Source organism: Rutidosis leptorrhynchoides, chromosome 3 (assembly GCF_046630445.1).
Source record: "Rutidosis leptorrhynchoides isolate AG116_Rl617_1_P2 chromosome 3, CSIRO_AGI_Rlap_v1, whole genome shotgun sequence".
Lineage (NCBI taxonomy): Eukaryota > Viridiplantae > Streptophyta > Magnoliopsida > Asterales > Asteraceae > Rutidosis > Rutidosis leptorrhynchoides.
Window position 1 is genome coordinate 70520254 of NC_092335.1, and position 72089 is coordinate 70592342.

Consider the following 72089-nt stretch of genomic DNA (forward strand, 5'->3'; position numbering starts at 1 on the left):
TATTAAATGAAATTGTTATTTACATGATTAAGTGTTTCCAGCATATTAAGCAATCAAACTTGTTAAGACTTGATTAATTTAAATAGGTTTCATATAGACAATTGACCACCCAAGTTGACCGGTGATTCACGAACGTTAAAACTTGTAAAAACTATATGATGACATATATATGATTATATATATAGTTAACATAATATTATGATAAGTAAGTATCTCATTAGGTATTTTAACACTGAGTTATATACATAAAATTGAGTTTATTGAATTAAGAAACTCGAAACGATATATATAACGATTATTGTTATAACAACGTCTTACTAAATACATATGAATCATATTAAGATATTGATACACTATTTTTAATCATGATAAATGATAAGTAAACATGTCATTAAGTGTATTAACAATGAACTACATATGTAAAAACAAGACTACTAACTTAATGATTTCGAAACGAGACATATATGTAACGATTATCATTGTAACAACATTTAACTGTATATATATATCATACTAAGATATATTAATATACCATAATATCATGATAATGTAATAATTTAACATCTCTTTAGATATAATAAACAATAGGTTAACAACATTTAACAAGATCGTTAACCTAAAGGTTTCAAAACAACATTTACATGTAACGACTAACGATGACTTAACGACTCAGTTAAAATGTATATACATGTAGTGTTTTAATATGTATTCATACACTTTTGAAAGACTTCAAGACAATTATCAAAATACTTCTACTTAACAAAAATGCTTACAATTACATCCTCGTTTAGTTTCATCAACAATTCTACTCGTATGCACCCGTATTCGTACTCGTACAATACACAGCTTTTAGATGTATGTATTATTAGTATATACACTCCAATGATCTAATATTAGCAGCCCATGTGAGTCACCTAACACATGTGGGAACCATCATTTGGCAACTAGCATGATATATCTCATAAAATTACAAAAATATTAGTAATCATTCATGACTTATTTACATGTAAACAAAATTACACATCCTTTATATCTAATCCATATACCAATGACCAAAAACACCTACAAACACTTTCATTCTTCAATTTTCTTCATCAAATTGATCTCTCTCAAGTTCTATCTTCAAGTTCTATGTGTTCTTCATAAATTCTATAAGTTCTAGTTTCATAAAATCAAGAATACTTCCAAGTTTGCTAGCTTACTTCCAATCTTGTAAAGTGATCATCTAACCTCAAGAAATCTTTCTTATTTACAGTAATATATCTTTCTAATATAAGGTAATACTCATATTCAAACTTTGATTCAATTTCTATAACTATAACAATCTTATTTCGAGTGGAAATCTTACTTGAACTTGTTTTCGTGTCATGATTCTGCTTCAAAAACTTTCAAGCCATCCAAGGATCCTTTGAAGCTAGATCTATTTTTCTCATTTCCAGTAGGTTTATCTACAAAGCCTGAGGTAGTAATGAAACTACCTTATTCGAAGGTTTAAACTTGAAATCACTAGAACATAGTTTAGTTAATTCTAAACTTGTTCACAAATAAAAGTTAATCCTTCTAACTTGACTTTTAAAATCAACTAGACACATGTTCTATATCTTTATAATATGCTAACTTAATGATTTAAAACCTGAAAACATAAAAAACACCGTAAAACTGGATATACGCCGTCGTAGTAACACCGCGGGCTGTTTTGGGTTAGTTAATTAAAAACTATGATAAACTTTGATTTAAAAGTTTTTCTTCTGGGAAAATAATTTTTCTTATGAAAAAAAAACTATATCCAAAAATCATGATTAAACTCAAAGTGGAAGTATGTTTTCCAAAATGGTCATCTAGACGTCATTCTTTCGACTGAAATGACTACCTTTACAAAAACGACTTATAACCTGTATTTCTGACTATAAACTTATACTTTTTCTGTATAGATTCATAAACTTAAGTTCAATATGAAGCCATAGCAATTGGATTCACTCAAAACGGATTTAAAACGAAGAAGTTATGGGTAAAACAAGATTGGATATTTTTACTTGTTGTAGCTACGTGAAAATTGGTAACAAATCTATATTAATCATATCCTAGCTAACTTATATTGTATAATACATATATTCTAATATATTATGTAATATTGGGATACCATAGACACGCATGCAAATGTTTTGACATATCATATCGGCCCATCTATATATATTATTTGGAACAACCATAGACACTCTATATGCAGTAATGTTGGAGTTAGCTATACAGGGTTGAGGTTGATTCTAAAAATATATATACTTTGAGTTGTGATCTAGCCTGAGACGTGTATACAATGGGTCGTGGATTGGGTCAAGATAATATATATCAATTTATTTCTGTACATCTAACTATGGACAACTAGTTGTAGGTTACTAACGAGGACAGCTGACTTAATAAACTTAAAACATTAAAACGTATTAGAAATGTTGTAAATATATTTTGAACATACTTTGATATATATGTACATATTTGTTATAGGTTCATGAATCGAGCAGTGGTCAAGTCTTACTTCCCGACGAAGTAAAAATCTGTGAAAGTGAGTTATAGTCCCACTTTTAAAATCTAATATTTCTGGGTTGAGAATACATGCAGCTTTATAAATGTTTTACAAAATAGACACAAGTACATGAAACTACTTTCTATGGTTGAACGATCGAAGCCGAATATGCCCCTTTTACTTGGTAACCTAAGAATTAGTAAACCAGTCTACTAATTAACGCGAATCCTAAAGATAGATCTATTGGGCCCAACAAACCCCATCCGTTGTAGCGGATGCTTTAGTACTTCGAGTTTTTATATCATGTCCGATGGATGTCCCGGAATGATGGGGATATTCTTATATGCATCTTGTTAATGTCGGTTATCAGGTGTTCACCGTATGAATGATTTTTATCTCTATGTATGGGATGTATTGAAATATGAAATCTTGTGGTCTATTATTATGATTTGATAATATATAGGTTAAACCTATAACTCACCAACATTTTTGTTGACGTTTTAAGCATGTTTATTCTCAGGTGATTATTAAGAGCTTCCGCTGTTGCATACTAAAATAAGGACAAGATTTGGAGTCCATGCTTGTATGATATTATGTAAAACTGCATTCAAGAAACTTATTTTTGATGTAATATATTCATATTGTAAAACATTATGTAATGGTCGTGTGTAAACGGTATATTTTAGATTATCATTATTTGATAATCTACGTAATGCTTTTTAAACCTTTATCGATAAAATAAAGGTTATGATTGTTTTAAAAATGAATGCAGTCTTTGAAAAACGTCTCATATAGAGGTCAAAACCTCGCGACAAAATCAATTAATATGGAACGTTTATAATCAATATGAACGGGACATTTCAATACATGTCTCTACAAACAACCCCCTACCTACTTCACCCTACGCGTTTTCGGATGCCTTTGTTACCCACAACTAAATAATACAAATAAGCTTGCCCCTCGCTCCGCTCCGTGGATCTTTATCGGTTATCCCTCGAACCATCGAGGCTATCGATGCCTCGATCTTTCAACTAACAAAGTCATCCTATCACGCCATGTAACTTTTCACGAACACATTTCTCCTTACGGATCCGACTTGTCCACTTCCTCTCCCTCCACCCCACCAACCGCATACGGTTTTCTAGACCCGCCACCTAATCCCCTATCTCGAAGCCTAGCCGTACACTCCTCTGCTGACTCAACACCACCGTCTCCCACCGTCAACTCACCACCGACTCCACCAACACCACCCTCACCGCCAACACAATCGTCCCCTCCTCCCCAACCACCGCACAACACACCCAATCCTTCCATCAACACCATCTCCACTCACCCTATGGTCACTCGGCATCGCGTTGGCACCACCAAGCCTGTCCAACGCCTTAACCTTCATGTCTCTACCATATGACCTATCCCCACTTCCTACCCACAAGCTTTTCGTGACCCTAATTGGCAACACGCTATGACTGAAGAGTATAATGCTTTAATTAATAATAGTACTTGGACCCTTGTGCCCCGCCCATCGGATACGAACATAGTTCGCTTCATGTGGTTGTTTAAGCACAAGTTTAATGCATATGGGACTCTTAGCAGGTATAAGGATAGACTTGTAGCAAATGGTCGCTGTCAGCAGGTTGGTATTGACTGTGACGAGACTTTTAGTCCGGTTGTTAAATCGGCCACCATCCGGGCCGTTCTCAGCTTGGCCATTTCTAGACAGTGGCCTGTTCACCAGCTCGACGTTAAGAATGCCTTTCTTCACGGCCATCTCACAGAGACTGTTTATATGCATCAACCCCCAGGTTTTCGTAATCCTTCACGACCCGTTCATGTTTGTCTCCTGCAGAAATCCCTTCATGGATTGAAGCAGGCACCTCGCGCATGGTACCAGCGTTTTGCTGGTTAAGCTCAGAGTGTCGGTTTTCAGTAGAGTCGTTGTGACACCTCCTTGTTCATATATTGTCAAGGGGCCGACACTGCCTATCTACTTTTATATGTTGATTATATTGTCTTGACAGCCTCTTCCACTGCCTTTCTTCAGCGGGTCATCACTTCGTTACATCGCGAGTTCTTTATGACTGATCTAGGTCCTCTTAATTATTTTTTGGGAATTTCTGTTACACGCAATTCTTCGAGGATGTTTTTATCTCAGAAGAAATATGAGACCGAGATTATTGAGCGTGCTGACATGAAAGGTTGCCACCCGAGCCGCACGCCTGTTGTGAAATGTCCCGTTCTTATTGATTAAAAACGTTCCATATTAATTGATTTCGTTGCGAGGTTTTGACCTCTATATGAGACGTTTTTCAAAGACTGCATTCATTTTTAAAACAAACCATAACCTTTATTTCATAGATAAAGGTTTTAAAAAAACTTTACGTAGATTATCAAATAATGATAATCTAAAATATCCTGTTTACACACGAGCATTACATAATGGTTTACAATACAAATATGTTACAACAAAATAAGTTTCTTGAATGCAGTTTTTACACAATATCATACAAGCATGTACTCCAAATCTCGTCCTTATTTAAGTATGCGACAGCGGAAGCTCTTAATAATCACCTGAGAATAAACATGCTTAAAACGTCAACAAAAATGTTGGTGAGTTATAGGTTTAACCTATATATATCAAATCATAATAATAGACCACAAGATTTCATATTTCAATACACATCCCATACATAGAGATAAAAATCATTCATATGGTGAACACCTGGTAACCGACATTAACAAGATACATATATAAGAATATCCCCATCATTCCGGGACACCCTTCGGATATGATATAAATTTCGAAGTACTAAAGCATCCGGTACTTTGGATGGGGTTTGTTAGGCCCAATAGATCTATCTTTAGGATTCGCGTCAATTAGGGTGTCTGTTCCCTAATTCTTAGATTACCAGACTTAATAAAAAGGGGCATATTCGATTTCGATAATTCAACCATAGAATGTAGTTTCACGTACTTGTGTCTATTTTGTAAATCATTTATAAAACCTGCATGTATTCTCATCCCAAAAATATTAGATTTTAAAAGTGGGACTATAACTTACTTTCACAGATTTTTACTTCGTCGGGAAGTAAGACTTGGCCACTGGTTGATTCACGAACCTATAACAATATATACATATATATCAAAGTATGTTCAAAATATATTTACAACACTTTTAATATATTTTGATGTTTTAAGTTTATTAAGTCAGTTGTCCTCGTTAGTAACCTACAACTAGTTGTCCACAGTTAGATGTACAGAAATAAATTGATAAATATTATCTTGAATCAATCCACGACCCAGTGTATACGTATCTCAGTATTGATCACAACTCAAACTATATATATTTTGGAATCAACCTCAACCCTGTATAGCTAACTCCAACATTCACATATAGAGTGTCTATGGTTGTTCCGAAATATATATAGATGTGTCGACATGATAGGTCGAAACATTGTATACGTGTCTATGGTATCTCAAGATTACATAATATACAATACAAGTTGATTAAGTTATGGTTGGAATAGATTTGTTACCAATTTTCACGTAGCTAAAATGAGAAAAATTATCCAATCTTGTTTTACCCATAACTTCTTCATTTTAAATCCGTTTTGAGTGAATCAAATTGCTATGGTTTCATATTGAACTCTATTTTATGGATCTAAACAGAAAAAGTATAGGTTTATAGTCGGAAAAATAAGTTACAAGTTGTTTTTGTAAAGGTAGTCATTTCAGTCGAAAGAACGACGTCTAGATGACCATTTTAGAAAACATACTTCCACTTTGAGTTTAACCATAATTTTTGGATATAGTTTCATGTTCATAATAAAAATCATTTTCTCAGAATAAAAACTTTTAAATCAAAGTTTATCATAGTTTTTAATTAACTAACCCAAAACAGCCCGCGGTGTTACTACGACGGCGTAAATCCGGTTTTACGGTGTTTTTCGTGTTTTCAGGTTTTAAATCATTAAGTTAGCATATCATATAGATATAGAACATGTGTTTAGTTGTTTTTAAAAGTCAAGTTAGAAGGATTAACTTTTGTTTGCGAACAAGTTTAGAATTAACTAAACTATGTTCTAGTGATTACAAGTTTAAACCTTCGAATAAGATAGCTTTATATGTATGAATCGAATGATGTTATGAACATCATTACTACCTTAAGTTCCTTGGATAAACCTACTGGAAAAGAGAAAAATGAATCTAGCTTCAACGGATCCTTGGATGGCTCGAAGTTCTTGAAGCAGAATCATGACACGAAAACAAGTTCAAGTAAGATCATCACTTGAAATAAGATTGTTATAGTTATAGAAATTGAACCAAAGTTTGAATATGATTATTACCTTGTATTAGAATGATAACCTACTGTAAGAAACAGAGATTTCTTGAGGTTGGATGATCACCTTACAAGATTGGAAGTGAGCTAGCAAACTTGAAAGTATTCTTGATTTTATGTAACTAGAACTTGTAGAATATATGAAGAACACTTAGAACTTGAAGATAGAACTTGAGAGAGATCAATTAGATGAAGAAAATTGAAGAATGAAAGTGTTTTTAGGTGTTTTTGGTCGTTGGTGTATGGATTAGATATAAAGGATATGTAATTTTGTTTTCATGTAAATAAGTCATGAATGATTACTCATATTTTTGTAATTTTATGAGATATTTCATGCTAGTTGCCAAATGATGGTTCCCACATGTGTTAGGTGACTCACATGGGCTGCTAAGAGCTGATCATTGGAGTGTATATACCAATAGTACATACATCTAAAAGCTGTGTATTGTACGAGTACGAATACGGATGCATACGAGTAGAATTGTTGATGAAACTGAACGAGGATGTAATTGTAAGCATTTTTGTTAAGTAGAAGTATTTTGATAAGTGTATTGAAGTCTTTCAAAAGTGTATAAATACATATTAAAACACTACATGTAAATACATTTTAACTGAGTCGTTAAGTCATCGTTAGTCGTTACATGTAAGTGTTGTTTTGAAACCTTTAGGTTAACGATCTTGTTAAATATTGTTAACCCAATGTTTATAATATCAAATGAGATTTTAAATTATTATATTATCATGTATGAATATCTCTTAATATGATATATATACATTAAATGTCTTTACAACGATAATCGTTACATATATGTCTCGTTTAAAAATCATTAAGTTAGTAGTCTTGTTTTTACATATGTAGTTCATTGTTAATATACTTAATGATATGTTTACTTATAATAGTACCATGTTAACCATATGTATATCCATATATATATCGTCATGTCGTTTTTACAAGTTTTAACGTTCGTGAATCGCCGGTCAACTTGGGTGGTCAATTGTCTATATGAAACATATTTCAATTAATCAAGTCTTAACAAGTTTGATTGCTTAACATGTTGGAAACATTTAATCATGTAAATATCAATCTCAATTAATATATATAAACATGGAAAAGTTCGGGTCACTGCAGTACCTACCCGTTAAATAAATTTCATCCCGAAATTTAAGCTGTTGAAGGTGTTGACGAATCTTCTGGAAATAGATGCGGGTATTTCTTCTTCATCTGATCTTCATGCTCCCAGGTGAACTCGGGTCCTCTACGAGCATTCCATCGAACCTTAACAATTGGTATCTTGTTTTGCTTAAGTCTTTTAACCTCACGATCCATTATTTCGACGGGTTCTTCGATGAATTGAAGTTTTTCGTTGATTTGGATTTCATCTAACGGAATAGTGAGATCTTCTTTAGCAAAACATTTCTTCAAATTCGAGACGTGAAAAGTGTTATGTACAGCCACGAGTTGTTGAGGTAACTCAAGTCGGTAAGCTACTGGTCCGACACGATCAATAATCTTGAATGGTCCAATATACCTTGGATTTAATTTCCCTCGTTTACCAAATCGAACAACGCCTTTCCAAGGTGCAACTTTAAGCATGACCATCTCTCCAATTTCAAATTCTATATCTTTTCTTTTAATGTCAGCGTAGCTCTTTTGTCGACTTTGGGCGGTTTTCAACCGTTGTTGAATTTGGATGATCTTCTCGGTAGTTTCTTGTATAATCTCCGGACCCGTAATCTGTCTATCCCCCACTTCACTCCAACAAATCGGAGACCTACACTTTCTACCATAAAGTGCTTCAAACGGCGCCATCTCAATGCTTGAATGGTAGCTGTTGTTGTAGGAAAATTCTGCTAATGGTAGATGTCGATCCCAACTGTTTCCGAAATCAATAACACATGCTCGTAGCATGTCTTCAAGCGTTTGTATCGTCCTTTCGCTCTGCCCATCAGTTTGTGGATGATAGTCAGTACTCATGTCTAGACGAGTTCCTAATGCTTGCTGTAATGTCTGCCAAAATCTTGAAATAAATCTGCCATCCCTATCAGAGATAATAGAGATTGGTATTCCATGTCTGGAGACGACTTCCTTCAAATACAGTCGTGCTAACTTCTCCATCTTGTCATCTTCTCTTATTGACAGGAAGTGTGCTGATTTGGTGAGACGAACAACTATTACCCAAATAGTATCAAAACCACTTGCAGTCCTTGGCAATTTAGTGATGAAATCCATGGTAATATTTTCCCATTTCCATTCCGGGATTTCGGGTTGTTGAAGTAGACCTGATGGTTTCTGATGCTCAGCTTTGACCTTAGAACACGTCAAACATTCTCCTACGTATTTAGCAACATCGGCTTTCATACCTGGCCACCAAAAATGTTTCTTGAGATCCTTGTACATCTTTCCCGTTCCAGGATGTATTGAGTATCTGGTTTTATGAGCTTCTCTAAGTACCATTTCTCTCATATCTCCAAATTTTGGTACCCAAATCCTTTCAGCCCTATACCGGGTTCCGTCTTCCCGAATATTAAGATGCTTCTCCGATCCTTTGGGTATTTCATCCTTTAAATTTCCCTTTTTTAAAACTCCTTGTTGCGCCTCCTTTATTTGAGTAGTAAGGTTATTATGAATCATTATATTCATAGATTTTACTCGAATGGGTTCTCTGTCCTTCCTGCTCAAGGCATCGGCTACCACATTTTCCTTCCCCGGGTGGTAACGAATCTCAAAGTCGTAATCATTCAATAATTCAATCCACCTACGCTGCCTTATATTCAGTTGTTTCTGATTAAATATGTGTTGAAGACTTTTGTGGTCGGTATATATAATACTTTTGACCCCATATAAGTAGTGCCTCCAAGTCTTTAATGCAAAAACCACCGCGCCTAATTCCAAATAATGCGTCGTATAATTTTGTTCGTGAATCTTCAATTGTCTAGACGCATAAGCAATCACCTTCGTTCGTTGCATTAATACACAACCGAGACCTTGCTTTGATGCGTCACAATAAATCACAAAATCATCATTCCCTTCAGGCAATGACAATATAGGTGCCGTAGTTAGCTTTTTCTTCAATAACTGAAACGCTTTCTCTTGTTCATCATTCCATTCAAATTTCTTCCCTTTATGCGTTGATGCAGTCAAGGGTTTTGCTATTCTGGAAAAGTCTTGGATGAACCTTCTGTAGTAACCAGCTAGTCCTAAAAACTGGCGTATGTGTTTCGGAGTTTTCGGGGTTTCCCACTTTTCAACAGTTTCTATCTTTGCCGGATCCACCTTAATACCTTCTTTGTTCACTATGTGACCGAGGAATTGAACTTCTTCCAACCAAAATGCACACTTTGAAAACTTAGCGTACAATTCTTCCTTCCTCAATACTTCTAACACCTTTCTCAAATGTTCACCGTGTTCTTGGTCATTCTTTGAGTAAATAAGTATGTCATCAATGAAAACAATGACAAACTTGTCAAGGTATGGTCCACACACTCGGTTCATAAGGTCCATGAACACAGCTGGTGCATTAGTTAAACCAAACGGCATGACCATAAACTCGTAATGACCGTAACGTGTTCTGAAAGCAGTCTTTGGAATATCATCTTCTTTCACCCGCATTTGATGATACCCGGAATGTAAGTCAATCTTTGAATAAACAGACGAGCCTTGTAGTTGATCAAATAAGTCGTCGATTCTCGGTAGTGGGTAGCGGTTCTTGATGGTAAGTTTGTTCAACTCTCGGTAGTCGATACACAACCTGAATGTACCATCTTTCTTCTTGACAAACAAAACAGGAGCTCCCCACGGTGATGTGCTTGGTCGAATGAAACCATGCTCTAAAAGTTCTTGTAATTGGCTTTGCAGTTCTTTCATCTCGCTGGGTGCGAGTCTGTAAGGAGCACGAGCTATTGGTGCAGCTCCTGGTACAAGATCTATTTGAAATTCAACGGATCGATGTGGGGGTAATCCCGGTAATTCTTTCGGAAATACATCGGGAAATTCTTTTGCGACGGGAACATCATTGATGCTCTTTTCTTCAGTTTGTACTTTCTCGACGTGTGCTAGAACAGCATAGCAACCTTTTCTTATTAGTTTTTGTGCCTTCAAATTACTAATAAGATGTAGCTTCGTGTTGCCCTTTTCTCCGTACACCATTAAGGGTTTTCCTTTTTCTCGTATAATGCGAATTGCATTTTTGTAACAAACGATCTCTGCTTTCACTTCTTTCAACCAGTCCATACCGATTATCACATCAAAACTCCCTAACTCTACTGGTATCAAATCAATCTTAAATGTTTCGCTAACCAGTTTAATTTCTCGATTCCGACATATATTATCTGCTGAAATTAATTTACCATTTGCTAATTCGAGTAAAAATTTACTATCCAAAGGCGTCAATGGACAACTTAATTTAGCACAAAAATCTCTACTCATATAGCTTCTATCCGCACCCGAATCAAATAAAACGTAAGCAGATTTATTGTCAATAAGAAACGTACCCGTAACAAGCTCCGGGTCTTTCTGTGCCTCTGCCGCATTAATATTGAAAACTCTTCCGCGGCCTTGTCCATTCGTGTTCTCCTGGTTCGGGCAATTTCTAATAATGTGGCCCAGTTTTCCACATTTATAACAAACTACATTGGCATAACTTGCTCCGACACTACTTGCTCCGCCATTACTCGTTCCGACTCCATTTGTTCCTTTTGTTCTATTAACCCCTGGTCCGTAGACCTCACACTTCGCCGCGCTATGACCATTTCTTTTACACTTGTTGCAAAATTTGGTGCAGAACCCCGAGTGATACTTTTCACACCTTTGGCATAGCTGCTTCTGATTGTTGTTGTTGTTGCGGTTATTATTGTTGTTGGGATGATTGTTGTAGTTGCTGTTGTTGTTATTGTTGTTGTTGTTGTTGGGCCGTTTGTTGTAGTTGCGATTGATGTTGCGATTGTTGGGATAATTGTTGCGATTATTGTTGTAATTGTTGTTGTTGTTGTATTGGTGATTCTTATCACCGTTTTCCTCCCACTTTCTTTTGACTTGCTTCACATTGGCCTCTTCAGCAGTCTGTTCTTTAATTCTTTCTTCAATCTGGTTCACTAGTTTGTGAGCCATTCTACATGCCTGTTGTATGGAGGCGGGCTCGTGTGAACTTATATCTTCTTGGATTCTTTCCGGTAATCCTTTCACAAACGCGTCGATCTTCTCTTCCTCATCTTCGAATGCTCCCGGACACAATAGGCACAATTCTGTGAATCGTCTTTCGTACGTGGTAATATCAAATCCTTGAGTTCGTAACCCTCTAAGTTCTGTCTTGAGCTTATTGACCTCGGTTCTGGGACGGTACTTCTCGTTCATCAAGTGCTTGAATGCTGACCACGGTAGTGCGTACGCATCATCTTGTCCCACTTGCTCTAGATAGGTATTCCACCATGTTAACGCAGAACCTGTGAAGGTATGCGTAGCGTACTTCACTTTGTTCTCTTCAGTACACTTACTTATGGCAAACACCGATTCGACCTTCTCGGTCCACCGTTTCAATCCGATCGGTCCTTCGGTTCCATCAAATTCCAAAGGTTTGCAGGAAGTGAATTCTTTGTAGGTGCATCCTACACGATTTCCTGTACTGCCAGATCCAAGGTTATTGTTGGTATGTAGCGCAGCCTGTACTGCGGCTATGTTTGAAGCTAGAAAAGTACGGAATTCCTCTTCATTCATATTCACGGTGTGTCGAGTAGTCGGTGCCATTTCCTTCAAAATAGTCAAATGGAACAAGTTAATCATACAGAATATTAAGAGTAGTTAATAGTATTTCGTAGCATAATATGAACTCATTTATAAAAGCTTTTTCTTCATATTAGCGTTTTATAAGTTTAAATTCGGGTAGTACCTACCCGTTAAGTTCATACTTAGTAGCTAATATACAATTCAACTACTACAATTCTATATGAAAAACTGATTGTAATAATATTTTGCGTTCAAACTTTTATACAATATTTTACAAACTTACAATACCGCTTATTTTACATAAAGCATGAAATATAGCACACAATAACTTTGACACAAGATAGTTGTGAAGATAATTCTAGCTAGTACATAAGTCGTTCAGCAAAGGCAATAAAGACACGTAATTCATACGTCCAGAAACAAGTCATGCATTCTGGTTTTACTAGGACTACTTCCCATCCTTGGTCTTGTGGAACATAACCGTTATGGCCATTGATAAGACAGCGTGTTGTAACGTCGTCAAAGGGACGAGGGTTACGTAATGTTCAACAGTCCCGTAACAATCTAAAAACCTCATTTCTTACCCCAATTACCGACTCCGTCACTTGTGGGAACGTTTTGTTTAATAGTTGTAGGCCGATGTTCTTGTTCTCACTTTGGTGAGAAGCGAACATTACTAATCCGTAAGCATAACATGCTTCTTTATGTTGCATGTTAGCCGCTTTTTCTAAATCACGAAGTCCAATATTCGGATATATTGAGTCAAAATAATTTCTTAACCCATTGCGTAAAATAGCATTTGGGTTCTCCGCAATATATGCGTCATAGTAAACACATCGTAACTTATGGATTTCCCAATGTGATATACCCCATCTTTCGAACGAAAGCCTTTTATAAACCAAGGCATTCTTGGAACGTTCTTCGAATGTCTTACAAACTGATCTCACCTTAAATAGTTGTGCCGAGGAATTCTGACCGACTCTAGACAAGATTTCATCAATCATGTCTCCGGGTAGGTCTCTTAAAATATTGGGTTGTCTATCCATTTTGTGTTTTTATACTGTAAAATAGACAAGAGTTAGATTCATAAAAAAATACTTATTAATACAAGCAATTTTTACATATATCATAAAGCATAAGCACACTATATTACATATATTACACCACACGAATACAACTATCTTATTCCGACTCGCTCGTTTCTTCTTCTTCGGTTTTGGTTCGTTTTGCCAAGTTTCTAGGGATATATGATGTTCCCCTAATACGAGCCATCGTTATCCACATTGGTTTAGAAAAACCTGGTGGTTTAGAGGTTCCCGGGTCATTATTACAACTTAAGGACTTCGGGGGTTGACGATACATATAAAGTTCATCGGGGTTGGAATTAGATTTCTCTATTTTTATGCCCTTTCCCTTATTATTTTCTTTTGCCTTTTTAAATTCAGTTGGGGTAATTTCTATAACATCATCGGAATTCTCGTCGGAATCCGATTCATCGGAGAATTAGTAATCCTCCCAATATTTTGCTTCCTTGGCGGAAACACCATTGACCATAATTAACCTTGGTCGGTTGGTTGAGGATGTTGGTTGAGGATTCTCTTTTACTTAACCGTTTTATTATTTCCCCCACCGGTTCTATTTCTTCTTCCGGTTCCGATTCTTCTTCCGGTTCCGATTCTTCTTCCGGTTCCGACTCTTCTTCCGGTTCCTCTTCAGGAACTTGTGAATCAGTCCACGAATCATTCCAATTTACATTTGACTCTTCACTATTATTAGGTGAGTCAATGGAACTTGTTCTAGAGGTAGACATCTATCACATAATATCAAACACGTTAAGAGATTAATATATCACATAATATTCATATGTTAAAAATATATAGTTTCCAACAAAAATGTTAAGCAATCATTTTTCAAGTAAACACGGTCGAAGTCCAGACTTATTAATGCATCCTAACAAACTCGATAAGACACACTAATGCAAAATTCTGGTTCTCTAAGACCAACGCTCTGATACCAACTGAAATGTCCCGTTCTTATTGATTAAAAACGTTCCATATTAATTGATTTCGTTGCGAGGTTTTGACCTCTATATGAGACGTTTTTCAAAGACTGCATTCATTTTTAAAACAAACCATAACCTTTATTTCATAGATAAAGGTTTTAAAAAAACTTTACGTAGATTATCAAATAATGATAATCTAAAATATCCTGTTTACACACGACCATTACATAATGGTTTACAATACAAATATGTTACAACAAAATAAGTTTCTTGAATGCAGTTTTTACACAATATCATACAAGCATGTACTCCAAATCTCGTCCTTATTTAAGTATGCGACAGCGGAAGCTCTTAATAATCACCTGAGAATAAACATGCTTAAAACGTCAACAAAAATGTTGGTGAGTTATAGGTTTAACCTATATATATCAAATCATAATAATAGACCACAAGATTTCATATTTCAATACACATCCCATACATAGAGATAAAAATCATTCATATGGTGAACACCTGGTAACCGACATTAACAAGATGCATATATAAGAATATCCCCATCATTCCGGGACACCCTTCGGATATGATATAAATTTCGAAGTACTAAAGCATCCGGTACTTTGGATGGGGTTTGTTAGGCCCAATAGATCTATCTTTAGGATTCGCGTCAATTAGGGTGTCTGTTCCATAATTCTTAGATTACCAGACTTAATAAAAAGGGGCATATTCGATTTCGATAATTCAACCATAGAATGTAGTTTCACGTACTTGTGTCTATTTTGTAAATCATTTATAAAACCTGCATGTATTCTCATCCCAAAAATATTAGATTTTAAAAGTGGGACTATAACTCACTTTCACAGATTTTTACTTCGTCGGGAAGTAAGACTTGGCCACTGGTTGATTCACGAACCTATAACAATATATACATATATATCAAAGTATGTTCAAAATATATTTACAACACTTTTAATATATTTTGATGTTTTAAGTTTATTAAGTCAGCTGTCCTCGTTAGTAACCTACAACTAGTTGTCCACAGTTAGATGTACAGAAATAAATTGATAAATATTATCTTGAATCAATCCACGACCCAGTGTATACGTATCTCAGTATTGATCACAACTCAAACTATATATATTTTGGAATCAACCTCAACCCTGTATAGCTAACTCCAACATTCACATATAGAGTGTCTATGGTTGTTCCGAAATATATATAGATGTGTCGACATGATAGGTCGAAACATTGTATACGTGTCTATGGTATCTCAAGATTACATAATATACAATACAAGTTGATTAAGTTATGGTTGGAATAGATTTGTTACCAATTTTCACGTAGCTAAAATGAGAAAAATTATCCAATCTTGTTTTACCCATAACTTCTTCATTTTAAATCCGTTTTGAGTGAATCAAATTGCTATGGTTTCATATTGAACTCTATTTTATGGATCTAAACAGAAAAAGTATAGGTTTATAGTCGGAAAAATAAGTTACAAGTCGTTTTTGTAAAGGTAGTCATTTCAGTCGAAAGAACGACGTCTAGATGACCATTTTAGAAAACATACTTCCACTTTGAGTTTAACCATAATTTTTGGATATAGTTTCATGTTCATAATAAAAATCATTTTCTCAGAATAACAACTTTTAAATCAAAGTTTATCATAGTTTTTAATTAACTAACCCAAAACAGCCCGCGGTGTTACTACGACGACGTAAATCCGGTTTTACGGTGTTTTTCGTGTTTTCAGGTTATAAATCATTAAGTTAGCATATCATATAGATATAGAACATGTGTTTAGTTGATTTTAAAAGTCAAGTTAGAAGGATTAACTTTTGTTTGCGAACAAGTTTAGAATTAACTAAACTATGTTCTAGTGATTACAAGTTTAAACCTTCGAATAAGATAGCTTTATATGTATGAATCGAATGATGTTATGAACATCATTACTACCTTAAGTTCCTTGGATAAACCTACTAGAAAATAGAAAAATGGATCTAGCTTCAACGGATCCTTGGATGGCTCGAAGTTCTTGAAGCAGAATCATGACACGAAAACAAGTTCAAGTAAGATCATCACTTGAAATAAGATTGTTATAGTTATAGAAATTGAATCAAAGTTTGAATATGATTATTACCTTGTATTAGAATGATAACCTACTGTAAGAAACAAAGATTTCTTGATGTTGGATGATCACCTTACAAGATTGGAAGTGAGCTAGCAAACTTGAAAGTATTCTTGATTTTATGTAACTAGAACTTGTAGAATATATGAAGAACACTTAGAACTTGAAGATAGAACTTGAGAGAGATCAATTAGATGAAGAAAATTGAAGAATGAAAGTGTTTGTAGGTGTTTTTGATCGTTGGTGTATGGATTAGATATAAAGGATATGTAATTTTGTTTTCATGTAAATAAGTCATGAATGATTACTCATATTTTTGTAATTTTATGAGATATTTCATGCTAGTTGCCAAATGATGGTTCCCACATGTGTTAGGTGACTCACATGGGCTGCTAAGAGCTGATCATTAGAGTGTATATACCAATAGTACATACATCTAAAAGCTGTGTATTGTACGAGTACGAATACGGATGCATACGAGTAGAATTGTTGATGAAACTGAACGAGGATGTAATTGTAAGCATTTTTGTTAAGTAGAAGTATTTTGATAAGTGTATTGAAGTCTTTCAAAAGTGTATAAATACATATTAAAACACTACATGTAAATACATTTTAACTGAGTCGTTAAGTCATCGTTAGTCGTTACATGTAAGTGTTGTTTTGAAACCTTTAGGTTAACGATCTTGTTAAATGTTGTTAACCCAATGTTTATAATATCAAATGAGATTTTAAATTATTATATTATCATGTATGAATATCTCTTAATATGATATATATACATTAAATGTCTTTACAACGATAATCGTTACATATATGTCTCGTTTAAAAATCATTAAGTTAGTAGTCTTGTTTTTACATATGTAGTTCATTGTTAATATACTTAATGATATGTTTACTTATCATAGTACCATGTTAACCATATGTATATCCATATATATATCGTCATGTCGTTTTTACAAGTTTTAACGTTCGTGAATCGCCGGTCAACTTGGGTGGTCAATTGTCTATATGAAACATATTTCAATTAATCAAGTCTTAACAAGTTTGATTGCTTAACATGTTGGAAACATTTAATCATGTAAATATCAATCTCAATTAATATATATAAACATGGAAAAGTTCGGGTCACTACATGTTGATACCACCTCCAAACTGGGCACATCAGGTCCTCCGGTAGCTAATCCTACTTTATACCGGAGCCTTGCTAAGGCTCTTCAGTATCTCACCTTTACACTCTCTGACATTACTTATGCAGTCCAACAGATATGTCTATTTATGCATGACCCCCATGAGCAGCATTGGTCCGCTCTAAATCGGATTTTACGATATATACAGGGTACATTGAACCACGGTCTTCAGCTTTATGCTCTTCTACTACATCACTGACTGCTTACTCGGATGCTGATTGGGCTGGCTGCCCCAACATCCGTCGATCCACGTCTGGGTATTGTGTTTTCATGGGTAATAAACTTCTCTCCTGGTCTTCTAAGCGCCAGCTGACACCCTCGCGATCCAGTGCGGAGGAAGAGTATCGCGGAGTTGCTAATGCCATCGCAGAGACATGTTGGCTCCGCAACCTGCTCCGCGAGCTTCATTGCCCATTGTTTTCAGACACTATAATGTATTGTGAAAACGTCAGTGTCGTCTACATGTCAGGGAACCGGTTCAACACCAGCGCACGAAACACATCGAGATTGACATTCATTTTGTGCGCAATCTTGTGACGAAGGGTCATGTGCGTGTCCTCCATGTTCCTTCTCGCTACCAGTATACAGACATTTTCACAAAAGGTCTTCCCGCTATATTGTTTGATGAATTTAGATCCAGTTTGAGCGTGCGTCCTATTCCCGCTACAACTGTGGGGGGCTATTAGCCGATATATTTTGTAAAGCCCAATTATATAAGGGTTATTCTAGATTGTTCCAAGCCCATTAGGGTTTATGTTAGACAGGTCATTTATATTGATCGTATTGTAATCATTAGTCAAGCAATAAACATTATTTCACAATCCAACAGCAAGTTCTTTAATAACCTTATATAACATGTTACAAAATTGAATACATGTTGTAAACTAGAAAAAAATTCGACCACGCGTTGATGCGGTTGTATTCAACGCGCGGTCGAATTTGGATATACGTTGTTTGGTACCTAATATATCTAGTATGTTGGGTTGTTTGTTGGACGTGTATGTATATGTATGAAATATAGCCCGAAATATTTAGTGTTTTCGCGTGTAGTTAGTCGCGTTGTGTTCGTAAAATAATTTCGAGTTGAACGGTGGTCTCGGAAAAATTTAACTCGCACCGAGCGAGAATATAGGGCCCGTTATTTAGTGGTTTTTTAACGATGTCCGTTTCGTGTATAGTTAATCCCGTTGGGTCCGTCTGATTATTTCGAGTTGAACGGTGGTTTTGGAAAATTTTAACTCGGACTGAGCGAGAAGATAGGGCCCGTTAAAAATACGGGTGAAATTATTTTCTTTTATTTTAATAAAATTATATATTTACGCTTTCTACTCCTGAGAAAGTGAAAATTTGAAGGGTCGTTGTGTAAGTTAAGTTAAATTTGAGGGACCGTTTATAGTTTGAATTGCAAATTCAAAATGAAAATCAAATAATTTGAGTGTGTAGATAAAAATAAAAAATAAATACTTCCTGTAGTAATGTGCAGAGGCGAAAATGATGAAGGGAAGGGGGGCGGGCGCCCCCGGTGGATTTTTTTTTTCAGTGTAAAAATTTTGGGTTTTTCGACTTTGCCCCCGGTGAATTTTTTTTTTTTCCCCCAAACCTACATATTTTGCCCCAAAACTTTCAAATTTTGCCCCAAATTCTCTAACTTTTGCTCCAAAATCTTCAAATTTTGCCCCAAAATCTCCAACTTTTGCCCCAAAATCTTCAAATTGTATCCAAAAAAATTGCTACGGTTTAAAAAAAAAAATTTTCCCCCGGTCAAAAAAATTCTAATTTCGCCTCCGGTAATGTGTGCAATCAATCCCCTTCGTCGTTAACATTATAAGTTCTATATATGTTTCCAAAAAGCATAAACGCTTGCCCCACTTTTGCTCGGAAGACAATTTCCAAACATCTTACTTACGGTTTTTCTAGAAGTTTGTTAAAGAAAGTCATAAAAACGCTATTGATTTATTTACTACTCCATATTAAGACCACGCATATATTTAGCCTTTCTCCCTCATCTATTTCTATTAATACATTATCTAATAGACAAAAATGATGAATAATAATTAGGGGTATTTTCGTTATTTCACTTTTTTTAACTAAATTTCATTACACCAACAAAGCCCCCTACACTTTTTTTAAAAATTCAAAACGACCCCCCAAATAGGGGGTAAACTTTCAAATAACCATTTTCATAAAAAATCTTAAATAAACTCCATCCAAATATTCAACGGGTCATATCTTCTCGCTCGCAACGAGTTAAATTTTTCCGACACCATCGTTAAACTCGAAATAATTTTAGGAACACAATGTCACTAACTATACGCAAAACGGACGCTTTTTAAAAAACGCTAAATATTTGAGGTAATTTTCCTACATGTTGATTTTGCGTTAAATTTTTAAAAGTCGAAAATTCCATAGCAAAACGCGGAGATGCACATATATTGTTAATTTAAAATAACATTTAAATCTTTCATGGGTTATACCTTTTAGTTCGACTCGAGTTGCGCTTCAACGACATCACCGTCAGTCACGAAATAATTTTACAAACTAAACGCAATAAAATACATTGAAAACCGAACCCCCGACGCGAAGCGAGAGTTCGAAAACTAGTTAAGAACATTTGTCCATTTGTAATAGTGATACGCGTTTCTTACTCACATTTTTTGCTTTTTGTACTTTTTTGATGAGTATGACATGTTTTTTTTTTTTTTTTTTTTTTTTTTTGGGTAGAGTAGTGGTGTTATTTTTTAGTATTGGTCAGGAGTATTGTAGTAATGTGTTAAAATATAATTGGGTTAAGTATATTAAAAGGGAGTAAACATATTTTTTTTTAAATAATAAAAAAAAAAACAAGAAACGTGTGTTTATGGTGTGGGAATCAAACGCACATCAAAGAAATGTCTTGATACCGATGCTTTTCAAAAAAAAAAAAATGTCTTGATACCGATAAAAGCTGGTGTTTCTTTTTGCTACATAAACCAAGTGTGGCGTTTCTTCGAACCATTACAAATGATCTTATCCGCTACCATCACAAACGCATGTAATAAAGGCGTTTGCGGCTAAAATCAATTGGCCCGTTGCCCGTTGGTAAACCTCAAATGTTAGAGTGCATGTTGTTGGTGATGTGGTTGTAATTAGTTGGATAATTTCTAGCTATCAATTTGCATATGAAAAATAATTGTGGTGGAGTGACTTTGTGGTCAAGTCAACTTGATGGAGACACGATACGTCACAAGGTTTACTAACATTTTAATTCAGACGCCTTAATTTTTTTTATTAATATATTTTATATTTTATTTCTATATATATATATATATATATATATATATATATATATATATATATATATATATATATATATATATATATATATATATATAAATATCGTTTTTAAATTTAACAAAATATAAAAAAGTAAAATTTTATTAATAAAAATATATACTCCTTCCATACCACATCTATTGTCTATTATTCTATTTTAAAATATCCTAAATTATTTGTCTACTTCTATAAATAAATAAAATAATGTGACAAAAATGTTTTATACCCCTACTTTATTCATGTAGGACAAAAAGATTGGTAAAAAGTAAGGTATAAGACTGAAAAGTTAACTAAAAAGTACAGTACTTTATCTTAAACTGTGTTTTTTTTTTGTCTATAGACAATAGATTTGGAATGGATGGAGTAATAAATTCCACATCAACAACTTTTTTTAAAACTTTTTCCAACAACCTTCCCCGCTACATAACTATTTGCACGTTTACCCGCAAATCGTGAGTATTCGTAGCACAAATTAGATAATATATATATATATATATATATATATATATATATATATATATATATATATATATATATATATATATATATATATATATATATATATATATATATATATATAAATTTGCGGATATGCCCGCGGATCGTAGGTATCCACGGGTTGCCAGAATGGCGCCCGAGGAGTAAAAAATTTTTTTACAACGAATCATTAGTATAAGGATTCGTGATTCCGTGTCTAATATCCTTGTACGTCGTCCCTATCTTAAAGTAATGGTTGTCACAAACTATTAAGTTTTTGACCTAACCTGGTAAGTCTATGGCCCAATATTAAAATTTCAATCTAAATCAAGGAAGATGAAAGGACCTTAGGCCCCGTTTGATTGGTAAACTTTTTGAAAGAAATGAAATGTGTCAAATGAATTGAAATTCGAATGAATTATAATTAATAAATTTCATAGAATGTGAAAATGTATTTTTTATTAACATGAAATAGAATTGAATTTCATTTTATAAATAACTAAAAAGTTATACAAAAAATTTAACGCATTCATCTTTCATTCTAATTTTCAGATTCGCATTTAGGTTTTCAGTTTCAAGTTTAATTTTCAAATTCGTGTTTCAGTTTTCAAATTCGCGGGTCATAAACGTGAAACGAAAACGCGAAATGAAAACCCAAAACAAAAACGCAAATCGAAAACACAAACCGAACGCGCGACGAAAAGGATCGCTTGAACGCGCATCGGAACGCTGTCAGATTGCACACTGGAAGACGCGTGACAGAAGACGTGCTGAAAGATGCGCGTCAAAAAACGAGCACCGAAAACACGAGTCAAAATGTACGCAAAATATAAACGAAAATATTTGAGGATGATTTAATTTTTCATAGATTCAATAGGAAAGAAATTCAATTCCATCAACATATTAAAGGAAGAACATTTCCTAGATGAAGTAATCTCAAAATTCTAAGAATTTATAATTACTTCCAAAATATGTCAAACAAACGGAATGGTGTGAGAATTTAATATCCAATTCCGTCAAATTCTTTTAAAATTCCGTGAACCAAACGGAAAGTTCTTAAAACTCTTTCCTATTATATGATATATATAATTTTATTTCTTATTTAAATATTACTCAGTATCTTAAAGCCGTTGAGAGCGTCTGTTGTATTTGTGGAGGAACAGTACGATCTTGGACTGGTCCCCTTCGTATTTACTGAGAGAAGTAGTACGAGGAGCTAGATTGTTGTTGTCTTCTTTTTGGCAGTGGGATAAGAAATATGTGAGGACTGAACTTTCACTTTCTTACTTGATAACTTGAACTCATAGCTCTCTCTTTTTTATCTTTTGAGAGCTGTATGTAACTACAGTTCCCTATGGGCTGGGGAAATCTCGTAAATTACAAGAGAGGAAGATAGAGTTAGCATTGGACTCCCTCATCTTTATGAGTTGGTTATAGAAGGCGCTGCCGGGATCCTCCTCGAATAATATATATATATATATATATATATATATATATATATATATATATATATATATATATATATATATATATATATATATATATATATATATCTTTATAATATAATAACAAAGCTAAAAATAGATCATGTAAAACTCAAACCACTAATCCTAGCCTTCCATTGTCATTAACATCCATAATCTAGACCATCCAAATTTTCTAATCAAGATTATGACCTCATAATCACCTTGATTAGTTGTCTGATGACTAAATTACTCTTCTAATTCACATTTGGGCTGAAAAATACTAAAAAAAAATATGGGGTCGTCTATCTTTAACAAAAAACACTAATTTCTCCCACACATCGTCTCCTAATTTCATCCACTAATTCGAATTATTTGACAACAAGATTAATCGATTCTGTTGTATTATCAAATATAACATGATGAATAATTAGATTGAGACAGATTTGATGGATATCAATTCATGAATAATCAGGTAATCAATTTATGATCGCATCTTCGCACATATTAATTTAGGGTTTTTATTAGTCATGATGCTTAATAAACGCCATCACTGCCACCATCAGTTGCTACCGTTCAATCGATGTATATGGGTGGCGATTCTAATAGTAGTTGAAGGTGGTGGTGGTGGTGGTGGTGGTGTTGGTTGTTGTGGTTGTTGTTGTTGTTGTTGTTGTTGTTGTTGTTGTTGTTGTTGTTGTTGTTGTTGTTGTTGTTGTTGTTGTTGTTGTTGTTGTTGTTGTTGTTGTTGTTGTTGTTGTTGTTGTTGTTGTTGTTGTTGTTGTTGTTGTTGTTGTTGTTGTTGTTGTTGTTGTTGTTGTTGTTGTTGTTGTTGTTGTTGTTGTTGTTGTTGTTGTTGTTGTTGTTGTTGTTGTTGTTGTTGTTGTTGTTGTTGTTGTTGTTGTTGTTGTTGTTGTTGTTGTTGTTGTTGTTGTTGTTGTTGTTGTTGTTGTTGTTGTTGTTGTTGTTGTTGTTGTTGTTGTTGTTGTTGTTGTTGTTGTTGTTGTTGTTGTTGTTGTTGTTGTTGTTGTTGTTGTTGTTGTTGTTGTTGTTGTTGTTGTTGTTGTTGTTGTTGTTGTTCATTAAAGTTTTAAGTTGTTTCCTAAACACAACAACTTAATCGATTCAGGCTACCAATTAATCGTATTTCAAGAACATCAGGTTTTTATAACCCTATCTATGATTTTGTTTAATTTTTCTTTTTGTTAGAGAATTTTTGTTAGGGTGTGTTGTATGCATTCGATCTTTCTTATGTTTTGTTAAATAAATTGTATAATTGGTGGATAATTTTGTTAGTTGGTTTCTGTTTACTTAGATAAAATTGTATACCTTATGTCCATTGAAGTTTTATGTTTTGATTTGATTTGAAGTTTGAATTTAAACATAATTGTTTATGTATTGATTATGTGTATATTTGTTCATCTTAAATATCTAAAAGTGATTATTTGATATCACGAAAATTTTTCTTTAGTTATTTTAAATCCTGAATTGGTATAGCATCATGTGCTATACAATGTCAAGATGTGGAGGGAATTGAATTGCGTGAGACATCGAAAAGGGAGGTTGGCATAACATTAGGTGCGTTTTAGTGTTGTGTTTTGTATAACATTCATTAGCATAGCGGTGAGAGGATGAAACATGTAATGTGAATAGGTTTTTGGTAAGAATTGTGGGAAGAAATTTGTTTTTCGTGTCATTAAATATCTACCTTAACCATGTTACACTTACCATTTTTAGTTTTCGGTTTGATATGCAGTTCATGATTGAGATTGTAAACTTTAAAAGAATACCTTAACCAGTAGGGGTGGCAATTTAGACTGGGAGGTTGGGGTTCACTTTACTGAAAATGCATCTATTTCCTTGAGCTCACAACCATCAATCTTTTTGCAGATGGATCTAAAATTTACGATTTAAGGCGCGCTGTCTTCATTGAATATGAGGTCGTACTTTTCTTATATATGTTGGTTTCTTTACCACTTACATGCTAATGCAAAATGGCATTACAAATCATTTTTATGGAAACGGGTTCTTCATGTTGTTATTTAATAGTAATGGGTCAACCAAGTAAAAAAAAAAGTCAGGTAGGTAAAATATATAAATATTACTATAATTGTATCAAATTGGTTGATGAGATCAAAGGTTGTATAACGTGCATTCAAATGCTCACTTATGGCCTAAATTTTGTCCTTACAAATAATTTATATTACTATTACTATTTCAGATATTGTTTGTAATCATAATTTTTATTTCCTTTTACTAATGGTGATGACTAAATATTTGAAAATGTAAAAAAAAATATTGGTATGTTGTCCTAGTCAGTTTTGACCCATTTTACCAGTTGACCCAAACTTTACATGTTTGTGTGTGTGCGCCTGAAGATAAATGATTTTAGAAAAAATAATGAATGCTAAAAATAAACAAAATATATCATGTGTTTCACGATGTTGGCCCTACGAATAGTGTTGGCTGCGTGCCTTCACATGGTTTGCCAATCCATTTGGAATGTAGCCGTTCAATGCAAGATGGAGGTCCTGCTAATAGTTCTTTGGAGGTTGATCTGACAGGGAGAGCCGATTGCTTCTCATAATGCGAGTCTTTGAGGGAAAAGGGATATGCAACTCAGCATCCAAAAATAGTGTGATATGCTTGCACCTGGAGATACTTCCAAGGGGGTGTCTACATCTTTAAATGGTATTTTTCTGTTGAAAAACTTCGATATATATTATATTGCTTACATTCTGTATTCTTTGTATATTATTACTTATGAATTAGAAATTATGTTATTTTTTAACACTGCAGCACCAACAGCTGCAACAATGGATCCAGTGATATTGCAAGCCATGCTGTAAATCCAATTACATTGACTTCACACTACCACTGCAGGCCATCATCTTCTGGTTCTATGGGCATTGATACTAAGGTAAATATATCTTATTTTGTTTAATCTTTTAGTGATAGTTCCTTTTTTCTGTGTTGTTTGTATGAACTATTCTGTCGAGTTTTAGATATACGTCTTCTTGATTTCATTTTGTCTAAGTTTATCCTATTCATTAAATGCTTCTTTTCATATCAGTTGTTTGTTATCTCTATAAATGGCATACATGCTTCTTTTCCATATTAGTTGTTTGTTATCTTTATATATCTAAATTTAAGTATGTAATATGTGATGTAATGCATCAGAGTAAAAGGTATACTAATTTTATTAGCTTTTTGAAAGCTATTGTTCAATGCATACAAATGGCCATTATTTGATACTTTTGCTTTTGCTTTTGAATGTCTACCACATATTGTATCCGAGTACTTATTTTGATGTCATCACGTGTAGTTTCAAATAGCTGTTTTTGTTAAATGTTGTGCTGTTTTTTTCTTCGTATTGATCTTGCTTATTCTTTTCCACTTCAATACAACAACATTCGATAGTTCTAATAACTGTATCTACATAATTATAATTTACAGCGACAAGGTTGTGCCATTTACATTGTGGAACGATCAGGTAGCTGCTTTAGGATCATGTTGGGCAAAGAACTATGAAGGTACACTCCAACTTCTTATATCCAAGTTATCACATAATATGTACTACACTTACTCTATTTAGCATCATGCACAATCTTTATAGTAAACAACATTAAAGAGAATAAACCAGCTGATTAGCAACAAAGAAAAACCCATCTATTGGAAGTCAACATCACAGTTAGATGATCCTAAAATTTAGCAACTTTTCTATAAACCATATTGTAACACCTGATTTTTTGAATTTTTTTTTCACAACGGAAGTACATTTAATTACTAAAATAACCCTGGTTAATGTTTACAAACTATAGTTAATAAATCAACTTAGTTACCGTTATTACAATCATTTCAAAACGACGGTGTTACATAAAACATTTCAAAATCATAAAACATCAGAGTTAAGCTTGTAGTCAAACATGTCTTCAACCCGTCCGTAACACCTATCCTAATCAGCAGTACCTAAACCTGCAAGGGGTGGAAATGTGGGGGAATTAGCACAACTGCTAAGTGAATGGATACTATCTAACAGACCAAGTAAAAGCAACTGAACATGCAAGGGTCACAGATATGCTAACGTCCTGAACTAGCATACAACAACAACAACTGATAATATGAGGATCGGCGGCTTGTACGAGCATACGACTTAGCTGATCAGGCTACAGTCTGCCGATAGTCCGCTTCACTAATTCCACTGCATAACCGTCCAGACGCAACACATGCGTCCTTCTATGCTATACTAAACAATCAGTAACATCATTACCCGACCAGGCTACCATGGTCGACCTCACATCAACCCTACCTTTCCGCCTCGGTGGGTTCCCAACCTTGCCTCCTCGGTTGGTGTCCAACTAACAGTGCGCACATAAGATCACAGATAATCAGTCATGCAACCGTCCTAACTAACATGGCAATATCTAACTACACATGGTATTCATACAGGGCATAAACATAAAGTAAAGAGTCTGAACAAGTAGCGTGTCAGCTGCTTAATACTCTATCCGGAGATAGACCCACTCACCGAATACCGGCAACTAGCGCAAGTAATCTATCACTGGGCTGCGTCCTTATCCTTATCACCTGAACATAAGGCAAATCAAGTTAGTTTCTGTTCTTTAGTACAAAAAAGCATAGTACAGAAAATCAGTAAAAAAAAGTGTCACTAAAAGTCCACCTAACACTTATGCATTTTCAGAATTTACATCTTGTGTAACGACCCTGGATTTTTCCAACGTTTATTTATTAATAATTGTTATTATTAATACTTGTGATAAAACGAATGTATGTTATTACATTTACTTGTTGCCATGATACACCGTACTTGACTTTAATTGCCAGAAACGTCTTTGTGACACACGAAACTTACACGAATAATATTTTCAAGTATTATTTACATTCATGATTAGTTTTATCAATCATTTTAATTAACTAAGACTATTAGTTAGTTACTTGGGCTTTAATTAGATTTATTTGTTAATTAATGGAACTTGGACTTGATTAATGTAAATGAACTCTTGAATATGGGCTTATAAGCCCACCCTACCTCTTAGTTGGATTATTTAGCCCATGTCTTCCACTTGTAAGTATTATTTGGAACTTAACTACTTAGTTTAATACTTAAAGGAATCTAGTTACCATAATCCCCATGCACATACACCAAATAACCAACTTTTGTAAGGCTTTTCATGCTAAGAACTAGTAGACTTTCTCCTCCTCCCTCCTCCCCCAAAAACCGTCGGCCTCTTATGGCAATAAGGGGAGTTTTGATTTTTTTTTTCTTACTACTCCATTCATATTTCTCTCACTCTCAAAAACACACACATACTTGCAACTCTTTTTTCCTCTCTTTTTCTCTCAAGTTTGTAAGTATTATGAACTTCTTTTCTCTTCTTTTTCTCCTTGTAAAACCGAATACTAACACCCTTGAATCATCATCATCTTTTGTTACTTGTTGTTGTTTACTTGATTATTGTTTAATTACTTACTAGTTGTTAATGTTGTTGTTATTCTTTGCTAGTTACAAGAATCAAACTCTTTAGTTTCATTCTTCATTTTATCTTGTAATTTCAAGAACACACAAGAACTAAACTTACTAGTTTATGTTCTACATATGTTGTTTCAAAAGATTGTAAGTTCATGGTTGTAAATCGTACTTGAAGTTCATGAAGTAAACTTTAAAGTTTACTTTCTAAAGATCAAGACTTAGGCTTGAATCTTTAAAGTATGAACAACCTTGAACTAGCTACTTGTTTACTTAGTTTATTTCTTTATATTATGCACTTTAAATTCATGTTTGTTGGTTGTTATTGGTCAAATGTTACTAGTTAACTTTGATCTCATTAATCTTGAACTAAAGTTAACTTTAAAAGTTCAAGAACATGTAAGTAAACTTTCTATTATTATAACTTGGTACACTTATGTTAGATCTAGACTTTTGAGTCTTGGATCTTCAAGATCAAACTAAGAACTATGTTCTACAACTCAAGATCTTGATTTCATAAGTTTACTTTCAAGTTTGTAACTTAGTATTAGTTTTAAAGTTCATGTATGTGTTAGATCTAAGACTTTGATGTAACTTTGGTTCATCAAAACACTTGCAACACTTAAGTGAGTTGTGCTTCATGTCTTAGACTTACACTTGGGTTATGATGGTCAAAACTTGGTGAAAATGATGCAAACACATCAACGAGTTGTACACTTGAAGCTATATGCATCAAGGATGAGAACCATGATAAGCATCGAGCACCAAGAACCACCGGAACCTACTGACCCTACAGTTCTACTGTTTCTGTGTCTGACCCGTATGACCTGGGCTACTGTAATTATGATTTTCAGATAGCTCTGTTCGAGTAGATAACTTTTCATATAGGACTCGTCCTAATCCGAGTTACGGTTTAGGATTTATGGCCCTCCGATCGTCACTATGTCCATTTAACGTTGTGCTGAAAATTCTGACCTACTCGCACTTAGACCATCGCCACGGTCAAACAAAGACGAGTTTGCTTCTGTAATTTTTACCACACTTAAAGGACTCATAGACGGAGCCATGGCCACTAGTCTCACCTTATTTCAGTAGGTTTAGTGGCCGTGGTGACTGACCGAACTCAGCCTTTGTTTTAAACTACTTTCATAAACGAAACCTACTTTACACCTTTTGTTTGATGATGAATGATGATGACCTTTAAGACCTTATTTACATACTTTTAAACCTATTCGGACGATTTACTGACTTAGTACTATTTGACTTATGTTGAGGACCCGTTTGGACGACCTAAGGGTCACATACATTTATTCATGCTTGCTATTCGTAGAAGCATACTGTTGGTGTAAAACAATTGATGTCGGTTATGACGTCATCTTTTTTTATCATGAATGCAACTTCTTTTATTACAGCATGTAGTACTTAACCTTGTAATGATCCTGTTGTTGATGATTTGTACACGATGGTTTTGTACGGGGCATCACATTTGGTATCAGAGCATTGGTTGTAGGGAATTAGGTTGCATTAGTGAGTCAAGACCGACCCGAGTAGGATTCACTAATAGGACTAATCTACAACTTGCTAGTTTACTTGTTTCTGCTGAACTTACTACATGCTGCTGCTTACTTTTACTGCTATATGCCGTATGCTATTACATGATTTCACTACTGCATGCTATTATCTGCTTTCGATTGCATGATACTTGTCGTTATTGTCATGCTACTTATTGTTATACATGATTTAAACTATTGGCCTAATACGTGTTTGCTTTATAACTTACTGACATGGAAAAAATTTATTTTTCCTTGTTCAGATGTCGGATACTCCACCTGCTATCATTTTGGGCAGTTCAGACTCGTCAGCCACCCCACCTGCTGCTGCTGCCGACACACCGATCCCGCTACCCACGAGTGACCCCGGCGCTTCATCTTCTGGAACTAGCAGCCAGGCGCCTGCCCCAGTGGTTACTTCTAGCGGAGCCCAGGACCCTTCGGAGATTCCAGCTCCATCTGCCCCCAGACCCTCAGGATCACAGCCCCGCTCCGGTGAGATTGTGATTCCCGCGGAGTTCGGGGAAGGTCCTTTCCGTAACCGTTATCGCCATTGGTGCCGACGCGCTCCTGATGGACGTCTCATTCCGATCGGACCCGCTCATTACCAACAGATGATGGCCGCTCAAGGACGGCCAGTTCAGCCACCCGTACAGCCACCACATGATTCGGACGACCCGTCATCCACTGATGCTTCATCCGACGACACCTCCTCAGACGACTCCAGTGATGATGAGGACCCTGATGATGTACCTATTCAGCCACCCTCCACCCCGCCGAAGAAGCGGTATCGCTTCGACGGTACCATCATTCCGGGGATCAACGGAGGACGAGCCTTCACTGACGCGTTTGTGCCGTACCCTACCGACCCACAAGTGCGTAAGGCACCCCGTTACGTACTGACTATTTCTGGAGCCGGAACATCTACACCCCGTTATGTAATGTCTGCACCACCGGCACCACCCGCACCACCGGCACCCCCAGCACCACATGCCCCACCATCTCCCACTGTCGAGGAATTGACAAGGGAGGTGGAGACCCTCCGAGCTCGAGTTGCTGAGCTAGAGGACCAGATGGCCCATGTTATGGGCATCCTTCACCCACCTTCACCGTAGGGCTTTTGTATTTAGATTTCATTATGTAATCTAGTTGTAGTTTTATGTTTCACTTATGTATTGTACGGACTTATTCAGATGTATGAAACTTATTATTATTAATGGAACTTTGCGTTATTTAATTCTTGCACGATGTTCTATTTACATTACTGTACGATGATTCTGTGGTATTTGTACCTAGATGCGTTATTTAATAATATGTGATGTTTTGATTCCATGTTGGTTACTATATACTGTATTATTATATATTGAATGCTGGATTTTGACTTGAGTCAAAATTTTTGTTTAGAACACCATGGCTAACGGTCGATCCACACCTACTGCTGCTCAAATTGAAGAGATGATCCAAGAACGTGTAGCCGCAGCCATTGCGGAAATGCAACCCCAAGCACCACCGCCACCGCCACCACCACCGGTTATTCAACCCATTCGAAATGGGTGTACTTACAAGGAATTCCAGAGTTGTAAACCACATAACTTCAGTGGAACCGAGGGACCGGTTGATCTCACTAGATGGTTCGAGAAACTTGAATCAGTATTTTGAGTTAGCAACTGTTCGGAGGACAACAAAACCAAATTTGCTTCTTGCACGCTATCAGACGGCGCGCTTACGTGGTGGAAAACAATGGCACAGGCACAAGGCATTGATGAGGCGTATGCTACGCCATGGGAAGAATTTAAGTGTGCCATGATTGAGGAGTATTGTCCGAGAACCAAAATCCAAAAGATGGAAATGGAATTCATGCAGTTAAAGGCCGTTGGGAACGACCTTGATGGTTACAACAGGAGATTTTTGGAACTAGCCTTGATGTGTCCGACAATGGTCACCCCAGAATTCAAGCGAATGGAGAGATACTTCTGGGGACTCCCTAAGAGCATTAAGGGAAACGTCACCTCGTCCAAACCACCAAATGTCCCAGAAGCGATGCGCATGGCGCATACTTTAATGAATCAAATAACCATCGATGAACCGGAGAAAACTAAGTCTGAAGCGGGTACTAGTGAGAAGCGCAAATGGGATAACCACAACAACAACAACAACAACAACAACAACAGGGGAAGAAACTATGAACAGAACCCAGCGAAACGACATGAGGGTTTCAGAGGAAACAACAACGGTGGAAACCCCAACCCCAACAACAACACCAACTCCAACCCGAACTACAAGGGAACCCTACCTCAATGCAAGAGGTGTTACAAACACCACACTGGGTATTGCAATGTTGTCTGCGAGAAGTGCCAACGGTCTGGGCTTGTTGGAAAAGACTGCAAGGTCACCACTTTGAATGGGAAGCCGAACACCAACGGGCCAAGGAAGTGTTACGAATGCGGGCAGACAGGCCATTTCAGAAATGCGTGTCCAAATAAGCGAAAAGATGGTGGACCACCGCGCGCTAGAGCTTTCAATGTTAATGCAAGGGACGCACGCGAAAACCCCGACTTGGTGACAGGTATATTCAAAATCAACAATCTTTTAGCTTATGTCTTGTTTGATACTGGTGCGGATAGAAGTTATGTATGTAGACAATTTTGCGATAGGATTAATTGGTCATTAGTCCCGTTAAAAGAGAGTATGCTTGTCGAGGTCGCCAATGGAAAACTTGAAAAAGTTGACCATATTAGTCGAGGAGCTATTATCAACATAGCTGGTGCAGATTTTGAAATTGACTTAATACCCATTAAATTGGGAAGTTTTGACGTGATCGTCGGTATGGATTGGTTGAGCAAAATAAGGGCCGATATTATCTGTGGAGATAAAGCTCTTCGTATACCACAAGGAGACAGTGAGCCACTGATCATCTACGAAGAGAGATGTACCTCGAAGTTGAACCTCATTAGTTGCGTGAAAGCGCAAAAGATTATGAAGAAGGGACGTCTTGCTGTCCTAGCGCATGTGAAAACAGTAGAAACCGAGGTGAAGAATGTAAACGATGTTCGAATTGTGAACGAATTTTCCTATGTCTTCCCTGAAGAATTGCCCGGATTACCACCGCCGAGATCCGTAGAGTTTCAGATCGACTTAGTGCCAGGAGCTGCACCTGTAGCTCGCGCACCTTATAGACTCGCACCTTTCGAGATGCAAGAATTACAGAGCCAACTACAAGAACTACTTGACCGAGGGTTTATCCAACCAAGTTTCTCGCCTTGGGGCGCACCTGTGTTGTTTGTGAAGAAGAAGGATGGATCCTTCCGTATGTGTATCGACTACCGTGAACTCAATAAATTGACAATCAAGAATCGGTATCCTCTACCCCGCATTGACGATCTTTTTGATAAACTACAAGGATCGAGCGTTTACTCGAAGATCGACTTACGATCCGGTTATGACCAGTTGAGAGTAAAGTAAAGTGACGTAATGAAAACCGCATTCAGAACTTGTTATGGTCATTATGAGTTTCTCGTGATGTCATTCGGTTTGACAAATGCACCTGCCGTGTTCATGGACCTCATGAATCGTGTCTGCAAGCCGTACTTGGATAAGTTTGTTATCTTCTTCATAGATGATATCCTCATCTACTCTAAGAGCGAAGAAGAGCATGAGCAACATCTCCGATTAGTACTTGAACTCTTGAGACAAGAGCAACTTTACGCCAAATTCTCCAAGTGTGAATTTTGGTTGAAGGAAGTCCAATTTCTGGGTCATGTTGTGAGCGACCAGGGTATCAAAGTTGATCCCACCAAGAGTGAAGCTATCAGCAAGTGGGAGACCCCCACTACTCCGACTCATATTCGCCAATTCCTAGGTCTCGCCGGTTACTACCGAAGGTTCATTGAAGGATTTTCTCTGATTGCGCGTCCTTTGACCGCGCTGACTCACAAGGGCAAGAAGTTCATTTGGGAACCCGCACACGAATCAGCATTCCAAACTTTGAAGAAGAAGTTAACCACCGCACCTATCCTATCACTTCCTGAGAGCAATGACGACTTTATTGTTTATTGTGATGCATCGAAGAGTGGTTTTGGTTGTGTACTGATGCAACGATCAAAGGTTATCGCTTATGCCTCCCGACAATTGAAGATTCACGAACGGAATTACACTACTCACGATCTTGAACTTGGAGCCGTTGTCTTTGCACTCAAATTGTGGAGACACTATTTGTATGGAACTAAGAGTATTATCTTCACCGACCAGAAGAGTCTCCAGCACATCTTTGATCAGAAGCAACTGAATATGAGACAGCGTTGATGGATCGAGACGCTCAACGACTACGATTGTGAACTCCGTTATCATCCGGGAAAGGTCAATGTTGTAGCTGACGCTTTGAGCCGAAAGGATAGGACGGCACCTCTTCGTGTTAGGGCTCTGAACATCACCATCCATTCGAACCTCAACAGCCAGATCAGAGTAGCCCAAGATGAGGCTCTCAAGGAGGAGAACATATCTCACGAACATTTGAACATACTTGTCTCTCGATTCGAGGTTAGGGAGTCTGGACTCCGATGTTATGCCGGAAGAATTTGGGTACCTTTTTATGGAGATCTACAGAACATTATACTTGACGAAGCCCACAAATCGAGATATTCGATTCACCCCGGAGCGGGCAAAATGTTCCACGACCTTAAAGAACAGTATTGGTGGCCGAATCTTAAGAAAGACGTTGCGACTTATGTTGGTAAGTGTTTGACTTGCTCGAAGGTTAAAGCCGAGCATTAGAGACCTTCTGGTTTGCTTCAACAACCAGAAATCCCACAATGGAAGTGGGAATGGATAACAATGGATTTCATCACCAAGCTACCAAATACGGTGGGCGGATACGATACCATTTGGGTTATTGTTGACCGCCTCACCAAATCTGCACACTTCCTAGCGATGAAGGAAACTGATACAATGGAAAGACTTGCTCATCTATACATCAAGGAGGTTGTATCTCGTCATGGTGTACCTTTATCGATCATCTCCGATCGCGATCCCCGTTTTGCTTCTAGATTTTGGCATTCTTTGCAAGAAGCCATGGGAAATCGTCTTGACATGAGTACTGCTTATCACCCTCAGACTGACGGGCACAGTGAACGAACGATTCAGACCTTGGAGGACATGTTACGTGCATGTGTCATTGACTTTGGAAAAGCCTGGGAAAGGCATTTGCCACTAGCCGAATTCTCGTACAACAACAGTTATCACTCGAGCATTAATGCCACACCTTTTGAAGCATTGTATGGCGTCAAGTGCCGATCTCCTATTTGTTGGGCCGAAGCAGGCGAAAAGCAAATCACCGGACCCGAGGTAGTCCATGAAACAACGGAGAAGATTGCTCAGATTCAAGCGAGACTTAAGACTGCTCGCGATCGTCAAAAGAGTTATGCCGATCTTAAATGTAAAGACTTTGAATTCAATGTTGGTGATCATGTTATGTTGAAGGTTGCACCTTGGAAGGGTGTGATTCGCTTTGGAAAACGTGGAAAGTTAAACCCACGATACATTGGTCCTTTTGGAATCTTGAAACGTGTTGGACCCGTTGCTTACCGTTTGGATCTACCAGCACAATTGAGCTCAGTTCATCCTACCTTCCACGTGTCAAACTTGAAGAAGTGTCTTGCTGCACCTGAACTTATCATACCACTTGAGGAACTTACGATTGACGACAAACTCCACTTTGTGGAAGAACCAGTTGAGATTATGGATCGAGAGATCAAAACTTTGAAACGCAACAAGATTCCGATAGTACGATGGAATGCCAAACGAGGACCTGAGTTTACTTGGGAGCGAGAGGATCAAATGATGCGGATGTATCCTCACCTTTTCCCGACTCCTCCATCTACCTCAGCTTAGATTTCGGGATGAAATTTTCTTTAACAGGTGGGTAATGTAACGACCCTGGATTTTTCCAACGTTTATTTATTAATAATTGTTATTATTAATACTTGTGATAAAACGAATGTATGTTATTACATTTACTTGTTGCCATGATACACCGTACTTGACTTTAATTGCCCAAAACGTCTTTGTGACACACGAAACTTACACGAATAATATTTTCAAGTATTATTTACATTCATGATTAGTTTTATCAATCATTTTAATTAACTAAGACTATTAGTTAGTTACTTGGCCTTTAATTGGATTTATTTGTTAATTAATGGAACTTGGACTTGATTAATGTAAATGGACTTTTGAATATGGGCTTATAAGCCCACCCTACCTCTTAGTTGGATTATTTAGCCCATGTCTTCCACTTGTAAGTATTATTTGGAACTTAACTACTTAGTTTAATACTTGAAGGAATCTAGTTACCATAATCCCCATGCACATACACCAAATAACCAACTTTTGTAAGGCTTTTCATGCTAAGAACTAGTAGACTTTCTCCTCCTCCCTCCTTCCCCAAAAACCGTCAGCCTCTTATGGCAATAAGGGGAGTTTTGATTTTTTTTTTCTTACTACTCCATTCATATTTCTCCCACTCTCAAAAACACACACATACTTGCAACTCTTTTTTCCTCTCTTTTTCTCTCAAGTTTGTAAGTATTATGAACTTCTTTTCTCTTCTTTTTCTCCTTGTAAAACCGAATACTAACACCCTTGAATCATCATCATCTTTTGTTACTTGTTGTTGTTTACTTGATTATTGTTTAATTACTTACTAGTTGTTAATGTTGTTGTTATTCTTTACTAGTTACAAGAATCAAACTCTTTAGTTTCATTCTTCATTTTATCTTGTAATTTCAAGAACACACAAGAACTAAACTTACTAGTTTATGTTCTACATATGTTGTTTCAAAAGATTGTAAGTTCATGGTTGTAAATCATACTTGAAGTTCATGAAGTAAACTTTAAAGTTTACTTTCTAAAGATCAAGACTTAGGCTTGAATCTTTAAAGTATGAACAACCTTGAACTAACTACTTGTTTACTTAGTTTATTTCTTTATATTATGCACTTTAAATTCATGTTTGTTGGTTGTTATTGGTCAAATGTTACTAGTTAACTTTGATCTCATTAATCTTGAACTAAAGTTAACTTTAAAAGTTCAAGAACATGTAAGTAAACTTTCTATTATTATAACTTGGTACACTTATGTTAGATCTAGACTTTTGAGTCTTGGATCTTCAAGATCAAACTAAGAACTATGTTCTACAACTCAAGATCTTGATTTCATAAGTTTACTTTCAAGTTTGTAACTTATTATTAGTTTTAAAGTTCATGTATGTGTTAGATCTAAGACTTTGATGTAACTTTGGTTCATCAAAACACTTGCAACACTTAAGTGAGTTGTGCTTCATGTCTTAGACTTACACTTGGGTTATGATGGTCAAAACTTGGTGAAAATGATGCAAACATGTAATGACCCAGAAATTTCTGACCAAATTTAAACCTTAATCTTTATATGTTTCCAACACGATAAGCAAAATCTGTAATGTTGAGTCTAGAAAGTTTGGAATCTATATTCGGATAATCAGTTACCCTTTGACCATGCCTGACGATTCACGAACAATTGTTGTAAATAAAGATGTATACATAAATAAGTATATATGTAAATAATTATACATTATCAATTAATGTATTATGTGATTTAGTACTATGACAGAGAACTTAATATAATTTAAAACTTGAATATTTAAAAACATAATTTTATATATATATGAATTTTATATATGATTATTAACTATATGAATATTGTAATATATTGAAAGATATAAATAATAAATATTCTGTACGTACCAAAATATAAAATATATATTATAATTATAAAATATGATAACATGTAACATTAATATATTAAATTGTAAGATAAAAATATAGTTGTTGTAGTAACATTAATATTATTAATATTACTTTCATTATTATCAATATTAGTATTATTAGTATTATTTCTATTATTACTATTACTAGTGTTTTTAGTATTATGAATAATATTTTTACCATTTTTATAGTTAAGATTATTATTATTATCTAGTATTATTATAATTATTATTAATTATTAATATAATTATTATTAGTGTTATTATTATTTATTAGAAAATAATACATTTAATTATTATTAACATTAGCAATATGATTATTATCATTTTTATTCAAAATTAGTATTATCACTAATTCTAGTAATATTTTGATATTAATATTATTATTATTATTATTATTATTATTATTATTATTATTATTATCATAATTTATCTTATTATTAGTATTTTTATTAATAATGATATGAATATTATTATTAGGATTATTAGTATTATTGTTATTATTAATATAAACATGTTACTATATTTGTTAAATTTATTAATTATTGTTATATTTAATGTGGTTATTAACTATTATTATTAAATTAAATTTTATATAAATGGAACCAGATGATACACGTATGAATAAATCACTATCAGCTTTTTATTTCTTTTCTGTGTTCCCGTGATACTATGTCGAGCTCCCTCTTCTTTATAAAATTCGATCAGCTCCAGTTATGAGGGAAATCAATCGACTTATATCAGCAAACACCCCTAATTTACCTACTGTTATTTGAATAAAAACTAAAAATCGAAATTTATTGAACAAAGCTCGAATACCTCTGTTCGCTGTAACTTTTAAACAAAATCTCGAATTTGAATTATTTTTAAAAATCTAAAAATGAAGAAGACATTTAATTCATGTCGTTAATCTTCCTGTAAGTTTTCAGATTTTAATTTGAAGAATTAAAGACGAATTTGGGAGTCAAAGATTAATATCAAAAAGTCAAACATTTTTCTTCAATCGAATTCTTGTTTTCTGTTACGATTCAAGTTAAATTGGTTTTCCAAAAAGTTCATAGGAAGTATTTACAATCTTTTTCATGTTGTAACTATAACCTATAAGTGCCTAGAAATTGAAATTAAAATTTGGGTTTAAACAAATTGTTTCGACGGTAATAGCTTCTGTTATCTGTTTAAATTTTTTATTTATTTATCTGAGTCTGTTAAATTCAACTCTAGTCGTATCTGATTATGTTCAAAGATAAATTAAATTGTAGTTTAAGGTTGGGTTGATCTCCTGGTCGATCACAGTTACGAGGAAGGAGAAAGGAATGTAGAGCAGGTCATACGATTTATATAAATATGGTTTAGTATTGAATCAGAAAAGAGAGACAGAGGGAGTGGTTAAGGAGTTGTTCGGGTTTACGAGAGGTCATGGGTTCGAGCCCTGTCTTGGGCAATTCTTTTTAGGAGGGTTCTTTTAAAGGGTATACAACTTTCTTTTTCTTTTAATTATAATTATAATTATTATTATTGTTGTTGTTGTTATTATTATTATTAATTGTGATTAATGTTACTACAAGTAATATAATCATTACTAATACAAAAATATGTATTATTATTAAAGATAGGAGTAAGATAACTATTATTATTAATATCATTATTATTATCACTAATAAGAATTATTAACATTATTATTTGTAGTATTATCAATATTATCTTTTGTACCATGACAATTATTATATAAGTATCATTATAATTACTAGTTTCGATAAACAAACATTATATACAAAAATATATTTAATATACATAACCTAACTATATCGATACTCTTATTTATTTTAAATATACAAAATGATTACATTTAATTAAATAAGGATATATATAGAAGTTGTTAATATAAGAATCATATCACTAATAATAATAATATATATATTTATTCGATTTCGATTATATGTATTAATGAATATACAAATAATATAGGTTCGTGAATCTGAGGCCAACCCTACACTTGTTCCATGATGTTATATGTATTTTTACTACAAAATACAGCATGGTGAGTATATAGTCCCTTTTAAATTCTAAATGTTTTGGGATGAGAATACATGCATTTTATGATTTACGTTATGGACACAAGTGATCAAAAATAAATTCTATGTTGAGTTGTACCATGGCATATTTATTTATACTTGGTAGCTAATATTTACATGAGGAATGTAAACGCGAATCCAGTTGATAGATCTATCGGGCCTGACAACCCCAACCGGGCTGGACGACCAGTTTTCAACGGTTGCACAGTACTTCGTTTCTGTATACTACACTTGGTACGGTGTAGCGATTATTTAAGAATATGCTGCGATGATTTAAATGTTAAGTATGGTTACCAAGTACTCAACTACTTTTACATACACTTGCGAGTGTATTATGTTTAAATATATGAAATCTTGTGGTCCATAGTTATAACGCTGCTAGCATCAAACCTATATATCTCACCAACTTTATGTTGACGTTTTAAAGCATGTTATTCTCAGGTACAAATTAAGTCTTCCGCTGTGCATTAGCTCATTTTAAGGACATTACTTGGAATCGATCATCGCAATGGGACCAATTGTTGAAGATTTCGTCCGGATGGATAAGGACGGGTCTTTACAGGTGGTATCAGAGCGGTGGTCTTAGCGAACCAGGTCTTGCGTTAGTGTGTCTGACTAGTAGTTGTTAGGATACATTAATGAATCTGGACTTTGACCATGTCTACATATCAGAAGTTTTGCTTATCATTTCTAGTCGGAAATCATCTGCTTATCATTCTTAATTCTAGACACGACTTACTGCATTTAGTGCATCGATAGTGTATAGACAAAATTCATATCTTAGCGTATCTGATAAATCATATCTTAGCACATCTGTAGACTTGCCTGACATATGCCGTAGCTTCCTCTGTAGCCTACCAAATCTTTAGGATTATATATACATAGATACTCTATATAGTTAGAATGTCATCTGATATCTGAAAATCATTTCACATCGAAGATCCTTTTCATCCACCAAATTGCTCTCTTGGCGATGAACCTGAAGCACTTACCGGCGAACCTGTTCGAGAAACCCTTTTCTCTCTCATTTCTAGAGTATCTCGTCACGATTATATATTATCCCATATTTCAAATCTTATTCATCCGCTCGCTCCAACTGTCAAACATCCCGGTGTACTAGCAGAAGTTAACGAACTTAGCGCTCGCGTGACGGCTTTGAAGAGTATGGTGCAAAGGTTACAAACACCAACAGCAGCACCAGCAGTATAATCAGCACCACCATCATCAACGCCAACAGTACCCTTATCACCCACAATCACAATCGCGTCATAAACCTCAACATCACAATCTGTACCTCGGATATCAACATCACATGCCTCAACATCTCATTCTGTATCTCGAGCCTAATTATCGTTCTATGTATCGTTCTATCTACTTTATCTTCGTTCTACATATCATTCTACATCGATTATCTTCGCTTTACGTATCATTCTATCTCATGTATCTTCGTTCGACATGGCGATTATGTAATCCCTAATGTTTTAGAGATCATGTAATCAAGTACTAACAATAAATCAAATGAGTTTAATATCTTATTGACTCATTAGATCCATGATTACATTCGAAGAAAATATATATGCAAGTATATTTTCATAAAAATTGTAATTAAAAATTCTTTCGTACAAACTACTAATGGTGAAAATATTTTAACGGGTAGGTAGTATCCGAGGAATATTTAGATTTCACATTAATAAGTTACACTGTACATTCTTCGAATCTGATTCAACGGTCATTTACTATCATACTTACATTCACCGATATACGTATCCATTCACCACAGAGTGACCATTTCTATTCAAATTTCATATTTGGATTTTGATCTATCAGAATCCAACAAGTGGCATAATGAAGAAACTTTGGACAAAATAAAATTTGCTAGAAACAAACAAATTAACTACAATGAATTTGTTAAGAATCCACGCTAACTGTTCCTAGCTAACTGTTCCTAGCTAACTGGTTACATTTTATTTATCGCAATTTAATTATCGCAATTTACATTCTCGCAATTTTATTTATCGTCATTTAATTTCTGTTATTTATTTTTACGCACTTTAAATAACGGGACACGTATACAAGGTTTCGACCTATCATATCGACTCATCTATATATATATTTCGGAACAACCATAGGCACTCTATATGTGAATGTGGGAGTTGGCTATACAGGGTTGGAGTTGATTCCAAAATATATATATGGTTTGAGTTGTGATCAATACTGAGACCGGTACACGGGTAACGATACGTATTAATTAATTCGAATATTATATATTAAATTATATATGAATTTATTGGACTATTGGACAATTGGACTATTGGACTGCTAACTTTGGACAATTAAAATGAATTAAAATATTGATTATAATATATGAAACTAAACAATTCTTCAAGTTTGCCACTTGAATTCATCTTAAACCTCATTTGTATCTCGACGATTACAATCTGCGTACAAACCTATCAGGATTCTTGAAAATACCTCAATCGAGAAATTGAACCGACCGCACTTCATCTATAGAAGAAAGGATCTATACACATGAAAAACTCTTGAACCCAAAGTCATATTTTAACACGTACCGCGACGAATTCTTTAGCATTTATTAGCAAAAACAATCTTACAATTTCTTTCCAAAGTAGCCAATTTTGTCACAGCTCCAGCAAGCCAACTTCGATTTTTCGTTCGAATCAACCTTATTATAACTTTGATATATACGATTAGCTTTCCTCATCGTTACCGGAGAACATTTTATATTCCACCATATTACCATCAGCGTTTAATCATCTAAAAACACAATTCTTCCAAAACCACCTTGGTTTGATAACCGATGACCCAGATCCGTTAACTTTGAAAATGCTGACGAAGCAGCATATTGTAGATGGTCTTAATGGCCAAAAGTTGATGACAAAGAAGGAAGTGTTAGAAACACTCAATAGGAAATTTAGCACCGGAAAGTGGATTATGCGAAACTATGAAGGAAACCGTGAACAAATCACAAAGAATAAGTTTGACTTTAAAGAATCTAAACGATTCAGTGCCTGCTGAAACCGTTAGTAAGAACCCTACTCCTTATTCTAAACCTTTCCAGATGATATTCTTCATCATCATCTTATCTTAGATATTATAAGATATCTTCATACCTTCCGATATACACATCCTTCATATTTCTGGAAATATTTTCACAACTATTTTTATCTGAATTCATTTATCACTCCGTAACATCTGCGTTACAACATAAAAGAAACTGTGTTAGTTTCTAAATTCTGAAACCTCCGAGTTTAAAATAGGAACGTTTTGAAGTAGTGTTGGGAACTGATACATGAATTAGTATAATATAATGACACTTGATCAACGTCATTATATTACAGTAAGTCATGTTGAGTTTCTAATGAGATGTGATGATTCACAGTACCATCATCATGTGTCATGCTACATGGCTCTTACATCCTATCTAATCTCTAAACATATCAAGAAAATATCCTCTTGATGATTCGGGTTTTTTTTCAGGATATTCTGGTAATTTGATAAATTAAAATCGTGCCATTACCAATTTTTTTTAAGGCATTAGCTATGTTCATTTCGAATTTCATACCTACGAATTCTGGACCATTACTCGCTTGACTCGAAGTTGGGAAGAGAAAACTAAAGCATGAAGCTCCGAAAAATAATGAAGAATATAAAGCCCGATAATAAACCCGAAATTACAAACCTTGTATATAAATGCATATAGCAATATAAAGACACGGGAGAACTAGAAACACTATGAACACAAGAGTATAGTAGAAGTAAATAGATTCTTCTGGCGGTAGATGAAAAAGAAGAATTACAGATACGAAAATTAAGAGTATATCAAGAATCAGAATGAGATGGAGCATATTGGCGAATGTCTTAAAGTAGGAATTAAGGAGAAAGAGTAAAAGATGTGAGTTGTGAAAAATAAGGAAACGAAGGAGTGGATTTATAGTGAAGTATCCGACAGAGAAATCGAAACAGATTGCCGCATTAAATTCAAGAAGATCCTGATCGCCGAAGAACCAAATCTCATTACGTAAGATTTTCTTTAAATTCCTTAAATCCCGGAAATCAATGATAACTACGTCATCGGTTGAAACGAATATATTTACTTACTCATTTCACTCTTTTGTGATAGCTTCCCTCGTACGCCTTACGTGATCGAATCGTTTTACCGATATCTCTCAATAATGATAAAACTCCATTATTACCTCATATTCGTCATGAAAACATTCCTATTGTTATCCATGACAACCTCTATCAAATTTCGGGGACGAAATTTCTTTAACGGGTAGGTACTGTAATGACCCAGAAATTTCTGACCAAATTTAAACCTTAATCTTTATATGTTTCTGACACGATAAGCAAAATCTGTAATGTTGAGTCTAGAAAGTTTGGAATCTATATTCGGATAATCAGTTACCCTTTGACCATGCCTGACGATTCACGAACAATTGTTGTAAATAATGATGTATACATAAATAAGTATATATGTAAATAATTATACATTATCAATTAATGTATTATGTGATTTAGTACTATGACAGAGAACTTAATATAATTTAAAACTTGAATATTTAAAAACATAATTTTATATATATATGAATTCTATATATGATTATTAACTATATGAATATTGTAATATATTGAAAGATATAAATAATAAATATTCTGTACGTACCAAAATATAAAATATATATTATAATTATAAAATATGATAACATGTAACATTAATATATTAAATTGTAAGATAAAAATATAGTTGTTGTAGTAACATTAATATTATTAATATTACTTTCATTATTATCAATATTATTATTATTAGTATTATTTCTATTATTACTATTACTAGTGTTTTTAGTATTATGAATAATATTTTTACCATTTTTATAGTTAAGATTATTATTATTATCTAGTATTATTATAATTATTATTAATTATTAATATAATTATTATTAGTGTTATTATTATTTATTAGAAAATAATACATTTAATTATTATTAACATTAGCAATATGATTATTATCATTTTTATTCAAAATTAGTATTATCACTAATTCTAGTAATATTTTGATATTAATATTATTATTATTATTATTATTATTATCATAATTTATCTTATTATTAGTATTTTTATTAATAATGATATGTGTAACACCCTAGGCAAATCCCACATCGCCCACGAACATGAGTGATCATGGGATTATAAGGTAATACTCACGCTTAAATGATACAACGCGTTTTGGGATCACAGGCTGAGTAGAAGTGCGAGTACGTTATGGTTAAGCGTGCTCGGGCGAGAGCACTACCAGGATGGGTGACCTCCTGGGAAAGTGCTTCTCGTGTGTGGTCGCCAAGAAAAAGCCTTGCGCCTGCGGGCAAAGCGGACAATATTGTGGTCATGTTAAGCTGGGGTGTTACAGAATGGTATCAGAGCCACTCATGTGCCGTTGGGGGTGGTGGGGCAAACCTCATCGAGGACGATGAGTCCCTAAGGGGGGGTGAATGTAACACCCTAGGAAAATCCCACATCGCCCACGAACATGAGTGATCATGGGATTATAAGGTAATACTCACGCTTAAATGACACAACGCGTTTTGGGATCACAGGCTGAGTAGAAGTGCGAGTACGTTATGGTTAAGCGTGCTCGGGCAAGAGCACTACCAGGATGGGTGACCTCCTGGGAAAGTGCTTCTCGTGTGTGGTCGCCAAGAAAAAGCCGTGCGCCTGCGGGCAAAGCGGACAATATTGTGGTCATGTTAAGCTGGGGTGTTACAATATGAATATTATTATTAGGATTATTAATATTATTGTTATTATTAATATAAACATGTTACTATATTTGTTAAATTTATTAATTATTGTTATATTTAATGTGGTTATTAACTATTATTATTAAATTAAATTTTATATAAATGGAACCAGATGATACACGTATGAATAAATCACTATCAGCTTTTTATTTCTTTTCTGTGTTCCCATGATACAAAGTCGAGCTCCCTCTTCTTTATAAAATTCGATCAGCTCCAGTTATGAGGGAAACCAATCGACTTATATCAGCAAACACCCCTAATTTACCTACTGTTATTTGAATAAAAACTAAAAATCAAAATTTATTGAACAAAGCTCGAATACCTCTGTTCGCTGTAACTTTTAAACAAAATCTCGAATTTGAATTATTTTTAAAAATCTAAAAATGAAGAAGACATTTAATTCATGTCGTTAATCTTCCTGTAAGTTTTCAGATTTTAATTTGAAGAATTAAAGACGAATTTGGGAGTCAAAGATTAATATCAAAAAGTCAAACATTTTTCTTCAATCGAATTCTTGTTTTCTGTTACGATTCAAGTTAAATTGGTTTTCCAAAAAGTTCATAGGAAGTATTTACAATCTTTTTCATGTTGTAACTATAACCTATAAGTGCCTAGAAATTGAAATTAAAATTTGGGTTTAAACAAATTGTTTCGACGGTAATAGCTTCTGTTATCTGTTTAAATTTTTTTTTATTTATCTGAGTCTGTTAAATTCAACTCTAGTCGTATCTGATTATGTTCAAAGATAAATTAAATTGTAGTTTAAGGTTGGGTTGATCTCCTGGTCGATCACAGTTACGAGGAAGGAGAAAGGAATGTAGAGCAGGTCATACGATTTATATAAATATGGTTTAGTATTAAATCAGAAAAGCGAGACAGAGGGAGTGGTTAAGGAGTTGTTCGGGTTTACGAGAGGTCATGGGTTCGAGCCCTGTCTTGGGCAATTCTTTTTAGGAGGGTTCTTTTAAAGGGTATACAACTTTCTTTTTCTTTTAATTATAATTATAATTATTATTATTGTTGTTGTTGTTATTATTATTATTAATTGTGATAAATGTTACTACAAGTAATATAATCATTACTAATACAAAAATATGTATTATTATTAAAGATAGGAGTAAGATAACTATTATTATTAATATCATTATTATTATCACTAATAAGAATTATTAACATTATTATTTGTAGTATTATCAATATTATCTTTTGTACCATGACAATTATTATATAAGTATCATTATAATTACTAGTTTCGATAAACAAACATTATATACAAAAATATATTTAATATACATAACCTAAGTATATCGATACTCTTATTTATTTTAAATATACAAAATGATTACATTTAATTAAATAAGGATATATATAGAAGTTGTTAATATAAGAATCATATCACTAATAATAATAATATATATATTTATTCGATTTCGATTATATGTATTAATGAATATACATATAATATAGGTTCGTGAATCCGAGGCCAACCCTACACTTGTTCCATGATGTTATATGTATTTTTACTACAAAATGCAGCATGGTGAGTATATAGTCCCTTTTAAATTCTAAATGTTTTAGGATGAGAATACATGCATTTTATGATTTACGTTATGGACACAAGTGATCAAAAATAAATTCTATGTTGAGTTGTACCAAGGCATATTTCTTTATACTTGGTAGCTAATATTTACATGAGGAATGTAAACGCGAATCCTGTTGATAGATCTATCGGGCCTGACAACCCCAACCGGGCTGGACGACCAGTTTTCAACGGTTGCACAGTACTTCATTTCTGTATACTACACTTGGTACGGTGTAGCGATTATTTAAGAATGCGATGATTTAAATGTTAAGTATGGTTACCAAGTGCTCAACTACTTTTACATACACTTGCGAGTGTATTATGTTTAAATATATGAAATCTTGTGGTCCATAGTTATAACGCTGCTAGCATCAAACCTATATATCTCACCAACTTTATGTTGACGTTTTAAAGCATGTTATTCTCAGGTACAAATTAAGTCTTCCGCTGTGCATTAGCTCATTTTAAGGACATTACTTGGAATCGATCATCGCAATGGGACCAATTGTTGAAGATTTCGTCCGGATGGATAAGTACGGGTCTTTACAAAACACATCAACGAGTTTTACACTTGAAGCTATATGCATCAAGGATGAGAACCATGATAAGCATCGAGCACCAAGAACCACCGGAACCTACTGACCCTATTGTTCTACTGTTTCTGTGTCTGACCCGTACAACCTAGGCTACTGTAATTATGATTTTCAGATAGCTCTGTTCGAGTAGATAACTTTTCATATAGGACTCGTCCTAATCCGAGTTACGGTTTAGGATTTATGGCCCTCCGATCGTCACTATGTCCATTTAACGTTGTGCTGAAAATTCTGACCTACTCGCACTTAGACCGTCGCCACGGTCAAACGAAGATGAGTTTGCTTCTGTAATTTTTACCACACTTAAAGGACTCATAGACGGAGCCATGGCCACTGGTCTCACCTTATTTCAGTAGGTTTAAAGGCCGTGGTGACTGACCGAACTCAGCCTTTGTTTTAAACTACTTTCATAAACGAAACCTACTTTACACCTTTTGTTTGATGATGAATGATGATGACCTTTAAGACCTTATTTACATACTTTTAAACCTATTCGGACGATTTACTGACTTAGTACTATTTGACTTAGGTTGAGGACCCGTTTGGACGACCTAAGGGTCACATACATTTATTCATGCTTGCTATTCGTAGAAGCATACTGTTGGTGTAAAACAATTGATGTCGGTTATGACGTCATCTTTTTATCGTGAATGCAACTTCTTTTATTACAGCATGTAGTACTTAACCTTGTAATGATTCTGTTGTTGATGATTCGTACACGATGGTTTTGTACGGGGCATCACATCTTGATTATCATAAGTCACGCGGACAGCATAACGGCTAGAAAATAGCCAAATTAAACAACACTGCAGTTCTGATCTACACCCGTGCGGTTGCACATGCATCCGTACGGTAACACACTCACTGATCGGTTGCATCAACACCACTGCATCCGTACGGTCGCACATGCACCCGTACGGTTGCACAATATACCAGTGCGGTTGCAGGATGCAACCGTACGGTTGTGTTCTTCGTGCATCATGACGGGTTTCGAACCAAAATTGCTCAATCTCGTTATTTGACTCGTTATAACCCAAAATTTCGACATCATAAGTTTAGTAAAACATCTAGGGACTAAAACTCTTTTGTTTTACACCAATACAACAACAATTTAACTAGATTTGACTCAAAATCCACTTTTGACAAAACCTAACTTAAAACCACAAGAATCTATCAATTTGAGACTGAAATTCGTGGATTGTTACCTTGAAACAAACACAAAATCAGTAGAAACAAGCTTCGTAACAAAATTGATACTCCAAAAACGAGATTAAGACATTAGGGTTTCAAGTAGTGAGAGTGAATTTAGGTACGGAGTAAAATTAGAACCTTCAAGAAAATGAGGGAAAGAAGCTGGTATCTTTCTTATATACTAGTGCTAAACACAATACTCCATCACACACGGGTATTTACCAGTTATCTAATAACTTTCGTACTTAATTTGACTGCCCTAACGGACTCCAAATTAAATAAACGAATCTGTTCTGTGACCCTTGTCACAAACTGGTTTTAATCAAATAATAAAATAATACTAAACATCTAATTAAAATAAATACATAATTAGTCACACAATTATGCCTAAGGGCAAAAAGGTCATCTTACATCTAAGCCCGAAAATGTTACACATATGGTATAGAGTTTTAAAAACATCACCACTAGATGAAATAGTAAAATATTAGCTAGCTTATTAGTAAGCTGACCATACACCTCCTTTATTTATAAATAAAGGATTGTCCAAAAACATAACCATGCACCTGCTTTATTTATGTATGCTCAACCAAACAATGGCATATACATTATTATGTATTAGAAATTTATAAGAATTAGTAAAATAAAGAATTCACTATCATAAGGTTAAATAGTCGATAAATATATCTATACTTCATACATAATCTTAAGCCTTGGTCCTGCACAGTCAAACAGTGAAATATAGTGAAACATAGTGAAACATACTGAAACAGATTTCTGAAACACACGTGAAGGTCCTGCACATAGTGAAACATCGTGAAATAGCGTTTTTTATTATCCAATAGCGTTACACCATAGAACTCTTTTTGACTTGAAAAAGAATGTATATTTTCTTTCTACAATAGCCATAATTGGTAATTTATGAGTTACCAAGCTATAAAAAATAAGGAAAATAGTTTTCTATTTTTATTTTTACCTTACCTTCATATACTATTTGTCACGCAAATTTATGTCTTTTAGCGCTTTAACCACTGTCGTTTCAAATGCCTTATATAAAATGTGTAATAGTTTGGAGTAGTGTGTTGATTCGATCTGAATATTTGAGGCCCGTCTTCTAAAAAAAATTGAACCACATCTGCAGGGTCGACATTTTACATGTGAAGAAACACTTGACAACAATGTAATCAACAAAGAATGGTTCTACTATGGACGCCCTACCTCTAAAAGAAGACCGAAAGGAACAGGAACCTTGCCTTATTTAGGATGCCCATACCATGATGTTGAAAACTCATATATTATCAGGTACCACACATTCATTACCAAAAAACATATTCTTCATCCATGAGCTATCTTTATAGACCGAACATTGCACTGATAAATTATTCGTACTCTAATATTATGATGCTTTCTGCACAACACAAAAATACATTTGCAACTTCAAGGCACCATTTTCGGACGACTCTGGCACATCGATGTTCACTTTCTTTACAAAAAAGGCCGATGCATTAGTAGGTTTAAGCTGTGTAACACTGGTCACCACAATGGGATATGACAATCTAAAGGAGATACCACCTCAGATCAGGCAACTGAAAGGCACACGCCACATATTCCCCATACGGACAACCAAAGTTTGTATTTTAACATCATTTCCCTCATTCCTCAGATATGAAAGCAATCACCGAATGACATCATCAGGACCTCCAAACAGAAGCTTCACCGGGTCAGATTAAACTGCGAGAAACATATTAGTAATAGTAAAATATATTACTGCAAATCAGCTGCTATTGTAGTTTACTATTGCAACTTATTTCATTTTGACAGAAAAAACCCTATTCTGCTAATAAGATGTTACGAAAGAATAACAAAATGCAGTCGCCGTAACGCACGGCCAGATCCGATGCTAAGTACTGTTATGATGATATTGCAGTCAAGTCAGAGCGGTTCCATGTTCGGTATTTTGAGTGCACCTATTCCAGCTGATGTACCGCCTGTGGGAGTATCATCGTCAATAATATCAAGTGTGAATCACTCTTGCTTGGAGCTGCCCGAGGTAGACAATGTTTGATCAAGCGCTACATTATTTAGAGGCTGTTAGGAAATTGATAAATAAAGTTATTCATCTGATGATGTAGGTTCAAATATATTCAATTTGGTAAATAACTTGCCAAAGGTAAATACAATAAAAAATATTATCATTGAATATATTGCACCTTAAAGGGCGTAGGTGTCTTATAATCAACACTATCATTATCCAAATCAATTAGGTCACCTTTCTTACGGAGTTTGTTAGCAATGGTGTTAATGACTTCACTGTCATCCGTTGCAATAACGGCGTATACATGGTAGTTCTTTGAGACATTAAAGTCAAATTTTTTTACTAACCAAACAAAAGTTTGGTTCAACACACAATTCACCTCAATAGGGACGTCATAAGGATCAGTACACTTTTAAGACAGGACGAAAGGAAGTATGTTAAAAAGTTGTAAGTTTAATTATGTTTACATAAGAAGTATGTAGAAGATTTATAATGGATCATAAAATTGATTTTACTTACCATATTAAAATATATCAAGTATATTATAAATGTAGCGTTACAAAATATATTATAAATGTAGTTTTTATATAATATATCAAGTATAGTCAAAATTGGAGTTGTAAACTATTTGCTCTAATTGCATGTTTATATGACAAGTAGTGCAATTTAATAAGATTCTACTTTATTCTTATGTGTAGCACTCGATATAAGTGCCTCTGGAGGTGATGGTTTCAGGGGTCGTAAAATTCAAGGAGCCGAATTAAATAACTTCTACAAATCGGTGTGTAAGTGTTGTGGTTTTCGAATTATCATTCTCTTACATGCGTTTCGTTGGATCCTTTTGGATGTGTTGATGTTGTGTTTCTTTTGTTGTAGTTTTGTTGTGTTTCTTTTGTTGCACTTAAAATACCGACAATTATGGAGTAATATGTTGGAAACACGACCTAAAATCTAACTACAAAGTCCATGCTTATAAATATTATAATTTTCAACTTCATGTTTTTTGGTTTTTCAGGTTGTAACTTGAAAAAAAGATACGTTCATGGTTTATAACTTTGTGTTATTTGTTTTTCTAGGCTCTAACTTGCTTGGTTTATTACGAGTAATTGAACATTACTACCGAAATAATTTTGATTTCTTAACAACCTAACAAATAGTATTTAAACAATAATTATTCTGACAATTTAAATTTTGATTAGTCCCTAAAAAGACCCCGCGAATTCGCAGGTCTTAAGCTAGTATATATATATATATATGGAGAGGATCCAGTGAGAACTTTTTTAGTGTGAGAACCCTAGGAACTCCAAAATACACCCAAATACAGTAAAATTCGAGCAAAAAAAGGGAAGTCGAGCAAAAATTAAAAACACGGACGAACAAAAAAATCATGGTCGAGCAATTTTTTTTTTTGTTCTAATACCAAAATGTCGAACACAAATTGTTCGAATATCGTATTTTTTGTTCGAATATCGTGTTCTACATTTTTTTGTTCGACTATCAAAATGTAGAACACAAATTGTTCGTCCGCCTTTTTTTTGTGTTCGAATATAACGTTTTTTTTGTTCGAATAGCACGTTTTTTGTTCGCCCGTGTCCCATTTTTGCTCGAATTTCACCTTTTTTGCTCGAATTTCTCTTTTTTTGAGTTCTCAGGGTTCTCACACAAAAAAAATTCTCATTTGATCCCTCTACTATATATATATATATATATATATATATATATATATATATATATATATATATATATATATATATATATATATATATATATATATATATATATATATATATATATATATATATATATATATATATATATATATATATATATCTATGGGCTTAAAATAAAATAAAAAGGTAGAAGAGGATATGAGCCGTTAGATCAATGAGATTATCCTTATATACTAAAAGAGCACCAGGATTTGGCCGTTTCCTTCATCACACTGCCCTAAACGACATCAGCCCTAATCTCCACATACCTTTACCTCCACGCTTTCTTCCCCAAATTTTACCCTACCTTAAAAAAAAAATCTCTCTTCCAAATTACTCCGTCTGTTCGCAACCAGCAAAAAACACCCCCACCAAGCAAAACCAGCGCCAATTTCTTTCCCAAATTTCAGGTTCTTTTATGTTAAGGTATATATCAAATATATATAATCTGAATATTGTTAATTTTTTCAGAAAAGTGTAAAAATTTGAATCTGTCTAGAAACATAAGAAGGCCCCTGAATTGAATCAGTAAGGCGACAGGGATGGCAACAATGGCAGCTACAACATTGTCGACGGTGGCTACAGCAGGTGCCGAAGTGGTGGTGGTACGGAGAGTAATACCGACAGCGTCATTTGTAAAATAAAAGATGTTGAAGCTTATTTGAATCAATTAGGTCATGATGTTAAATCAACTATCACTTTTCTTCAAGAAAGGTATTTTATTTTCATAATTCTTCTTTGTCAATTTTAGAGTAATTTCTATCAAATCTGTAGCTTTTGTATTAGGGGTTATATACGTGCGGGCTAAGTGGTTCAGATATCCTCACATATTCTGCCTATTCATTTTTTGTGCTTCACATCGTTATTAGAGTTTCTGAAGTTTTGCCCACCCATTTCTGTAGACACTCAGAGTTTGATTTTCCTTCAATGTGTTGGTTTAATATTCTTTCAATGTATTAGTTTTATTTTCCTTTGATGTGTTGCATAAGCTTTGATTGTTGTAAAATAAAACTAATACAAGAACAATTTGTTGATGATGTTGTTTGTAGGATGAAATTTGATTTTTTGCTTGCTTCTTTGGTATTTTCTCTTTAGTGGTAAATTCGTATTCTATCATTTGGTTCCCATTGATTTACTACAGACCTGTGACACCCAGATTTTTTTATTTTTTTTAAACACAGCGGAAGTAAATATTTAATTACCAAAGTAACTTTAGTTAATGTTTACATAACATTGTTCACAAACCAACTTTATACAACAACGGTGTTACGTGAAAACATAATTAAATTAGAAAACATCAGAGTCAACGCATAGTCAAACATGTCTTCAACCCGTCCGCAACACCCGTCCTAACCAGCAGTACCTAAACCTGCAAGGGGTGAAAATGTGGGGGAATTAGCACAACTGCTAAGTAAATGGATACTATCTAACAGACCAAGCATAAGCAACTGAACATGCAAGGGGGTCACAACTATGCTAACGTCCTGAACTAGCATACAACAACAACTGACAATATGAGGATCATCGGCTTGTACGAGCACACGACTTAGTTGATCAGGCTACAGTCTACCGATAGTCCACTTTACTGATTCCACGGCATAACCGTCCAGACGCAACACATGCGTCCTTCTATGCTATACTGAATAATCAGTAACATCATGACCCGACCAGGCTACCACGGTCGACCTCACATCAACCCTACCTTGCCGCCTCGGTGGGTTCCCAACCTTGCCGCCTCGGTTGGTGTCCAACTAACAGTGCGCACATAAGATCACAGATAAACAGTCATGCAATCGTCCTAACTAGCATGGCAATATCTAACTACGCATGGTAATCATACTGAACATAAACATAATATAAAGAGTCTGAACAAGTACCGTGTCAGCTACTTAATACTCTATCCGAAGATAGACCCATTCACCGAATACCAGCAACTAGCTCAGATAATCTATCACTGAGCGGCTTCCTTATCCTTATCACCTGAACATAAGGCAAATCAAGTTAGTTTCTGTCTGTTAACACGAAACAGCACAGGCTAGTAAATCAGTCACAAAAAGCGCCGCTAAAAGTCCACCTAACACTTATGCATTTTCAGAATTTACATCCTGATCATCATAAGTCACGCGGACACCATAACGGCTAGGAAACAACACTTAGTAAAATATTCTGCCCACAAAGCCACTCGGCCGACTGACTCACTCAGTCGGTCGACTGTGTCCACACACACGGTCGTGTGTCCTCTCACTCGGTAGACTGAGTAAAATAAAGTACCTGGTCAGAACTCAGACACACTCGGTCGAGTGTGTCACTCAACCGGTCGATCGTCTACACGATCGGTCGAGTGTCAAGAGACACTCGGTCGAGTGTGTTCATCTGAAGAAGAAGATGAACACAGCTACGGGTTTAACCCAAAATTCGCCATTTCTTGCTCTAGAGCTCGTTTCTTACCTCAAAACTGACCAAATCGACTACACTAAACATCAATAAACACAAACTCACAAGATTTTGACACTAACAACATCAAAATCAACCATTTTGACCCAATTTGCACTTTTAACAAACTTGACACAAAAACCTCAATTTCACAAAGATTAAAGCTTGATACACTATGATTCTTACCTCAAAAGACTCAGTAAATCGTAAGGAACAAGATGATATGAATGATTTGAGCTCTAGAACACAAATGAAACAACCCAACCCGTAATCAACACGACAAATTTTTTTTTAAAATAAACCATTAACGCCCAATTTAATGGTTACATAACGTGAAACGTTCCATTCAACCCATTAAAACAATATCACAAAGTTATGTTTACAAAGGTGGCACGAAGGCCCTTAATCGAATGTAATGTAAGTTCAACCCAATAACATGATAGTTTTAATCCAAACGACACTTGAGCATGGTTTGGGGCTAAACTACCCGAAACACTAGGCCAACTTCAAAAAGCTTCAACAAGCATCAAACAAGGGAAACTAGTGCCCAACAACCCCTTTCCCTTTCTCCGCACCTGCATCTATAAAGATAAACAACGAGAGGGGTAAGCTAATGCTTAGTGAGTGCAACAATTATACGATTACATATACAACCTACTTACTTGCAATCACTTACGCATTTACCGCATACATGCTAGCAATACAAATAATCATACTATCACAAGTATAACGCTAAACCTTCGACTACACAAGCTAGCATAGCAAAAGCATATAACTCTAACGATATAATATGCTACATTACGACACACAACCATGGTTAAGAAATAATACAAGGGATGGTACTCGCATTTCCCATCGTTGTTCACAACAACCGTTAGAGTACTTAACACGTCGTACACTAACCCTACGGGTGGCATCTTAACACGTCGATACTTCACCTCGGGCGATGTCTTAACACGTCGACACTTCACCCATTACAAATCTTGGAGTGGCATCTTAACACGTCGATAGTTCACCCCCGAGTGGTGTCTTAACACGTCGACACTTCACTCGCCACATGAGATGTGGTGTCTTAACACGTCGACACTTCACAACTCATGCTACACAAATAAATACATTATATATGCACGCATATAATTATTCCACTCACCTTATCGCCTTTGGTGAACTAGGAATCAAGCTCGCAACCTTCAATGTAATGCACCTATCACATTATGCATTTAATTAACATACAATCTAGTAGAATTAACCACCAACACTTAACCCTTGAGCATTTAATGACCCAAACGCATTAAATGACTCACTTACACCAAAACCGCCCATTAATGGCCATGACTCATCATAAATCACTAAAAGCTAGTGATTAGAGTCTACTAACACCAACTAACACAATTTATGGGTATTTCATACCCATCTCATCCAACTAGGTCAACAATCACCCATTTGACCCATTTTAACACTTAGGCTTACAAGTTTTGGTCAATCTTAACCCATTAACAACCTTTCATCATTTCAGTGTATAAGTGACAAACAACACAATTAACACTTACAAATCTCAATTTACATGACCAAACCCTAGATTAACACCATTTGGGTTCCCTTACACCAAATTAACCCAAGTTCACCCATTTAACCCCCAAATGGGTCTTACAAGTCTTAAATAAACAAAACCCTAGCCATAAACCAATTAAAACTCAAAACAAAGAGTTAAGACTTACCAACACTATCACAACGTAGCTAGAGACGTAGGGAACAACTTTAACACTTGGACTCGGGTGAGACTTGGTCTCCTTCTTCCTCAAATGAGCTTTCTCTCACTAAAACCTTTACTCTCTCTCTAAAATTGAAAGTGGTGTAGTTGGAATGTGTTTAATGAGTTATGATAACTCATGTATCAGTTTTTCTAAATCTAAAACCGTCCACAAGTGAAAAGACCAATACACCCCCAAAGATGCCATTTAATTTGGGTCAAAAAAAGTAAAACAGCGACATTTGTCGCGTTTCGCGACACCAGGTCGCGTTTCGCGACACCAAAATGCGACAAACAATTTCAAAACACGATAAAGTGGACAGAAGTGGAGTTCTGGAACTGTCGCGTCCCAGCCAGCTTTGTCGCGTATCGCGACCAACCAAAACACGATGGAACAACTCCAAACGCGACAGAAGGCCTGATCAAACCATTTTCAACATTTTCTACATTTAAAATATACACAATCGTTCGCGGTTAATAATAAACGTTTACAAGGTAAAACACGTACCTTTAGTCTATGTAAGAGGAAAACAGGGTGTTACAACTCTCCCCCACTTGAATCGGAGCGCGTCCTCGCGATTCAAGCCGCATGACAAGCCGGAAGATAAACCAAAACAAACTCTTCAGATTCCCACGTAAACTCGGAACCCTTTCGATGTCGCCATTGCACTTTGTAGGTTCTAACTTCTTTGTTCCGCAACATTTTAACCTTCTCATCAAGAATTACAATCGGCTCTTCAACATACTCTAATTTGTTGTTCAAAGCAATGTCATCTAACGGCACCCAAGTCGAGTCATCTGCAAGACACTTACGGAGATGGGAAACATGAAATGTGTTATGAATTCCCGCAAGTTCTTCGGGTAACTCTAGCCTATAAGCAACCTCACCAACACGCGCCAAAACCTTGAAATGACCAATAAACCGAGGAGCTAACTTTCCACATTTTCGAAACCGAATAACACCCTTCCATGGCGAAACCTTAAGCATCACCATGCCACCTTCTTGAAACTCAATCGGTCGCCTTCCTTTATCAGCATAAGATTTTTGTCTATCCTGCACCGCCTTAAGTCGAGCCCGAATCATCTCAATCTTACTATTCGTCTCTAAAACCAAATCGGTACTCCCGATTTCTCTTTGACCCACTTCACCCCAACAAATAGGAGTTCAGCATCTACACCCATAAAGCATCTCATAAGGTGGCATCCCAATACTAGTGTGGTAACTATTATTGTACGAGAATTCCACCAATGGTAAGTGCTCATCCCAACTACCACCGAAATCAATAACACACGCCCTTAACATATCCTCCAACGTTTGATTCGTAAGCTCGGTTTGACCATCCGTTTGAGGATGATACGACGTGCTCATTTTCAATTGAGTACCCATATCTTCATGAAACTTATTCCAAAACCGAGACGTGAAACGAGTATCTCGATCCAAAACAATATATATAGGAACCCCATGTCTCGATATCACCTCCTTGATAAACAATTTGGACAAAGTCTCGATGATATCGTTTCCCGAATGGGGAGAAACAAAGCACTCTTTGTCAACCGATCAACTATTACCCAAATCGTATCAAATTGGGTTCTCTCCGTCTTTGGTAATTTGGTGATGAAGTCCATGGTAATGTGCTCCCATTTCCATTTCGGGACTTCCAATGGTTGTAGCTTACCGTACGGCTTTTGGTATTCGGCTTTAACTTGTAAACACGTGAGGCAATGTTCAACATACTTAACAACATCACGTTTCATGCCGGGCCACCAATACTCTTTCTTCAAATCATTGTACATCTTCGTTGCACCCGGATGAACGGAATACTTTGACTTATGTGCTTCATCAAGTAGCACCTTTCGGTAATCGCCCATCTTGGGTACCCACACCCTACCTTGAAAGGACAACAAACCATGTGGGCCTAAGCTAATGGACTCCGTTTGCCCCACGATTCGTTCCTCATTTTTGTTGTTAACAAAAGCTTCAATTTGAATCTCACCAAGCTTTACAAGAAAATCGTTAGTAATAATCATGCGTAACGATCCTACTCGTATTGCCGGATGTTGACTCTTTCGACTCAACGCATCCGCGACCACGTTCGCCTTACCCGAATGATAAAGTATTTCACAATCATAATCCTTTACCACATCCATCCACCTACGTTGACGATAATTCAAATCTCGTTGATTAAATAGATGTTTCAAACTCTTATTATCCGAATAAAACGTACACTTGACACCATACAAGTAGTGGCGCCAAATTTTCAACGCATGAACCACCGCCGCCAATTCAAGATCGTGAGTCAGGTATCTCTTTTCGTGTTCCTTTAATTGTCGGCAGGCGTAAGCAATTACTTTATCCCTTTGCATTAGAACACACCCGATTCCATTTAATGAGGCATCACAATAAACCGTCATATCTTCGATTCCCTCCGGTAATACCAACACCGGAGCTCGACACAATTTCTTCTTTAACAATTGGAAAGCAATTTCTTGCTCATTTTCCCAATTAAACCTCACGTTCTTCCTTGTCAACTTCGTCAATGGAGAAGCAATTTTAGAAAAGTCTTGGATAAACCGACGATAATAACCTGCCAATCCGAGAAAACTTCGAATTTTCGTAGGCGTAGTCGGTTTTTCCCAATTCTTCACCGTCTCAATCTTCCCTGGGTCTACTTGAATACCTTCTCTATTCACAATATGACCAATGAATTGCACTTCTCTTAGCCAAAATTCACATTTGGAGAATTTTGCATATAACTTCGCCTTCCGCAACGTCTTCAACACACCACGCAAATGATGCTCATGTTCCTTCATACTCTTCGAATAAACAAGTATGTCGTCAATGAACACAATTACCGACTTGTCCAACATAGGTTGGCACACCCAGTTCATAAGATCCATGAATGCCGCCGGTGCATTCGTAAGACCAAAAGGCATAACCACAAACTCATAATGCCCGTAACGCGTTCGAAAAGCCGTTTTCTCTATGTCTTCCTCACGTACCCGCACTTGATGATAGCCGGACCACAAGTCGATCTTAGAAAAATACGTCGCACCTTGGAGTTGGTCAAATAAATCGTCAATCCGAGGCAATGGATAACGATTCTTGATCGTCACTTTGTTCGACTCCCTATTTTAACGGACGTATGCTATTTGAGAAGCGTACACGTTGGTTTGCGTGTATTATTAAGATGATTATACAAAGGGTACAAATTATATATACGTTAAGTTTAGTTACCAGGGTGCTCAATTTCGTAGAATATTTTGATAAACGTTTCTGGATGAAACAACTGAAATCTTGTGATCCATCTTTATATACAGATTATGCGAAACATACAAACTATGAACTCACCAACCTTTGTGTTGACACTTGTTAGCATGTTTATTCTCAGGTTCCCTAGAAGTCTTCCGCTGTTTGCTATTATAATATACAAGCTACGTGCATGGAGTCTTACATGGCATATTTTTCAAGAAAACATTGCATTCACCAATTCATCACCATGTACCTTATTTTGACTGCATTGTCAACGAAAGTACTATTGTAAACTATTATATACGGTGATTGTCTATATGTAGAAATTATCAGATGTCGAAAACCTTTGATTTAAATATACATTTATGGTGTGCCTTTTCAAAAGAATGCAATGTTTACAAAACGTATCATATAGAGGTCAAATACCTCGCAATGAAATCAATGAATGACGTGTTCGTCCATATGGATTTGGAGCGATCGTCACATAAATAAATGAGCGAAATTATGTAGGCGAATCTTTAACTCGGATAAATGTACGTGTGGCAATTAGAATGTTGTTAAAGCACCCACAATGTTCCTTAAACCAAGTTTTGCCATTATTGCTAAATTCAATCAAAGGTCATCTAAAAAAGCGATTCAAGAGCTTGTCATCCATTTGAATAAACTTTGACACATTCATTTAGAAACATTTGAGATAAAACATAATCAACCCATATGCTACCTCAATTAGAGTGAATAATTTTAGGAAGTTCTTACCTCTAAGGCTTTCTCCTCATCAAATATAGATTTTAAAAGCTTCCTCATTAACTTTTATTAGTGTGTCCCTGCGAGTGGGTGGTTATCTGCATGGTGAAAAAAAATATATATATTTCATTAAGTATAAAACTATATACATAAATTCAACTACTAAAAAATAATCTATAAACATGGATCTCATCAAAACAATATATATCAAACCAATAAAGCTATACAACATATATATACATAGAACTCATACTACTCAGTTCTATTATAAAACACCAAATATGTATAAACAAAATGAAAATCAAAATTAAAATACATTTTTTTACCATAAACTTTCAATAACTCCTTTTAGCTCTCAGGTCAGTTGTTATCATTGTCAGCTGCAAGCATTCGATCTTTAACATATCAATATTAGCAGTCAACAAACACACCTAGAAAAAACATTGAAAACTTAGTACTACAATCTAAAATTTATGAAAAAACAACCCATGAATAACTGAACATGTGAGGGAATGATAAAGCTCGATAATGGTAATAAGTAACCAAAACCTTTTAGCCCGTCATTTACAAATGTTAAAAAAAAGTCATCTATGAGAGAATTCGAGAGGCAATAACATAAACCTTTTACCCTATCATTTACAAATTTAGTTATAACTTGCAAGTGCTACAAGTTGATGATCTTGATCACTGAATGTACGTAATCAATATAAAAAATACAATAGGTATCTTCTAAAATTTAAATTTCAAATAACAATCTCTCATTAAATAACAATCTCTTATTTTTACCATTATATATTCCTTCAGTGACTAATAATTCATCTCAAGTGTCAATCAAGCATGTGCCACGACCCTTCACTCGCACTATTCCTTCATAGTTAATATGTCCACGTTTATTTTGAACCTGTGATCGATATTTAAGCTCATCACATATTTATTAAGCTGCATAATATCATATCATATTTATCTTTATAAATACATCAAAAAACTATAACCAAATTCCTACATGATGGTAGATCAAGTATAATGAGTCGGCAACAACACACATGATACCTATAAATGATTATCACATATTTTTTAATAAGAATCAAATTTTGAAACTAAAACATACCTCAAGAATGAAGCAAATCATACAAAAAACTTACGAACAAAGACTTAATACACTTACAATGTTGCCAGAAGATTTCACTGGTAGCTTTGTTTCCCATCTCCCAAGCACACCATTCACTGAAAAGCATGCTTCTTCAATATGACAACAATAACCCTTAATAAATACATCATCTCTATATTCAAGATGATGCTCGACATCAAGAGGACAACACAAGCCAGTATCTCGAAAAAACTATCTCGGAAAACCTGTACACAATGAATTAAAATGCAATAACTTTTTTTAAACCCCAATCACCTCAACCAATAGAACCATAAAACTCAAACCGCACTCAAAATTTGCAGAACCTATATCTGAATTATAAGTTTAACTGAATAAATTTGTTATAATAATACCCATAATAAATCCTAATACATCTCCGAACCTTTGGATGAACACGGAATCAATACGCTCTTATATTAAGAGTAATTTAGATAAGGGTAATGCGTGATGTTTATATAGTACATACCCATCTCTTCATATACTCATCAAAAAAAGATAAGATCCATATAGTTTGAGTCTATCCTGATGAGCAAATGTAGTTGTAAAAGTAATTCATTCAGTAAAACAGAAAAACACATGTTAACAAATACCTATACTTTAACAAAATTGTTTGGTGGGTTTTAATTTTCCCAAAACAAACCCTTTTGGCTTGTTGAGAGCAAGATAAAATTTCGGAGGCGGTTTTTAAAACGCTTACCGTTTAAATAAATGACATCCTTTGTTGGCTCATTCAAAATCAGTTTACACACATTATCAAAAATCAATATCATTAATGAACAAAGGATTAACGAAAGCTACAAATTGCAATGAATAAGCCAACATTCTGACCTTTGGAGTATTGCATACAGTTCCATTATCAAACACACGACCATTAAAAATTAGTTACTCACTGCTCCTTCTCGAACCCACCTAAAGATAAAGTTTCAATGACATTTCTCGCAGCCACCTGAAAAGCTTACATGATGAAATTAAAAGGTACAACAAATTGACTTACATTGGTATGACCCAATAATATTGGTAAAACGGATGTTTACCGATCAAGTCAGTGCATATTAAAGAAAAGAACTACTAACCTCGTCATTATTTTCTGCCCAAGCGAAAGTAAGTAACCTAATATCTGTATTTACAAACATCAAGCATAAGAATTAAAACCAATAAGAACTTACATTTTTTTAACTTACATTCAGTATCAATCTGACTATGAAGCAGAAAGATACATAAGCAAAAAGATAGATAAGAAAAAACTAACAAAAAACATTTGAGCCATGAAATTAAGAGACAAACCTAATAGTAAAAACTCTGGACATGAGATTGAGAATCACGATTTCAAAAGACAAATACTCCGCATGTAACCCTAATCGATCTCCCAACAAACAACATATTAGTAACAAATCAAATTTTGTAACCCTGACCTATTAATCGTCGATGCGTTCATATAAGAGATTTTGACTATGAATAGATGTTAGAAGAAAATAAACTATAATTAACGTTTCAAATAAAGTTTAGAAAAGAATCGGATTACTTAAGATTAGAAATCGTATGAAACGAATACCTTAATCAATTTCAGAGCATCTGTGATGATTTTCGTGAGCTGTGATAATCAATGAATGATTCATCATCGCCTAAGAGGACAATACCATTTAGAACCCTAATTTTGATTTCCTGCCTGTATGTTTCGTTCCGTATATTTTGATTAGGATTTTGCTTAATTAGAGTTACGATCAAGAATTATCATGATCGGGGATAATTAATCAACTATATTGTTAATAAAAAATTATTATTATTATTATTATTATTATTATTATTATTATTATTATTATTATTATTATTATTATTATTATTATTATTATTATGAAACTATTATATTATAAGATCTACATTAAACGTGTAAAATATTTGTATAAATGTTGTTTTTATTTTTCTTGATATTACGTTTAAAAATGCTTGTACAATTTTTGTAAATTTATTAACCTTATGAGTTAATTATACTAATATACATATTTACTGTTAAATACTTTTCTTATTACTTTTTAAATTAATAATAATTTTATTTTTGCTGAAAAAAATGAGAATTACTAGGACTTTAAAAAGATGTATGGTTAAAACTACCAATAGATCATAAACATTCAGTTTTGTTTCAATGTAGGCTATATACTCCAAAAAAAAATTACCATGGTAGTTCATAAATTTTAAAAATGTGTTGTTATAAACAAAATATATCTGACTACCTGCTAAATCGGTAAACTAATTAAGTGTCATTTTTGAACTGAGAGAAGTTACACAAACAGTTCTTGTAGTTTGCTCATTTTGCATGTGCTCCCTGAGGCTAACGGACGTTAAAAAATCCGTCAACACTTAGCGGAATTTTCTTACCGCTCGTTAAGATATGGAAATCGCGTAATTTTGATACTTCAATGACCAAACGATTCGAAAAAAACATAAGAGGTAAATGTGAAATATGAGACACGCATAATTTTTTCTTTAATAAATATGTAAAAACCTTATATATGTTGATAATGACACACAAACAAGTTCATATCCTATACTCGTATTTTTTTTTAGGGATATATGGCCTACATCGAAACAAAAATAAAATTATGACCTATTTGTAGCTTTAGCCATTTTATTTAAGGGACACAAAAACAAACAATCTTCAATGTTCAATGCGCAGACCTCCAGACAAAAACATCTTAAACAACAAACAACATCTTAGTTTTATTCAAAACCTATCACTTTAACCGCTTGAGTAGTACAATTGTGACGTGATTTTCGGATTTGGGTTAAAACTTTTTTTTTATACATGGATTTCCAACTCGCTTTGCGAGCCGACTAATCCCAAGGCGACTACCCGCTTTGCGAGCATCCTGAACCTCCGTGGGCACTAGTGGGATTAATTTTTTCAGCTCCATGAATTTGAACTCATAACCTTTATTTTGAATGGGTGGGCCTTAATCACTTTACCACCACCCCGTGGTTAATTTGGGCTAAAACTTTGGTTAACTTGGCAGACATAAATTTCTGACATAAATTTTTGAAAATTGGGCCAATTAAAAAAATGCATATCAAAATCCATAAAGCAAAAAAATAGGGATATTAAAGAGACGTTTCTAAACCATAAACCAAATCCGTCGCAAAACGTGTTATATGACGGATTTTCGACGGATTTAGTCCGACCCTAAAATCGCCCTCGGTAAAACTTAGCGACAGATTTTGCGACGGTCATAAATTTTAGCGACGGAGTTTCGACGGCATTCTTTTGTGACAGATTAACGACGGACTTATTTAACGACAGATTTGGGACGGCTAATTTACCGACGGACTAATGTACCGACAGATTTTCGACGGATTTGAGTTCATACTTTACCGTCATATTAACGACGACTATTTAACGACGGAAGACAATGTCCCAAATCTGTCGCTAATTATAGTAAAAAAAAATAAAAAATCATTTCGTATTCAGCTTCAATTCACCCATGGTCTGTAAATATAGTAGAGAGTATTTAGGAAACTTATATAAAATGAAACTTTATTACCAATTAATTCCAGAATCTTAATAAACAGTTTGAATAACATAATCAACAAAAATTAACTTTCAATAAGCAAATCATAGATTTATATTCACTAAGAACTAAAATCGATTACAGTATCTTCAATTGAAATTAAACAATAAATCGTAACAAGTTCAACATCTAAAATCTAAACCCAACCCTACAAACCAGATAGGTACGTCTTTATCTCTTCAAAGCATAAACAAAATGAATAGCCTTAAGCGTCTCTCTTCTAGGGTGTTCGGTGTACGTAACGCATCTCTTATTAGATTATGTAGAAAGATCTTAAAACACACGTTTCTTCGTGAATTACAAAACCTATGACATTTGACTTTGTTTGCTGCTGAAATAAGGTTTTGGTGATGTTGGAATAGTATTATTTATGTGTGTGTGTGTGTGTATTGGTTGTACCAGCTGGTTGAAAGAAAAGAGGTGAAGGTTTTAGATTGATGAATGTCATCCGTTGGATTATAGATGATATGTAATCCGTGTGAAAACTACTAGACCAATAGGAGGTCTTGTTTCCAAAATATGGTGAATTTTACTAAAATGTGTTACAAGACAAAGGCTAATAAATAAATAAGCTCTTTATTACTCCATAAGTTAACTAGTTATGGTGTAGATTCGGGTCAATTTCATTCCAAGTGTTAGATAACAATTAACAGTAACAATAACAATAATATACTCCTTAAGTAATAAAGTTGTTTGTTATTAATGGAACTTCATATTAGTTTAATTTACCTAAAACAATTAACAATAATATACTGACGGACATTTATATTTATATTTTTTTAAATATACTATTTACACAAAAATTCATAAACACTCACTCCTACATATAACTATATCACTAAATAAACATACTTAAAATTTAAAAAATTAAAATCTCACGCACCCGTGCCACTATACATACAACTACTGATAGTAAAAATGTATTTGAAGACATTTCGATACTTATACGTGTTCATTCGTGCTCGTAAACTCGATAAAATCACAATAATAAAAAATACCCGTCCCAAATCCGTCGCTAATTATCGACGGATTAGGGACGGCCATATATTTATATATTTTTTTAAATTACGATTTAGACGAAAACGTATAGATACTCATTCCTAAATGCATCTGTATTAGTTAACAAACATTTAAAAAAACTAAGGTGCGTATGAATGTAAACACACGTACGGGTATGCATATATTCACTAACAACGATTATGAAAGTTGTAGACAAAAACACTACATGTTAGGGATATGTCCGACAAACGTTTAATATATTGATGAATATATGTTATATTTGATAGTAAAAGTGTATTCTAAGACATTTTGATACTTATACTTGTTCATTCGTGCTCGTAAACTCGATAAAATCACAATAATAAAAAACATCCGTCCCAAATCCGTCGCTAGTTACCAACGGATTAGGGACGGCCATATATTTATATATATTTTTAAATTACGATTTAGACGAAAACGTATAGACACTCATTCATAAATGCATCTATATTAGTTAACAAACATTTTAAAAATACTAAGTAGCGTATGAATGTAAACACACGTATATGCATATATTCACTAAAAATGATTATGAAACTTATATACAAAAACACTACATATTAGGTATACGTCCGACAAACGTTTAATATATTGATGAATATATGTTATATTTGATAGTAAAAGTGTATTCTAAAACATTTTGATACTTATACTTGTTCATTCGTGCTCGTAAACTCGATAAAATCACAATAATAAAAAGCATCCGTCCAAATCCGTCGCTAATTACCGATGGATTAGGGACGGCCATATATTATATATTTTTTTAAATTACGATTTAGACGAAAACGTATAAACACTCATTCTTAAATGCATCTATATTAGTTAACAAACATTTTAAAAAATACTAAGTAGCGTATGAATGTACACACACGTACGGGTATGCATATATTCACTAACAACGATTATGAAATTTATATACAAAAACACTACACATTAGGTATACGTCCGACAACGTTTAATATATTGATGAATATATGTTATATTTGATAGTAAAAGTGTATTCTAAGATATTTTGATACTTATACTTGTCCATTCGTGCTAGTAAACTCAATAAAATTACAATAATAAAAAACATCCGTCACAAATTCGTCGCTAATTACCGACGGACTAGGAACGACCATATATTTATATATTTTTTTAAATTACGATTTAGACGAAAACGTATAGACACTCATTCCTAAAGGCATCTATATTAGTTAACAAACATTTTAAAACTACTAAGTAGCGTATGAATGTAAACACACGTACGGGTATGCATATATTCACTAACAACGATTATGAAACCTATATACAAAAACACTACATATTAGGTATACGTCCGACAAACATATAATATACTGATGAGTATATGTTATATTTGATAGTAAAAGTGTATTCTAAGACATTTTGATACTTATACTTGTTCATTCGGGCTCGTAAAATCGATAAAATCACAATAATAAAAAGCATCCGTCCCAAATCCGTCGCTAACTACCGACGGATTAGGGACGGTCATTTATATAAAAACATTAGAATGCCTGACCGTCTGAAATCCGTCGCAAAACATAATATTTAATGACGGATTAGGGACGGATTTTTGGGTGTAGCTAATCCGTCGGTAATCTGTCGTAAAAGTTATATTTAGGGACAGATTACCGACGGACGACTTGTCGTAGTTAATCCGTCGCTAAGCCGTCGCAAATGTATGTTACATTTATTTTTTATGCGTTCGTTGGAAAGTCGTCGGAAACCCATCGGTATTTAGCGATGGAATTATATGCCGTCGAAAATCCATAGCTAATTCCAGATTTTCTAGTAGTGAGTTACACCCATTGACCAAAAACCTTTGCAAACATGACAGTTTGGTTTGAACAATTATAGTGAAGAAATGTAATGTAAAATGAAAAATTAGATTTAGATTATCCATTTATTCACCTAATAAAGGGGATTGATATGTTCAGGACCATTATTTTATACGTACACAACCAATCATGCTTTAACTGTTGTACAGTACAATATTCAAAACATGTTTGGTTATGTACATATAAAGAATGGTTGTGTACACATCATCACCCAATTGTTAATGTTGATGTTCGCTATTAAGATGATGAAATGTTAGATGAAGAGAAGGTTGACGAGGAGGGTGACTATGAAAGTGACACCCAATACAAATACAATGACATATTTCGAAATCTGTCACACTTGTTAGGAGAAAATGAGCCAGAATAATTTGACAAGCATCGTTCAAAAAGGAGTCGTGGATCCATGATGGCTTCCATAGAAACATACATCATATTAGCAAATTTTGTATCTGACGTCATATCTAATACCATTTATGAACCAAAACATCACAATGGCATCTGTACCAAGCACATCGGGGAATTCACTCTTGTTGAGAAGTGATATTTAATATATTTTAATGATTGATAAAGCTTGGAGTGCAGAAAGACATATAAAGGAAATAACCCTACCAAATTAAGTGGGCTGAGCCCATACAATAAACAATATGGGCTAAGAATGGGCCAATAGCCTAGTGGTGAATGACTCACTCTCCCTTAGGGGAGGTGAGGGTTCGATTCCCACTAGGTGAGGATTTTTCAAATAATTGGATCAAAAACCATTCTTACCGGGCCCAAATGATCCCTTGATCCCACGCATGCGAAGATTGAAACAATGACAATGCAGGTTCGTTTATCGGGCCTGGCATGCTGTGGAGAAATGGGTGATGGTGTTTCGCCAGGCTCCAGTGGGCTACCGGGGACCGCTGGATGGGTTGACAAAGTCAACACATGGCTAACATGTCCCTGCCGATACACATGTTTTTTTGAAACAAAATGCTAATGACTAATCTATAGGTGCACAAAAAAACCGGATCCCAAAAAAAACCGAAAAAAAAACCGGAACCGAATCTGATAGGATCTGGATTTAGTCAGAACCGGATCCGGTTCCTGGATCCGATCCGGATCCGACCGGATCTAAACGTTGGATGGGGACCGGATTTTTTCCGGATAAAAACCGGATTTTTTTGAACCGAATAAAATCCGGATTTTGGAGTTGTTCGAGTTTAAAAAAAAATAGCCGTTTATATCCGTTTTTTTTTTTTTGAAGTTTTTTTGAATTTTTTGGACCATTTTACCCCTTCAAGTGTAGTATAAATAGATGGTATTGAGTTTTGGTTGAAAGCACACCATCTAATTCTCTCTATTCTCTCTAAATCTCAAAATACTCTATAATTACACTATAATTACTCACTAAACTCTACTTACTAATCCTATAATGGATAATTCACAAGCATCCGCTTCCGATTCCGCTTTCGTTGCCCAATCTTCACAACGTTATACCAACAACGATGCTCGTATGATCAAAAATACGAGTCGAAAAGGTGACGTTTGGTCTAATTTCGACTTGTGCGTGATGAACGATAATCAAGAAAGAGCTCGTTGCAAGAGATGTTTTAAGTTCCTAGGTGTTTCGAGTAACTCTACTTTAAGAAAACATCTTGGAAAAAGTTGTCAAGGAGCCGTTCAAGAAGACCCGACACAACCTACACTTGGTCGGGATGGTTCGATTTTTTTTATACGATCAAGAAGCTCTTCGTCAAGATTTGGCAAGGTTTGTCATTCAACAAGGGCATTCAACAAGGGCTTCCTTTCAACCACTTTGACAATCCAAAGCTTACGGAGCTAATTCGGAACCGACTACAACCGCGATATAACAATGTAAGTCGTACTACTCTAAGACGTGACGCTTTTAAATTATGGAAAAGCTAAAAATGATATAATTGAAGGTTTTCGAACATATAAACATAAAGTTTATATAACTTGTGATGTTTGGATCGCACCACACGGAATGGCAAATTCTTATTTAGCCGTTACCGCTCATTGATTTCATCCCGATTCGTGGTTATTAATGAAATGGACTATCGCTTTTAAATTATTTGCTTATCCGCATAATGGTAATAATTTAAGAAAAAGTATACAAGACACTTTGATTTAATATAATTTAATCGATAAAGTTTTTACTATATCGCTAGATAATGCTTCTAATAATACTAGCGCCATGGATATGTTAAAAATACGAATGTAACCGGTTTTAAATGGTGCGTTTTTACATACACGTTGTGTTGCTCATATTATAAACTTGGCCGTTCAAGATTGTTTAACGTATTGTAGTTCGTTAAAAGAAAAATTTAGAAAATTATTAGTAACGATATATCGTACGAGCAACGAACGACATAAAAACTATAAAAATTTCGTTAAAACTTGTAATGGCACTTGGTTAGGTCCTTATTTTGATAATAATACTAGATGGAATTCTACTTGTCTTATGTTTGAAAATATATTACGACAAAAAGAAACTTTAATCGGTTTTAATAATAGACTAATTAGAAAGGGATATTCCGAACCGATTGATAACGACGAATGGGATGACTTGGAAGCATTAACAAATTTTTTACAAGTTTTTTAAAGAGGCAACGACAAAAGTTTCGGGTGTTTATTACCCAACTAGCTCACTAGTTTTACAACAACTTTATATAATGACGGAAAAAATTAACGAATTTGCGAACTCAAATAATCGTATTATTAGACAAACCGTTTTTGACATAAGAAAAAAACTAAAAAAATATTTTGGAACAATACCTAAAGTTTTTTTATTTGCGGTCGTACTTGACCCGAAAATCAAATTTAATGGGGTGGAACTTTTGATGACAACAATATATCAAAATTTGGATTGTATTCATGGTCCCGAAGACGACGAACCCAACTATATAAACAACCAAATATTCGAATTTAATAACACCTTTGAGCAATTATTTTCAATTTATGCAACAACTTACGGTCTACAAGCAAACCCAATTGTTGACCAATTTGAGAGCGGATCATCTTCTCGAAGGGCCCGAGACCTTAATATTAGTCTTTTTAACCAATTACGTGAAGACGCTTCGAAACGTGCCCGAACATCGGCACCCACAAGCGAGTTGGGAAATTACAAGATTGGAAACTTTGCACTAAACATGAATCCCGAACAATTTCACAACTTTGATGTTTTGGCTTGGTGAAAAACAAAAGACGACACCTATCCAATAATATCCGCTATGGTTCGTGACTTATTAGCCGTTCAAGCTTCAACTGTAGCTTCAGAATCGGCTTTTCTCTTAGCGGTCGAATTATTTCGGAAAGAAGGTCAAGACTTACCCCCAAGCCGTGGAAGTATGCGTATG

At 34.8% G+C, this 72089-nt stretch overlaps 2 long non-coding RNA genes across 11 annotated transcripts; one reads left to right on the forward strand and one right to left on the reverse strand.

Annotated features, from left to right (window-relative positions):
* The first annotated feature begins 23448 nt into the window (after positions 1-23448).
* On the forward strand, positions 23449-52250 carry LOC139896303 (uncharacterized). Of its 5 annotated transcripts, XR_011776185.1 has the most exons (9): positions 23449-23614; positions 24611-24717; positions 25030-25079; positions 25704-25830; positions 25939-26059; positions 50365-50525; positions 50666-50943; positions 51045-51273; positions 51957-52250. It is a non-coding gene; the product is annotated as an uncharacterized lncRNA (long non-coding RNA). The 5 variants fall into 5 exon arrangements; XR_011776186.1 differs by having other exon boundaries at positions 25030-25830; positions 25912-26059; XR_011776182.1 differs by having other exon boundaries at positions 25030-25830.
* A 1920-nt stretch (positions 52251-54170) lies between these two features.
* On the reverse strand, positions 54171-64004 carry LOC139896304 (uncharacterized). 6 transcript variants are annotated; one of them, XR_011776190.1, is made up of 12 exons: positions 63844-64004; positions 63576-63654; positions 63365-63408; positions 63120-63237; positions 62310-62497; positions 62148-62194; positions 61931-62045; positions 61471-61575; positions 61157-61242; positions 55888-55981; positions 54845-54947; positions 54171-54336 (listed from the first exon to the last, which is right to left on the reverse strand). It is a non-coding gene; the product is annotated as an uncharacterized lncRNA (long non-coding RNA). The 6 variants fall into 6 exon arrangements; XR_011776192.1 differs by lacking the exon at positions 55888-55981; XR_011776188.1 differs by lacking the exons at positions 54171-54336; positions 54845-54947 and having other exon boundaries at positions 55715-55981; positions 63576-63645.
* Positions 64005-72089: the final 8085 nt, after the last annotated feature.